Below are 69430 nucleotides of genomic sequence, written 5' to 3' on the forward strand. Positions count from 1 at the left end.
GGATTTAGTGGGAGTCCCACATCGATTGGAGAAAGGAAAGAGTGTCAGCCAAGACGTCGCCCCCAAATAGAGCGGATTGTGATGTCTGCTTTTACTTATCTTATTCAAATGGTTGTAAATATTTTATAGCGGAATTAGTCAAATTCAGCTTCAAAATTTGTGTTTTTTTTTTTTTTTTAACAAACTTGTCATATTTTTTATGTTTTTTTTTAAGATTGTTTTTTAAAAAAATTACAAAAAAATCATAAATAGATAATGAAATTAAAAAAATTGGTTCTTAGAACTAAATTTCAATTTCAATTAAACAAATCTTTTGATTATATTCTCTTAACAACCAAATAAAAAATATATATTTTTTAAGTTTATAAAAAATGGAAACAAATCGTTAAAAAAAATAAATAATCCATTTGAAAATTATTTAAATAAGCTCAAACCATAGTAAGTGACGTGGAAGGTAGACGCGCATACACGTGTACGGTATTTTATCGACGTCACACACGTGGGTCAATATGGCCCCTTAAATATTCACATGTGAGCATGTTTAACGGTTTGGTTTTCTTATAAAAATACCAAAGCTAAATTAATAAATAAATAAATAAATAATATATATATATATATATTTTTTGTCTAAAAGATACCTTAAAATTTTAAATTTATTTTTTTTTGTAATAATTTTCAACTTAAAAAAAAGCGTAAAAAAACTTTTGAATTTTAATTTTTTTTAAAGAATTTCTAAAATACTATTAGACTCTTTCAAAACTTCAAAATTTTTTTAAAAAAATATTCAAAAATATCTTTTATATTAATTCCACATAAAAAATAATATTAAATTTATATTGACAATAATATTTTTTTAATTTTTTTTTTTATAAAAAGTAAATGGGTTAATGCTATTTTTAAATTTTGTGAATAATTTTTTAACTAGAGTAAGTATATTTTAAATTTTGTTTAAAAAAGTTTAAGAGTATTATTAAAGCCTTTGAAAATTTAAAAATATTTAAAAAGTAAAAAAAAAAAAATAATAATAAAAAAACTTATTATAAGGGATAGAAACCATTAATATTTGTTTTAAAAAATATTTCAAAAATATATTTTAACTTTAAAAAATTGTTTCAAATATGGGTTTAATATATTTATGCGTTAGTATCCCATTTAAAAAATACTCATAATTTTTGAAAAGTAACATTTAAAAGTTAGAGATAATCTATAAGATGTCGATAAACAGTTTTCATATCTTGACCATAATAATTTTTTTAAATTTTTTTTAAAACGTTAAAGAATATCATAGATATTTTTTAAATATAACATTAACGGCAAGAATATTAAAAAAAGGTCGAAAGATATTAATGAAAATTTTTAAAATTGAAAAGTATTTGTGAAATTTATTTATTTTTAAATAAAGTACTAAAATTATTTTTTTTAATTTTTTTTTGGAAAGTTTAAATATATTATTAATTTTTAAAACAATTTGGGTATATTTTTTTAGAATTTTTTTATTAATTTAGTAAAAAAAAATGATGATGTGGGCCATAGACAAATAAGGGAATATTTCCCAAATATTTTAATTCTATTTTCTTTCATATTCTCTCATTTATTGGACAAATTGGAATTCTTTGGTTTCCAAGGTCAAAGAAACTTGGAGGAAAAGAAAAGAAAATAATTAAATAATTAAATAATTAAATAAAAGCCTAAAAGGTAAAAACTATTTAATTATTGGCTCTCTAATTCCATATTGTTATTTATCAACTCGGTGTAATTAATATTAAAGTCTCTCTAAAAAATAAAAAATATATATTAATTAAATACTCGTGAATCCCCTAAAATGAAATGTAATGATATATATATATATATTAATGGTAGATCTCTCGAGGTAAACGTTGAAGAACTTGTTCACGCGGAGAAAATTGTGGACGGAAGAAAAGTTGGAGACGTGCCCGTTTGTAGGAGATAGGAGACGATCGATTAAATCTAGCTAAACCTGTTTGGTTTATATTAGACTCGTTTTTTTCTGTGTTTTTGCGGGGTTCAACTGTGCTGATATGTAATATCATTATGGGGGTTAATTTGGTAATTTTAGAGAATCTGAAGGAAGAAAAAAGTCGTAATTTGGCTAGAATCAAACTCAATCAAAATAAGTAGCTACGGAGATCAGCCCGTTTAAACATTGCTTAGAGGATAATCATGTTTATGATTTGTTACTTTATTTATGATTGATGTACGGTTGAAATATGGTTGCATATAGTCAATTTGGTTTATTGAAGCACATTAAATGATCGATGACGTGCAAGTAACTTCTTTGGATAAGATATTGATTTTAACTTGTACGACTGAGCCTGAAAGAGTATTGTATGCTATAACTAGACTAAACCATGGTTAAGTACAACCTAATTTGTATAAACCCTAATAAGTATATGTATTGAAATGAATTGAAGTATGGAACATGGCTTACGTGAAGGGTTTAGGGTTTTTTTTGGTAGGCCAACTTTAGTACGGATTGCTAATTGTTATATTGCATCGTAGGGTCGTGTCCAAACTGTTATATCGTATTATAGGGTCTTGCCCTAACGATTATTGTATTGTAAGGTCGTCCTAATTTTTATTAGTGCCATTAGGTTATTATGTGAGAATCGTTTAGGGGATCTTATACTATCCTCGGGCAGTGAATCTGTTCTGAAGTACATGGGTCTGCATAATATCAAGACAGTAGGTAGGCACATGAGTCACTCCTACGGATTATGACTATATGGAGACTACTAAGAAGTCACTAACTAATTTCTAGTACGAAGCTGTCGGTAGATAAGGTCCATATATGCCCTAAAGTTGAGTTATTTAGAAGGTCACGCCTTACCCATTTATACGGGTGATTATAATTGTTAGCAAGGTACAGGAAATCATTCCCTTTAGAGCTTCCCCTCAAGGCTTTAAAACGTGTATGCACATCCTTTGGGCATTTCTAGTAGTGAGTTGTCTATAGATAAGGTCTGTATATGTCCTAAAGTTGAGTTTAGGTCCGTATATGTCCTTGCCTTATCCATTTATACGGGTGATTGTAATTGTTAGCATGGTATAGGAAATCATTCCCTTTCGAGCTTCCCCTCCAGGCTTTAAAATGTGTCTGTTAGGGAAAGGTCTCCACACCCTTTGGGCCCAGCGTCCTCGCTGGCACTCGTTTCTTTCTCCAATCCATATGGGACCCCGCCAAATCCACCCCCCATTGGGGCCCAGCGTCCTTATTGGCACACCGTCTCGTGTCTAGCCCAGCGTCCTCGCTAGCACTCGTTTCTTTCTCCAATCCATATGGGACCCCGCCAAATCCACCCCCCATTGGGGCCCAGCGTCCTTATTGGCACACCGTCTCGTGTCTACCCCCCTTCGGGGAACACCCTTTGGGCCCAGCGTCCTCGCTGACACTCGTTTCTTTCTCCAATCCATATGGGACCCCGCTAAATCCACCCCTCATTGGGGCCCAGCGTCCTTATTGGCACACCGTCTCGTGTCTACCCCCCTTCGGGGAACAACCTCCTCGCTGGCACATCGCCTGGTGTTTGGCTCTGATACCATTTATAACGGCCCAAGCCCAAACCCACCGCTAGCAGATATTGTCTTCTTTGAGCTTTCCCTTTCGGGCTTCCCCTCAAGGCTTTAAAAGACATATGCTAGGAAAAGGTTTCCACACCCTTATAAATGGTGTTTTGTTCTCCTCCCCAACCAATGTGGGATTGTGGGATCTCACACCTTAATTGAAATAGGCTTAAAGGATCTATCATATTGAACCCAAACAATGAGACGAGCTTAGAGGAGCTATTTGACAGGAACTCAAATACCGTACTGAGCTCAAATGAGCTATTTGACATGCACTAATGGTTGAGACCAATCATTGCATAGGGCATGTGACATCAATGATCGAGGTAACCTCTAAAGAGCTAATTAATGAATATCCAATCATTACTAGGTCTTGAGACATCAACGATTTATATATGACGATGCGATACTGATTGAGACATATGACACCGATGATTGAAATAAGTTTAAAGCAGCTAAACGATGTGAATCAAACCATTAAGGTTGGCTACATAACTTAATAATAATGATAAGCTCGGAGGAGCAGGAAGATGGAAACCCATTCATTGAGTTAGGTTATATGACACTAATAATTTAAGGGTGCTCAGGGAAGCTACACGGTGTGGACCAAATCATTGAGCTCGGTCATAAAAGACCAATGATATATGGTGAGTTAAAAGTGGAATGATACCATTCGTAATGACCCTTGCCTGAAATTTGGAATCCAGATTTAACACTTAATGACCCCGACATTTCTCTACATCTCCCATAGCATAGTTACATTACTTACTTCTCACGTTTAAGAGTGAAGTATGAGAGGCTAACAGGAGATGAAATAGAGCTAAAGATTGAAGCAAATCAATTCGAGAGGATAGTTTTAATGAAATAGGTTGTTTAGAAAGATGAAGTGCACTTCGCTCGATGTTACAAGTGATATGAACCAAGAGACATCAATCATACAATATGCTTCAATGAAGATGTGAAGAAAATATTGTTGAAATTATCCAAAGATATTTCAATTCATGCCACATTGAAGAAGAATGAAATCTCATGTTTTGGGTGGATTACCATTTAGAGTAGTTCAGAGTTATTATATTTTATTAATTTATTTTAAGATTTTTTATTTATTTAGGTTACAATTACATCATGGTTAATTATAGTCATTATGAATGTTAACTCTTGTAATGCTTTAATAGTTTCATTTTGAGGCTATATAAAGTGTATGTTGTATTTGTAAGTAGACTTGGAAAATATAGTAAAATGAGCATTTGTGCTTTCTTTGGCCAATAGCTAAGTTTCTTTGCAATTCTATGTAGTTTAGGTTGCATGTAGAATTATTCAAGCTCGACATGATCAATCTTGCTTGTGGAGTGATTCGAATCTCAAACAAGTGTTCTTGCCTTGAGATATTTGATCAACAAGAATCATTCAAGCTAGACATGATCGATCTTGCTTGTGGAGTAATTCGAATCTCAAACAGTGTTCTTGCCTTGAGATATTCGATCAACAAGGTAATTCGAATCTTACTCTCCTTGTAGTGATTTCCACATATCAACAAATATGCTTTGGTTGATATATTATCTTTTGTTTGAGCATGTTAAGCGTAATTTTTGACTATGCATGAACTTAGATACATGTTTGAGGGTGTGAAAACTTGTATGTGCTCAATTATTATTTGTACGAACGTTATGTGGCCGAGAATGTCTATTATGCTATCTTAGATCATGAGCTATTATTTTACGATAATTTGGTCTTGGAACCTAACTATTGGGTCACGTATACTTTTTAGGTTGTCTAGTACTTGGTAGGAACGTTTTAGGCATAACCCCTATTCGTAAACTAACCGAGGAGGATGTATGAGCAGACAATCTATTGTTCTAGCATGTAGAGGCAACAGACAAGTAGTTATTGTTCCTAGACATGTAGTTTACGGTTCTAAACCAAGTAGGGTGTAAGAACAGACAATTTCTTGATTTAGCCTGACAAGGCAAAGTGATAGGCAGTCGTTGTTCAACAGTGCTGATGTATATCCAACTCGACAATCCGACAGCTCGGACCAACCCAACCCGAAGTATAGGAGTTGGATTTAGTATTTCGGGTTGGGTTGGATTATTTTTTCTGAACCCAAATTGGCTCGGTTCTTGAGTCAACACCTCTAAGAATAATCTTCTTAATAGAACCAAGACACGTTGATGATGGACTTAGATAATTGAAAAACATAAAGATTATAATACCTAATACCCTCACTCTTGCCTGTAGAGGGGACCATTGATCTGAGTCTCGTGTCTATCTGTATATGTCCTTTGATATGTCTTTATATGTTATGTTTTAAACGCGGATATTTTTATTGAATTTTTTTCCTTTGTATCTATGTAATGGTCTGCTTTTCAACGGCATCGTTACAAATGTCATTGTTGATTCAGATACTACAAATTTCAATGGTTGATACGATTGCCAAATCCAATGCAAATTCGTGGTCTTCTTCTTAGTCTTCTTCCATATTGACGGAAGCGACCACAAGGTGGCAAATAAACACTCAACCATCCCATCGCCTCACCCGACGTGCTCATGTGCAGTCAAAAAATAGCCCAACCAACCTTACGAGATAAGCTAAAATCAAACTATGCAACTATTTTCGAGGGTTTTTATCATTGTACTTTGATGTTTATTCTAGGGATATTCAAAAGACCCGATAATCTGTCGATAAACCCAACTCAATCCATACAATTTGGACTGAGTTATCGAATATTTAAGTTGGATGAGATTAAAGTAAATTAAAAAATATTAATTTAATATTTAAAAATAAATAAAATGATATTTTATGTATTAATATTTTACTTTTATTAAAAATAAATTTTTTGAATAAATTACTCCGTAGGTTTGCCTAGAAGTAGCCACCCTTGAAAGAGTGCAATAGCTCACTGATCGAGTGCTCTTGCGCTGAAGATGAATGAGGCTAAGCGATCTGCCGTAGCTGTGGGATGTAAAAATGCATCGGTAGAGGGAAGCACCCGCGCGAGCAGTGGTGGACGAAGCGGAAGCGAGAATGTCGACTTGAGTAACGCAAACATTGGTGAGAATCCAATGCCCAAAAACCTAAGGGTTCCTCCGCAAGGTTCGTCCACGGAGGGTGAGTCGAACAACTCGAACCAACCTAACTTCAATTATTTAATAAAATTAATAAAAATAATTTTAGTGAAAATTTTATTATCAAAATAATTAAAATATCTATATTAAAAAAGGGAAGATATTTCTTGAAAGATAATCCAAATTCGTCGTGGTTCTCAAAGCTCTTCTCTCTCTCAATCACATCCGTTCAGAATCAGCTACGCTGAATCAAATCGTCAAAAACTGAAGAAATGATTACGAATGCCATACCAAATACAGAGTGTGCTCTGATCAAAGCTGTTCATTGGTGCACCAACAACGGATTGTCAGAAATCCCCAACGAAAAAGGAGTGGGGAGTAATCATTTCCCATCATCTTGATCTTCCTCATTCTTCCCCTTTCAAATTTCCATCCATTTCCGCATTTCAAGGCACTCCTTCTTCCGCCATTGTCAAGGCGAATCGAGCTTCATCGCAATGGATCGGCCAACCGTGTTTTTGGTCCAGATCTTCGCCATTTTCGGTTTTCTCCATCTGGGTTTTGGTGCTCCAATTTCTTTGGAAAATCCTCTTCTCCGGCAGGAACAGGATAAGGTCGGGGAGCTTCCGGGTCAGAACTTTGTGGTCAACTTTACTCACTATTCTGGTTATGTCACTGTTAATGAGGATTCAGGGAGAGCTCTGTTCTACTGGTTTTTTGAGGCTGTTGAGGACTCTGCCGATAAACCTCTTGTTCTATGGCTTAATGGAGGTTCTTTACTTAAACTATCTCCCTTGGAGTTTTACTTTGAGCTCTTTAATTGTTGAATTAGAGCTGAATTACAGATATAAGATTAAATTTACGATAACTCATCCGATTAAACTATTGGATTTAATGTTGAAGGTCTCTGTTTAAATCTCTACACTGATTAATATTGGTAACTGTTCATTGGGTCTCGTTCAAACTTACAAGATGGCAATATATAATCTTAAATTTAGTGCTCATTAGTTTAAGATTTTGGATTTAGTGTTGAATTAACAAATCTAATGTCTTTTCTTCAGATAAATTAATATGAGAATTTTGTGTATGTAAGATGATTGAATAGCAGGAGTGGAAAAAATGCTCTGTTCTTCTGTTCTAAGATAATTTGTATTGGTTGTATTAATCAGTTTGAAATGAGTTGTATAATCTTGGATTGTTTTCGTAGGACCTGGATGTTCATCAATTGCTTTTGGTGAGGCAATAGAAATAGGCCCACTTCTCATTAATGCTGATGGGAAATCCCTTCGCTGGAACCCTTATTCTTGGAATGAAGGTAAGATTTGCAAGAACACACATGTATATTGGTTTATTTCTCCCTTTCTTCTTCGATCCTCTTCCCTCTAATTTTGAAATTAACTGATTACAATGAGTAGGTACAGTTATTGTGTTAGAGTATTCATTTATGAAACAAATTGTTCAGTCTTTATGTTCGGTTGTCTATTCTTCCTTGTAATGTTGCATGAGCATCTAGATGATTAATATAAATATGAGACAGTTTTATAACAAACAATTTATGTGAGATCCCATGTTGGTTGGAGAGGGGAACGAACTAATCCTTGTAAGGGTGTGAAAACTTCTCCCTAGCAAATGCGTTTTAAAAACCTTGAGGGGAAGCCTTGAAGGGAAAGCCCAAAGAGGATAGTATCTGCTAGTGGTGGCTAAGATGTTACAAATAGTATCAGAGCCAGACACCAGGTAGTGTGCTAGCGAGGACGCTGGCCCCCAAGAGGGGTGGATTGTGAGATCCCCCATTTGTTGAAGAGGGGAATGAAGCATTCCTTGTAAGGGCGTGGAAACCTCTCTCTAGCAGGTGCCTTTTAAAAACTTTAAGGGGAAGCTCAGAAGGAAAAGCCCAAAGAGGACAGTATCTGCTAGCGGTGAGTTTGGGCTGTTACAAATGGTATCAGAGCCAGACACCAAGCGGTATGCCAACGGGATGTGGCCCCCAAGGAGGTGGATTGTGAGATCCCACATCGTTTAGAGAGGGGAACGAAACATTCCTTGTAAGGGTGTGGAAACCTCTCCCTAGCAAATGCATTTTAAAAACCTTGAGGGGAAGCTCGGAAGGGAAAGTCCAAAGAGGACAATATCTGCTAGTGGTGGGCTTGGACTGTTACAAATGGTATCAGAGCCAGACACCGGGTGGTATGCCAGCGAGGACGTTGGGCCCCCAAAGGAGTGGATTGTGAGATCCCACATCGGTTGGAGAAGGGAACGAAACATTCCTTGTAAGGGTGTGGAAACATCTCCCTAGCAGACACATTTTAAAAACCTTGAGGGGAAGCGCGGAAGAGAAAGCCCAAAGAACACAATATCTGCTAGTGGTGAGCTTGGGCTGTTACACTTTATCACGAGCTGACTTTTTTACTGGGGTTGACTTTGTATGATATTGTAATTTCAGTATATTGTTAAGAGTTCAATAGTCAATTTTATCTTAGAAAATGCATAAAGGGAAATCTACCCTCTATGATATTGGCTATGCTTGTGCTCGTGTGAGGCTCTCTCATACCTTTTAGCTCATTGACAATATCAATTCGTAGGAAGTACCTCAAAAGTGTTCTACTTTGAATAGTTAAATAAAACTTTTCATGCTTCTCACCTATATACATTATCTTTTACAGTTGCCAACGTTTTATTTCTCGATTCTCCTGTTGGGGTTGGTTTTTCGTATTCAAACACATCTTCAGATTTGATGAACAATGGAGATAAAAGAACAGGTAATACTTAGACAACATGTAGTACCTGCTTTGAATGGACCTATTATGTCACTGCAGAGCCACTAATTTGATTATGTTTCAACTTCTTATTTCTTAGCCGAGGATTCTCTGGTTTTCTTATTGAAGTGGGTTGAACGCTTTCCCCAATTCAAAGGAAGAGATTTTTATATTACAGGAGAGAGCTATGGGGGTAAGGAGAAAATCATTGTTCCAATTTTTTACTTAAAATAACTTAGTTTTTATCTTCATGTATTCATATCAAAATGATTGGTTTCTTCTCTTTCCATTCCTTTTTTTTGTAATTTGTTCTCACCCCATTAGTTTCTTTTAGTTGTTTATCTCTTTCATTTTGAATGAAATGAATATGCAGGGCATTATATTCCTCAGCTAAGTCAAGCTATTGTAAGGAACAACCTTCTATCCAAGGAAAAATCCATCAATCTTAAGGGCTATATGGTATTTGCATCTTCCTCTCACAAAATTGAAGTTTATAGTAATATAAAGTACTATGTAAGGTTATTATATTCACTTCTATGTATTACTCATGTAGGTAGGCAATGCTCTTTTTGACGATCATTATGATCATGTGGGAGTTTTTGAATTTTTGTGGTCAACGGGTTTGATTTCTGATCAAACATACAAGCAACTTAATCTAGTATGTGCAAATCAATCTTTTGTACATCCCTCAGAATCTTGTGACGAGATACTTGAGATGGTCGATAAAGAAATCGGAAACATCGACCCTTATAGCATCTTCACTCCTCCATGCTCTGATCTCTCTTCGAATCGCCTACGAAGCCGAATGCATGTGAGTTTACTGATCAATGTATTAGTTTTTTGTTTTTCCTTGGTTGCAATACAACAAGAACATGAATGAAGTATTGGAGCTAACATGTACCCCTAAACTTTTATAATTGAACCTATTTAGACCCTCTATTTGAAAATCGTTCATACATATACCCTTCATTTTTATATCGTCAATGCAAGGTCTAAATTGGTTTACGTATGAAAGTTAGGAGTTTTAAGTCTCATACTGTAACAGCCCAAGCTCACCGCTGGCAGATATTGTCCTTTTTGGGCTTTCCCTTTCGGACTTACTCTCAAATCTTTAAAACGCGTCTGCTAGGGAAAGGTTTCCACACCCTTATAAAGGGTGTTTCGTTCTCCTCTCCAACCAATGTGGGATCTCACAATCCACCCCCTTTCAGGGCCCAGCGTCCTCGTTGGCACTCGTTCTTCTCTCCAATCGAATGGGGGACCCCTACCAAATCCACCCTCCTTCGGGACCTAGCATCCTTATTGGCACACCGCCTCGTGTCTAATTTGAGATCCCACATCGGTTGGGGAGGAGAACGAAACACCCTTTATAAGGGTTTGGAAACTTTTTCCTAGCAGACGCGTTTTAAAGCTTTAAGAGGAAACCCGAAAGGGAAAGCCCAAAGAGGACAATATCAGCTAGCGGTGGGCATGCGCTGTGTCATAACATGTGCATAAACATTTTTTAAACTAAATCTAACCGAGAATATAATTTGATATTCTTACAGAAGTTCAGGTTTAATTGGTACAATTATTCGTTTAGGGGTTTAATTGATTCAACAAATTTTCGGTATAAATTCATTTTTGTCAATTTACATCAAGCAGGAAGGCCTCCTGGTGGCACATAAATTGCTAATCACATATAATTTCTAGATAATGCCCCAGTGGGGTGACTTGCTAATCTTCTACTTCATTAAATTTACCCTTCTAAGTTCTAACCATACCCTGAATTAGCTCAAGATTTTGGTAAGTGATCCAGTTGGAATTTTCTGAAATATCCTCAAGATTCTAGTTTTCCTGTTTTTCTCAATATTTGTATTAATCTTTCAGTATTATAAGCTATCATAAGTATAGTGGAGAGAGGTTTTCTGTAAATGATATTGATTATTGAAGTTTTTACATCCATTAATTTACTGTAACTGTGTTTCTTAGAGGATTGGACGTGTTGGTGAACGCTATGATCCCTGCACTGAGAAGCACGCGGTTGCATACTTCAATCTACCTGAAGTTCAACAGGCGCTTCATGTTGATCCTAAGTATGCTCCATCTAAATGGGATACCTGCAGGTACAACATCTTAAGAACAACTATAAAATTTGTGGTAGCATTTCGTATATATATTTCTAGATAAACCAGTTATAATAAGAAATCCCGTATTAGATATAAATTTCATGAAGTAAATATAACTATTAACATGAACTAATCTCCATATAGGCTTTCACCGTAACGGTCCAAGCTCACCTCTAGCAAATATTGTCCTTTTTGGGTTTTCTCTATTGGGGTTTCTTTGAAAGTTTTTAAAACGTGTCTACTAGGGGAGGTTCCCACATCCTTATAAAGAATGTTTCGTTCTCCTCCCCATCCCACTAAAGCCAGCTCTAAGAAGTAACAAAGATTTAAAATTTTAAAAATTGTTATATTTTTCACTTGGAGATATTTGGATTTTTTCTATATTATAATGCTTTAACCAATTTAACTATGTGAAATTGGTTGTTCTTGAGTAATAGATAGGTCCATAGCCGAATGTAGCTCTATTGAAGATCTTTTTATTTTTTTGGCCACTTAAGATTACTAAACAGTAACAGTTAATGAAGTTGAATAATGAGCCACTAAGTGTCTCATATATTCTTTGCCCAATGTTGATATAAACTGTGAAATCCCACATCGGTTGGGGAGGAGAACAAAACAACCTTTATAAGGGTGTGAAAACCTCCCCTTATAGACACGTTTTAAAACCTTAAGGGAAATCCCAAAAGAGAAAGCCCAAAGAGGATGGACTTGGGCGGTTACATAAACAGGTTTGATAAAAGTGCACATAACGCGAACAGGTTTTTTTTATAGAAAGCAAATAATTTATTTTTCTTGCAAAAGTGGGCTTACTTCTTTCCTTGATAACATTATTCTCAAGCAAGGATGCTATTCTTATAAGTGTTTGATGGAACTCTTAATGGTCACAGTGAGTTCGTTAACCTTAATTGGAAGGATTCTGCTGGCTCAGTTCTGGACATATATCGGGAGCTGATACAAGCAGGACTTCGTATTTGGGTGTTCAGGTTCGTCTTGAAATTTAAAGTCTTCAATTAATTTATGCTTTCACATCGATTGTGAGATCTCACGTTCGTTGGAGAGGAGAATGAAGCATTTCTTAAAAGGGTGTGAAAACCTCTCTAACATACACATTTTAAAATCGTGAGACTGACAGTTAAAAGTTATAGTAGGCCGTGCATCCGATGGTTAGAGTAGGATTGCCACATTGAATAATTTTCCAGCATTTAGTCATTAATTTTAGATTATTTATTGCTTAATTGGTATTTTAGATTTAATTAGTTATTTTCTTCTTTTATTGTAGGACTATCAATATCCTCCTTTTGGGATTATTACACGTTCATGATATCTTATATTTCTTATTAAACTAATGATGAATGTTCTCTGAAAAACTGTTTTTGGGATTATTATTATGATTATTATGACTATTTTGTTTGTTGCTGCTCCAGTTTCTGAATCATCCATCATTGTTTATTGTACAAACTTTGAATATTGGTTTGTGTTTCTTTGTTACAGTGGTGACACTGATTCTATACTCCCAATCACATCTACCCGTTACAGTATCGACGCCCTTAACCTTCCAGTAATTGGACATTGGCGTGCTTGGTATGATAATGGCCAGGTAAAACACTCATTATCAAGAACTTCATATGCATATAACTCAATGTCTGCAGCACTTTTCCAGAAAGTACTTTTAGTGATACCTTAAAAACTGTTTTTAGTTTGAAAATCTCTTAGGATTCATGTTCATATTCTCATCTGCCTTCTGTTCTTGTCTGTTGAGGATATATGATACTTAAAAAAAGGCATTTTTCAATGAAATAACTTCAAATATAATGAAGAAAATACTTAAAGGACATCAGAATATGATTTTCAATAACTTCAACTACAATGAGGAATGCACTGAAAAACTTCTGAAATTTATTTATGTTTCCATTTAGTGAAATTTTGTTTTTGGGAGGACAAAGCAATGGATTGGGCTAGTTTAGGAGATTAAAATTTTAAGAACATCGGTCGTTCTTCGTTGTAAGGGTGTGGAAACCTCTCCCAAGACGTGTTTTAAAAACTTTGAGGGAAAGTCTGTAAGGGAAAGTCTAAAGAGGACAATATTTGCTAGCGGTGGACTTGGGTCATTACAAATGGTATCAAAGCCAGACACCGAGTGATGTGCCAGCAAAGATGCTGGTCCTCGAGGGGGGAGGGTGGATTGGGGGTCCCACATCTATTGGAGAAGAGAACGAGGGCCAGCAAGGACACTGGACCCCAAAGCGGGGTGGATTGTGAGATCTCATATCGGTTGGAGAGGAGAAAGGAACATTCTTTATAAGGGTGTGGAAAGCTCTCCTAGCAAACACGTTTTAAAAATCTTGAGGGAAAGCCCAAAGAGACAATATCTACTTTTCTTTTTCTTTTTCAATTGAGAGAGCCTATTATCCACTTTCATTGAATTTTTAAAGGAATCAAAACTTTTCATTCTTGTTCATTATCATTTCTTCTTTTCATCTATCATTTGTTAATCCTATGTGAATCTTTCTTTAGTCATGCATAGCATAATCATAGTTTGAAGAAGCTATTAAGACCCTTAAACTTGTAAACATCTCTACATACTCGTAGTCATTACTTACCCGACACCTAGCTGACCTCGAGACATCGAGTTGAGTCGGGAGGTAAAAAGATGATAGAAATCAAATGAGATTAGTTGGGTGTGATGAACAGGTTGGAGGATGGATTCAAGAATATGAAGGGCTAAACCTTGTGTCAGTGAGAGGAGCAGGCCATGAGGTCCCTTTGCACAAACCAAAACTGGCTCTCCAACTCATCAAAGCCTTTCTAGCAGGGAACGCACTCCCAGCCCTTCAGCTCCACAGTGACACTTAAAAAAAAAAGCTTGAAAGCTCCTTTTCTGTTCATTGTTCATTGTTCATTGTTGGAATGTAATGAGTGGAGGAGAGTTCTTATTTGCGAAGCCATTACTTGTTCAACATGGGCATTGATTTTCAAGTTAATATCAATAAAGATGCCATTGGGTTAGACAATATGGATATAGATTGGAATGATTTCTTCTTATTTGCTTTCTTCTCAACTTTTCATTGATTTTTGGTGATTGATGATGAAATGGAGTTTTATTATTATTATTATTATTATTATTATTGAATTTAGTTTTGTTTCATATAATTCAATTGAACTGTCCGGTTGCCATTTAAAAGGTGGGAAAGTCGTAATAAAAAAATAAAAAGATAGTATTGTTTGGAAATTCAAGCGGAGATTAAAACTTTTTTTACATAGTGAAATAGATGTACGGTGAAAATTTTAAATCTCTCAAAGGATGGAATAGATGCTTGAATCATCACTAATAGATTTGTTAATGAAACTAATAATTTCAAAAAATAATAAATTTAAACAAAACCAAGAAATAATAAGTTCAAAAAAAAAAAAAAGTAAAATTACGAGAATTGATATGGAAGAATTGCAAAATGCCATCTCCCACCCATAAGAAAAATGACGAGATTTGAAATTTGAGAAATAATTTTAAATTATCTCTTTTAAGTTCGAGTAAGTCTATAAAGAGTGGAGAATTCTCTATTCTCTTTCTCCGATCCGTGGGAGATTGTCTTTCTAGAAGCTCCCACAAGCCTTATCTCTTGTTTGAGTCATGACTTTATAGAGAAAATTCAATTGTCGAAGTAACCGAAGCAAATAGCTTAAAGACTTGCCATAACATTACATATTTCTTCAATGTACCATGGTTATAAGCAAGACACATCGTTATAATCATACCATCGTTAAAGTTAGAAGTGTATGTTTGAGAGCCACCAAGCGTGCTACTTACTAAGTAAATTTTAGTCTGCTTGATTAGTGGCAGGGGGTTTTGGAGTTGTTATGGAATTACGATGGTTCCAAATCTTATTGTAACAGTCCAAGCCCACCGCGAGCAGATATTGTCCTCTTTGAATTTCCCCTCAAGCTTTCCCTCACACATTTGCTTTCCCTCACGCATTTTAAAAACTTCAAGGGGAAGCCCGAAAGAAAAAACTCAAACAGGACAATATCTGCTAGAAGTGAGCTTAAACTGTTACACTTATGAACTCCTCATCGACAATTAAGACATCCAAAATCAAACAAAATGGTATAATTGAAAAATGTTGAACCATAAAGGACCAAATTCAAAAAAGGCCCAAAGATTAAGGCTACTAATAAAAGCTGTGCTAGAATTGACAAAACTAAATCAAACAAGGGATCAAAAAGATATCTTGCTCTAATTATTGAAAGAATAATATTATAGAGTTCACTAGGAAGAACCTATACACAGACAAAATGAAGCCTTCCAATAACTTACATTCCTTTCTATTTTAAAATTTAGGCTTCTAATAACTTACATACATTTCCTTTCTAATCATACAAAAAAACAAAAGTTTATACAGAGAATATGGGGGAATGAATACTCATCTGCAGCATGAAAACGAACCCTCGAGGTCAGAACTCAGAGGTACCTGCTCGAGTGTCGATCTCGACCTTGGCTGAACCATTGTCAGCTCGTAGCTGAGTTAGGGAGTGGTGACAGGGTTACAGAGCGAGACCGGCGAGCAATAAATTGGAATGCTTTCACTATTCCTGCCGTAATAGAAGCGTCTCGGGCGTTGCTCGTGTTTCTTGTATCAACTTTGCATCTACTATTCAAAGTTGTTTCCTATATATGTTTTGACTAAACCTTATTGGTGTTGGACCAAGAAGAATCAGTTGAAGAAGTAACGAGATTTAAGAACCTCTCGCAAGTCAAAATTGCCTCTTTCAGGGAGGGGAGGGAACGTCAATCCTGGATATGTTGTTTCAAAGTCTTCGAGCAACTGGTGAGAAAACAATATAGCTTTTAAGGTAAATAATGCATGTGGCAGTATGGGAAGCCTTTCAAATCAAGAAAAAGTTCACAAATCGAAACTAGCAGGTCGAGAAATAAGTGTAAACTATCAACTTTTGTCACGTGTCCACATCTTTTTCCTACCGTTCCCTTTCTTTCCTTTTCCCGCCCGATGTGGGATAGATATGAGGAAGTAAAAAGGGATTCCTTCATTTATTTACGAGGATAGCAAGTCAGGTAATAGAGTCAGAAAGACCGGAGATTCACCGACCAAAGAAGACAAAATATGTGTTGATCTTTGGCCCGAAATCTCCGGGTTAAAATAAACATCTCCTATGGGTCAAAAGTGAAGAAAACTACTGCTCCCTTTTTTTCCTTTTTTCGCCCGATGTGGGATGGATATGAGGAAGTAAAAGGGGATTCCTTCTATTTACGAGGATAGTAGGTTAGGTAATAGAGTCAGAAGGACTGGAGATTCACCGACCAAAGAAGACAAAATCTATATGATGAACTTCGGCCCAAAATTCCGGGTTAAAATAAACATCTCCTATTGGTCAAAGTGAAGAAAACCACTGCACCCTTTCTTTCCTTTTCTTGCCCGATATGGGAAGATATGAGGAAGTAAAAACGGATTCCTTCACCTATTTACGAGGATAGCAAGTCAAGTAATAGAGTCAGAAGGATCGGAGATTCACCGACCAAAATAGACAAAATCTACGCTGATCTTCGGCCCAAAATCTCCAAGTTAAAATAAACATCTCCTATTGGTCAAAAGTGAAGAAAACTACCACTCCATTTCTTTCCCTTTCTGGCCCGATATGGGATGGATATGAGGAAGTAAAAAGGGATTCCTTCACTTATTTACGAAGATAGCAGATCAGGTAATAGAGTTAGAAGGATTGGAGATTCACCGACCAAAGAAGACAAAATCTATATGCTGATCTTCAGCCCAAAATTTCCGGGTTAAAATAAACATCTCCTATTGGTCAAAAGTGAAGAAATACTATTCGAGGAAAAAAGTGATTTCAGTTCACACCGAGATAGGAGAAGAACGTTGTCAAAAAAGATCGAACCGTAAAAATGGATCCTAAAGTATGGGGACTGAAGCAACACACATATAGGCATAGACAGATTTTCTCAATAGCAGATAGTTCTTAGCATTTAGAAGCTAAATACTTACAGTTTCAAGAACTGGCATATTATAAAGCTCCACAAATTTTTCCCTTAGTATCAGATTCATTTGGTCCACATCACAGGCATGTGTCCAGAAGGAATCATGCACCCCTGAAACACAAGTACTTGGCTAGGTGAGAGTATTATCAACAGATTTTGATTCTTGATAGATATTGTTCTCCAAGACCATTTAGAAGAAAGAAATAGTTGAATCAGTGACAACATTTCACTTAAAAATAAGGTCCACAGGCTATCGATTCTTTGGTCAAAGAGCATGCCACCGGAAATCGGTGCATTATTTGGACGAGTTTTAAGACATTTGGAATTGCAATAAAAATTATACATGTCCTGTGCCAATGTGAAGATATATTCAATGGTCGAGGACTCGAAGCTTTGTTTTGATAGACTCAAGAAACTAACCTGCAAAACGTAAGCCAGCATCCCTACAGGCAAGAGCAGTGAGCATCATATGTGAACCATCCAGTGAGTGTACAAAATTGGGAGGAAATGCAGTTCTCTGCTTTCGAACATCCACCTGGAAATAATGCAACAATCAAATAAGATAAGTGCAAATCTGAAGAGTTTCATATGATTCGAGAAGAGTGGCAAGCTTACCGAGTTACCCTCTCGTCGCAAAGCCAAAACTTGAAGCGATGTCCTAATCTGCAGCACAACAAAAAGACTCATTACTCCGTCTTCCTCTATGAACTATTTATTAAATAACAAGAAGGTTACAAATAATTGTAACAGCCCAAACCCACCGCTAGCAGATATTGTCCTCTTTGGGTTTCCCTTTCGAGCTTCCCCTCAAGGTTTTAAAACACGTCTGTTCGGGAGAGGCTTCCACACCCTTATAAGGAATGTTTTGTTCCCCTCTCCAACCGAGGTGGGATCTCACAATCCACCCCCCTTGGGAGCCCAACGTCCTCGCTGGCACACCGCCCGGTGCCTCCCTTTCGAGCTTCCCCTCAAGGTTTTAAAACACGTCTGTTCGGGAGAGGCTTCCACACCCTTATAAGGAATGTTTTGTTCCCCTCTCCAACCGATGTGGGATCTCACAATCCACCCCCCTTGGGAGCCCAACGTCCTCGCTGGCACACCGCCCGGTGCCTAGCTCTGATACCATTTGTAATAGTCTAAGCTAACCGCTAACAGATATTGTCCTCTTTGGGCTTTCCCTTTCGGTTTTAAAACGTGTCTGTTAGGGAGAGATTTCTACACTCTTATAAGGAATGCGTTGTCTCCCTCTCCAACCGATGTGGGGTCTCATAGATGGGGTTTCTATGAGCACGTTCGGTGAAGGTGCTCCCACATCTTGTCTACAAATCAAAAGTTGTATTGATTTCTGGAAAAAGATTCCACAAAGCAGTGTCTCACAAGATGCCGTTCACTTTTATAGTAAGGTTGTACCACAGGAAGACCAAGAGGGGTAGTCCAACGCACAGGCTGATTATCAGCAGCAATCACCTGCAAGAGTGACGTATTTAACAATTAGAACAGAAGTTTCAAAGTATGACATAACCTGCTGCTAAGAACAAGTCTGAGTGGCATACCTTAGCACAATCACCAAGCCAACTCATTATCCCACGTGCAGCTTCAAATATTTCTCCAAGTGCAGCCAACGTCACCTACAGAAAAGGGAATAAGACTATGAGACATATATTCTGAAACTGACCCTGAAATATTCTGTTATTTCTCTCTGGACAAAAGAAGACAATTGCTTAGCACCGACTCACATTCCTTCATGTAAGTCTCACTTTACCACAAAACCACTAGATAGAGGATCGTTGAGAGACTAGCATAAGGATATATCCAATAGCAAGGGGGTAAGTGAAACTTCCCAGAAAGTAACCAGACCAGCAAGGAGAAGTAAAATAACAATGGATGATCAATGGCTAGGTGTAACAGTCCAAGCCCACCGCTAGCAGATATTGTCCTCTTTGGGTTTTTCCTTTCGGGCTTCCCATCAAGGTTTTTAAAATGTGTCTGCTAAGGAGAGGTTTCCACACCCTTATAAAGAATGTTTCGTTCTCCTCCCCAACCGATGTGGGATCTCACAATCTACCCCCCTTCAGAGAGAGGTTTCCACACCCTTATAAAGAATTTTTCGTTCTCCTCCCAACCGATGTGGGATCTCACAATCAAGAGTCTTCATCCAAGTTATATTTATGATAAATTTTGAAGAGACAGCGATATGCAGAGACACGTCCTCAACCTATGTCTAATATTTTTCGTTTTTTCCTTTTCTTAGCAAGTATTCAAAATTTTGTAAGCTAGGGACAACGAAGAAAAATTAAGGTTGTCAAAGTTTTCAGCAGACAAATTAAGATGATTGACTAATTTCACTCTTTTCTAACAAATATTCCCTAACAAAGAGGTTCACAAAAGTCTTATATTCTGATTACACATGAAAGAAATTCTAATAAAAAAATAACAACAGTCATCCCTCCATATAAGAACGAGTCTGTAATTAGTAAGTTACTCACCTTAGCAGCATAACAGGCAGCTCTAAATAGTAGTCTATCATCAGAAATGATGCCCTTCTCCTCTAGTCTTCTTTTAATTTGTTCACGAGCTCCAACATAAGTGACACCATATACAGAAGTCATCACTGTCTGTTTCACCAGTTTGCGATCAACCTGAAAGCCTCAAAAAGATATATTAGTTCAAAATGTACGTACATAGGTCAACAAGAAAAAAAAAATTAAAAATCAACATCCATTTTCTAGGGGAAATTCATGCAGCTTTGCAGCTAAGTCAAGAAAGATGAACCTGATCAATTAGGATCTTAGCTAGTAAAGCATTTGGATTTGTCGTTGGATCCTTGTTACCATCTCTGATCATGATATCGTGAACCCTGTTAACCAATAATAGAAGTCATGATTTTGGTTTCTATTCGATGCAATTTCACTCCAAATACACGCATTATAAGGTAGCTAACCACTTTTTCCTTGTAAGAAACTGAATTTTACAAAGAAAGCTGTACAAAGAGAAGATAAACAATCTCCCAAGGAAGTTATACAAGGGCACTCCCCACTAGACTAAAATTGAAAGGGAATTGAAATTACAAAAATGATCGGAGATTAAACTTGTAAACTTGTAACGACCCAGATCCACCGCTAGCAGATATTGTCCTCTTTGGGCTTTTCCTTTCGGGCTTCCCCTCAAGGCTTTAAAACGCGTCTGCTAGGGGAAGGTTTCCACACCCTTATAAATGGTGGTTTGTTCTCCTCCCCAACCAATGTGGGACATCACAATCCACCCCCCTTCGGGACCCAGCGTCCGCGCTGGCACTCTTTCCTTCCTCCAATCGATGTGGGATCGCCCCCAAATCTACCCTCCTTTGGGGCCCAGCGTCCTTACTGGCACACTATCTCGTGTCTACCCCCCTTCGGGGAACAGTGAGAAGGCTGGCACATCGTCCGGTGTCTGGCTCTGATACCATTTGTAACGACCCAGATCCACCGCTAGCAGATATTGTCCTCTTTGGGCTTTCCCTTTCAGGCTTCCCCTCAAGGCTTTAAAACGCGTCTACTAGGGGAAGGTTTCCACACCCTTATAAATGGTGGTTTGTTCTCCTCCCTAACCAATGTGGGACATCACAAAACTGGCTCAACACTAGGAATCAACTAAATCCCAGAAATCCTCCAGATCCTCACACCTCTAAAAATGCTTTAGAGCGCCAGCTAACATTAGAAAAACGGTGATTAAAAAAAATCAACCAAACAAGTCAAAGAGTCATAAAAAGTACCGCCAGCATATTTGCTTCATGTTTTAAGTGATGATTCATGAGCAACAGGAATATTTTTTACAGGGAAAAGAAAAGTACAGGGCATTGATATGACAGTTATTGTATAACACAAAAGAATAGCGCCAACTAATGCCAGTGATGTCAAACATACCTGGCAGCAATTTCTGAGTAAACATCAGCAAATTCTTCTCCAGCAACTAGGTTAACAGCAGCTGCTTCCAACTGGAAATCCATAAACATACTCTTTTAGGTTATAGAAAATTTTCATCTTCAGCAAGTACACCACGTGAAATTGATAATAAGAGACTCCTGCTATACGTCATCCATGCAGATCCTAAATGAAGGAGCATTTATGGCAACCTGGGTCCTCAATTCTCGTAACTATAAAGTAAAACATTTACGAGAAAAGAAAAGGAGGAGAATCCTGAAAAAAAAGATAAAATTATGGATGCAAGAGAAAAGAGCTCTGAAGCCCGAAGCGAGATATTATCATTGTCGCATTATAATTCGTCATCACTAAACATATTATTTGATGATTTATGACGAAGTTGAGGAATTACTAAAAATAATTTTTATTTTTTGAACATAAGGAATTTCATGCGACATAAATATAGATTTGGCCTTACAGTGTCTCTTCCCAAAGCTGCATAGTGCTGTAAGCCATTGCATGACCCATCCTGAAAAATCATGACTTTTAAACTGTCATTACATTGCTAAAAATAAATTAAAAAAAATAGATGTCGAGCAACATAACAAAAGATAAATGATATCTAGTTCAAATAAAGACGATAATCAAGACAAAACTGTGAAAATGAGAAGGTAACAAGGTGGAGGTACTAAATCTAATGAAAACATGAAACAACAAGAAAAGAATAAATATTAAATTCATTTGAAATTACAATACGAGGAACAAAAGAAGTAAGCTCCTTCCAAAAGATATAAAATATAGATGATTTCCTTATGCTTGGGTCTTATCCTATTACTTCCAAGTGTTGATTAAGCCTACCTGATGGATTGGCAGATGGGAAATGACAGTGTGTGGGGATGAGCTCTTTAGGGCTTCGAATAGATTGATACAAGCAGCCAAGCATTGGAAAGGATCTTCAGCAGTCAACCACCAACGATCTCCATTAACTGGGTTACTAGCAGAATCAAATATGCTATCCAGATGGTCATCCACAAATGCTAGACGTCTGTCATAGGAAAGTTTTTCAACACCACCAGCATACAAATTAGCTAAATGTATCTTCAGCCAACGTAAACCAGATTTTCCTAAAGGTCGTCCTTCAGCAAACTCAAGAACTCCTCGACAAAGATCAGAACTCAAATGATTCAGATGTGGATGCATTGGGTATGCTCGGCCACGGAAATCAAGATTATGAGGGTAATAAAAGCCTTCCTCGTCCTTCATTTTGCGAGCAACCTAACTCAAGGCAAAGTACTGATTAGTTTTTTTATAATAATTATTCCCACATAACGAAAAGTATAAGCACATGATGGATTTCTATAGTTACTAATTAATATTTTTTTTCATAATAATTACTGATTAATGTTCTTTAAATTAGTACATCCTTCAAAATAATCCAACAATCAACATAATCACAGAGCTAGTGGGATTCGATGTTGATTAAAATCTTATACAATTTGGATGAAAAAAGAAAATAACTGATCTTCCTATACAAAGACATTTGTGCTGATGGAAAGGGCATAACCAGTTTCGCACGTTTAATCAGACCTCATATCCAGTCAACAGGCTAGGAAGCACGTTACGTTTCTCAACTTACGAAAAGTCATTCTCCATTCCAAATTTAGAAAAGGAATCTTACAGAGAGCTTAAGTTCAATATCACATCGCTGGGAATGCAACTCTTGGTTGATTTTCTTTGCCTTCCTCATGCTCCATTTCCATTCTTGCATTTCTGTCAAATCCCCCCCAAGAGGCTTCTCTGGAATAGGAACCTGCTTACCAATGAAGGAAGAGTGAATCAATCAATCACATAATAAACATGTAACCAAAAATCGCGCAGAATATGTGTCCTAACAATGGTCAGTTTATAATTAAAGACCTATTTTCTTACCAGCAATTCACATTATATAACAAGCTATACAACACTCTAACTTGTGTAGTTGCTCATTGGGTCTTATTTTGCTTGATTGGAGCCCTTGCTTTAATTTGCCTCCTTTTTGTGGGCTCTCCGTTTTTTGTATGCCCTTGTATCTTTCTTTTTTTTAATCAATGGAGGTTCGGTTGTTCGTACAGATAAAAAAAAACACAATTTAAAATAAATAAATAAATAAAAAAAAAAAAAAAAAAAAAAAACTATTTAATGAACAATATTGATCATCTAATAAGCATAACCATACATAGGCAAAGAGAATATGAGAAGAGGAAGCATGGCCACTTATGAACGGAAATCCAAGTTAGCATTAAACTGAACAATATCGTTACCGATATCCTATTAGACGATGATATTTCAAAAGCAGAACATGAGCTTACATCTTTGCGATCAACAAGGCCTGCTGTATTGCCACCTTGCGCCCAAATACTCTCCACCACACTAAGTACCCTTCTATTGACCCGCCACTTGGTGCTCCCTAGCATATCCAGAGCCTGTACTTATTTCAGCACATGATCAGATTGACAACTACATATATGATAGAAACACAAACAAATCATAAGCCAAGGAAAAATTTTAAAATTTGTGATATTTCACATAGAAACTACTAAAGTGTCTTGCCAAATTTAAATTACCAATGTAATTCCGTATGGAAAGAACTTAGTATACTTCCTTGCATATGATTAAATGGGTTCAAGCTCTTGAAGAACCATTAACTAGATTAATTAAATTATATCATTGTAAGCATTTGCTGTATGTAAAATTGCCGAATAATTTTATAGCTCGGACCAGAAAAATAAAATTGAAATTCCAAGTCTAGGTTGAAACGTAGCTTCAAATAAGAAATGCACAATAATCATCGTGGGTTGGCCAGTGCCCTAGGGTGTGTAAAAAGGGTGAAGAGGTTATGGGAGATGAGTTCAAACTCCGTGGCAGCTACCCATCTAGATATCAAATCTTACAAAATTCCTAACAACTAAATATGGTAAGATTAGACAATTGTCCCATAAGAGTAATCGAGGTGTACATAAGTTGGTCCAAACACTTGCAAAAGTAAAAAAATAAATAAATTAAAATTAGAAGGAAAGAGGAAATGAATCTAGTGCCTAATTTCAAGTTCGTTAAAAAGGGAAACTCGAGCTTTCCAAACCTCAAATACTTTCTGCATCGGTTTCCCTGAAATTTTCTTCAGGGCATCTTGTTGCCTACTTGATCCATGAGTACGCATGACATACGAAGGTAAGAATAAGTGCCCACCTTTATCATACCTGTAAGATTTTCCATTACATTTTTGTGATTAGTAGCAAATATAAGACATGGTGCAAGCCTACTGTTGCCTTAAAGCACTCCATGATCGCTTATTAGTCAAATTTAAAGGATCTTTTGATGCAGTAACCAAGGCAAGAAGCCTAAGAAAATATACAATATAAAGAACATTTATTTAATTTGCTTCATACCCCTTCCATTTTTTAGGAGGAATCAACATAGGGATGTAAGGAATTAACATATGCTTAGCCTGCATGGAAAGACATAAAATAATAGTTTAGAAGAGAAAATTCAGGGAACAGAAAACGTTCATTTAATACACAAATTCATAGTCCTATAAGTTTTATCAACAGAACCCCGTGTAAGTTTTATCAACATGGAAGAGTTTGCCGTGTAGAGGGGAGTTCTTTATGCAAAACAAGCAATAACACCACTACAAATGATAGCACAAAATGTGACGTTATAATTAACTTTTGGTCTGATGTAGTCGAGAGCTCACTTCTTTACTGCCTAAGTCGTATATTTCATCCAGACGTTCTTTTACTTCCATAGTAGCCATAAGGAATGCTTCATCTGTGGTCACTTTATTCTTTTAATTTTCTAAGCTTAATATCTCTATGTAGCTAGGAAGAAAATCATAACAAGATTCAGGGGACATCTGCTAATATAAGTTAGAAAAAGGAAAGAGATAAATATATATAACAAAAAACGAAAACTTACAGTTCTGTCAAGCCCAGCAAGAACTATGGGATCGCATTCAATAACTCCATAATTCTTCACAATGTTCTTCCTACAACCACCAAAAAATGCAGGAGCATGACAAGCTGTTCCAGAAAAGCTAGTATGTAAAGAGTTGGCTACTTGATCCTGGCAAACAGCGGCCATCTCTTAACTTGACATTTAAACTCCAATCATCAACCGTCCACCCAGCTCACCAATCGAGAAAGGGGGGAAAAGGAAAAGAAACCCAAAAGAAGGATAACGACAAGTACCAGCACCAAATACCCCCAACTCATTTCTCTAAAACATTACCTACTGAGCATAACCCAATGATCATATCTGTGGAGGTTGGTTAAATGAACCCTACTTGGTGACTTGGCTGTCAGCCAGTAAGAAATCGAAAATGGACAGGAAAAATAAAACTCACCCTGGAGTTTTTGCGACAGGTTTAAATTTATGCCAAAATGCAGGTCGAATATCAGGTGGACTGTCAGCTGACTGGGTAACTGGAGGTTGGATGAAAGCTGATTCAATTAACAATTCTATGAGACGACTTCCTAGCTGCAAAGTTTAATCAGGTACAGAAATGCCTTAAATGTGGTATTCAATTGATTTATGTCAAAACATATAAGATACGGTGGACGCCACAAACCTTCGCCTGGGTGTCTCGACCCCAATCCTTAAACTCTTCTTTTTTCAGCAACTTTTGCACCTCTTTCAGTCTCCTTCTCCTAATTAGACTATTAACTCGTTTCCTCAATAGCTCTTTCTCCTCGTTCAAACGCTGAGCATCAGCTGGAGCATCAGCTGGAACCTTATCTCTCTGATTTCTCCTAGCCTTCAGAAAGCTTTGAATTCTAACCTGGGTTAAATTTGAGAGGAGTCAAGCCCCTTGCACAATTACTTAATGTTAATGGCTTAGGAAGTAACGGAACAACAATTTTCGTTCAATAACTCATTAAAGCAGAAGTCAAGTTACAGTGATTTAAACTCAAAAACTCTTGTTTGGTAACATGTTAAATCTACTTTAGATTCACTTGGAAATATAAGATGGTCAAATTAGAGAAAATAAAATTTATTAATCCGTATGCAACGAAATTGAACATATATCAATATCCAGATACTTTAGTATTAAAACACTGTGGTTGAAAACATCCGCAGTCTGCTCATAGTTGCCATGATGAATAAAATAAGTAGGCAAACAGAACTCTACAAAGATCATGCTCGACCCCTTCTCAAATCCATAAGATTAGAATAGAGAGGTTGTGAAATCCCACATCAGTTGGAGAGGGGAACGAAGCATTCTTTGTAAGGGTGTAGAAACCTCTCCCTAACATACGTGTTTTAAAACTTTGAGAGGAAGCCCGAAAGGAAAAGTCCAAAGAGGACAGTATCTGCTAGCAATAGGCTTGGGCTGTTACAAATGGTATTAGAGCCAAACACTGGGCAATGTGTCAGCGAGGAGGTTGAGCCCTAAAGGGGGTGGACACCAGGCAGTGTGCTAGCGAGGACGCTAGGACCCAAATGGGGTAGATTGAGGGGTCCCACATCGATGGGAGAAGGGAACGAGTACCAGCGAGGACGCTAGCCCTGAAGGGGGTGGATTGTGAGATCCCACGTTGGTTGGAAAAGGGAACGAAACATTCTTTATAAGGGTGTGGAAACTTCTCCCTAGTAGACGCGTTTTAACACCTTGAGGGGGAGCCCGAAAGGGAAAGCCCAAAGAAGACAATATCTACTCATGGTGGGCTTGGGTTGTTACATAGGCATTTTCAGGATATGATACAAACTGAAAAAGCAGACAAAAATTTTATAACAACCACTCTTAAACTACCGATCCGCCCTCTTAAAGTTTATGAAACTGTTGCAAGTAAACTTTACTCTTATGAGTCCATTCATGGTTGAATTTATCAGCAAAATTTTACCAAGTCTGAGGTATAATTGCTACTCTACACTAGTTTAGAAATGTCCCAAACGACTTCAAGCATAACAATCTCATAAGTTTTATGTGTAATTACTCAAGAAAATTCGAGCTTAAGAGAAAGCATAAGATCTTCAATGCTCACCTCCTGTTCAATAGCAGAACCAATCTGAACCGCAGCCTGAACGACAAGAACACAGCCATCCTGCTGCGCCACCATCAACAATCCCATCATCTTATACATCACAATAACCGCCATCTTCTCTGCAGACAATAGCTCTATATGAGGCGCAAATGCCGCTTTCTGCTTCTTACTCCGCTGCGTTTTTTGCTCCTTCTCTATAGCCTGCTTCAATGGCTCAAACCAACCCAAGAACAAAGTCTTCACATAAGGCAAATTCGGAGCCAATTTCTTTTCGCACATTTCTCTCTCTAATTCCTTATACTCCTCAACCGTCTTCTCCCAGGCTTCAGTCTCCGCCTTAATCTGCCTCCTCCTCAACAAATTATACTTCCTCTTCTCAATTTCCCTAAATTCTAACTTCACTCCCTTCTGCAAGCTTTTGTAAAGCCCTTTCAGGAACAAGGAAGCTATCCATGGCGGATCTCGGATGAAGATTCTTTGGCAAGGTTCCCCTGGAGTAATCTGGTGAATTTCGCTCATGGATATCTGCAAATTCATCGAATTATCGAGGGCTTCCGTGAAATTTTCCTGAACTGAATCGGCTGGAGGTTGAAGACGTAATGGCTCGGCAGTGGAATCGAAGTTTATGGGGAAAGAAACGGAAGAAATAGGGGAATTAGAGAGGGAATTGAAGGATGAGGTGAATGATAAATGGGTTTTTCTTTGGCATTTGCATCTTTTGATGGGTTCCCTCCATGCATTGCCGCCATAGATGAGAGCTTGGTGAGTTGGGAAGAAGGAGGCTGTCGATTGCATTTGGTTGAAGATAAAATTACGGAATTGAGGAAGAGACAACACCGTGTACTCGAGGAAGAACCGATAAAACCCCACTTAAACCCCTCGTTCATTGCTGACTATTTTTATTATTATTTTTTTTTTTCATTGGACAGGTGTATTTTACCGAGTTTATCCTTCCGTTCGATATTTGAATCGTTGTCGAAACGACGTCAGAGTGTCACAACCAACGATGTAATTGTATTCCCGAGTAAGTCATTGAGGACAACGACTAATTTAAGTAGAGGGAGAGTGTTACAACTATGCTATGAAGAGAGTAGCGCGTGGGTAGGTAGACTGACAATGTGATATCCCATGTTGGTTGAAGAGGAGAACAAACCACCCTTTATATCCTTTATAAGAGTGTGGAAATCTTCCCTGGAATACGTATTTTAAAGCCTTTGAGGGGAAAGCCCAAAGAGGACAATATCTGCTAGCGGTGGATCTGGGGCGTTACAAATGGTATCAGAGCCAGACACCGGACAATGTGTCAGCCTTCTCGTTGTTCTCCGAATGGGGGTATAGACATGAAGCAGTGTGCCAGTAAGGATGTTGGCCCCCAAATGGGGGTGAATTTGGCAGTGGTCCCACATCGATTGGAGAAAGGAAGGCTAGCACCCCGAAGGGGGGTGGATTGTGATGTCTCACATTGGTTAGGGAGGAAAACAAACCACCATTTATAAGGGTGTGGAAACCTTCCCCTAGCAGATGTGTTTTAAAGCCTTGAGGGGAAGCCCGAAAGGAAAAGTCCAAAGAAAACAATATCTGCTAGCGGTGGATCCGGGCCATTACAGACAAGGTGACAACCCTCAAGTAGTACCCAATTGAGCACGTATGGGCTGAAATAGATAAGTGTCACGATGCGAATAAGGAGGACATTGCATCATCCAACACACCAAGAAGAGTGTGCATTAAAGACAAGTTCGAAGAGGGTAGGGTAGCGCCCCGGACCATAACCTCAAAAGTTGAAGTTTTTTAGCAACCATGAGATTGTATGACCACCAGTAAAAATCAAAATGTATACTCTAGAAAGATAAAAAAATACTTCAAAATGCACTATAAAGGGAGATATGGTGTCAGCTATCCACCACCCTAAACCTTCGGGCATAAGTGAGCTACCCTATGGCACCTACATGTGTCACAGGGTAGGTGAGCATTGCGAGACAATAGTCTCCACCACCCTAGACCTTGCAGCATAAGCGAGCTACCCTATGACACCTACATGTGTCACAGGGTAGGCAAGCGTTGCGAGACAATAGTCTCGAGTGACTTCTTTTGAAATGGGTCTTTCAAGGACAATGTTGGATGGTAGGGTGTGCCGACATTGCATGCCCGCCATGTGTCGGAAGTTAGTATATGCACCCGTCATCCAGTACAGAATTCGTAAATGACTTAGCATGGATATGAGAAGGTCCATGGCTCGATAGAATTTAGATGGATGGATGTTCGGGAGGCCTCAATGATAAGAACAACACATAGGTCCATTCTCGATAGACATAGAAGGTTTAATTTTAAATAGGTGAAACCATCACAAAATAAAATTATTATTTTTTAATTTAAAGAAAAATCAAATGATGGGATTTAAAATTAAACGTTTTAATAAATAATATTTGGACGAAAATATTAGATAAAAAAATAATACAGCAATAATTAAAATAATATTTTTTTAATTTTAAAATTAGGTATTAAATTAGATATTTTGAAAATTATAGAAATTATTAAATTTTTTTATGGGTAAAAAATAAAACAGAAGATGTTACGCCGAACCAGTGTGGGATTAGTCCAACCGCGTTTCCAAACACTACCAAAAAAAAGTTGTGCAAAGCGCGCTTGCCTTCCTTCCCTTTCATCTCATCGCGACTGAACTCTCTCTCTCAAGCAAGAGACTTCTCGCGGATTTCCAGGTTAGAATTCGAAGCAATCGAGTCCCGAATCAACAACAAAGTTCCGAGAATTCGCATATTTCAATTTTTTCTGGAAGCAAAATAGTTGATTCTGTTTTGTGAGAACTGTATGATTAGTTAGCGTATAATCGATTTTAGGGAATTTCGTTTGTATTACCCATACTTCGATGAATTTCCGAACTGTGAAATTCAAGATTATGTGGAGAATTGAGGAACGTTGTTTGTGAATGAGCGGAATTCAAGTTCTGTATTGATTTGTTACTGGCATTATGTTATTTAGACACTGTTAATTTCTCATTGATCATATGAGTAGTTTGTAACTTCATGAACAAGATGATAATCTGTCATAGATGTTTTCTTATAAAATTTTCCATGTGATGAGTTGGATGCATGTTTGTGAGTTTCAGACTGCGGCGGTGGAGGCTGGATTTTTTGAAGTGTTGATCCATTATTTATTGTTTCAAGATGGTGAGTAGTTCATATCTCTCTCTATCTTTGTTTGAATTTAAGTGATTCATACCTTAAAAGATGAACTTGTTCCCATCCAATAGTCAAGAATTCTTGACGGTATGAGGTGGAACAATATGTTCTTCCTGAATACCTGGATTCGGTGCCAAAGAATTCCAAAGAATTTCCTGTTGCTACCATATAGTATTCATCTTGACTTGGGTATTCGGTGCCAAAGAATTCCAAAGAATTTCCTGTTGCTACCATATAGTATTCATCTTGACTTGGTGATAAATAAAACATCCGCACTTCTTTTTATCTCTCAGAAATTTCATAAAATGGAGTTTCTAGAGATCCCCAATGAACAATCCTTGCACAATGCTTTTATTGTAATTTCTCTGATTTAACTTGTTTAGTTTACAAGCACGGAAAACTCGAAGAAGGCCTGTCATAAAATTTGTGCTTTTATCTGAAGTATACTTTTTTTTCCGGAGCCTGTGCTGAATAATTTTCAGTTACTACTATCTTGTTGAATTTACCTTCTAATTACGTCCTACTGTTTCCATATATTTCTATGTAATTCTCTGTTTGTTCTAAACTATGTCATAAATTCAAGGTGAAATTATTTGCCTAGTAAACAGTAGAACAAAGGCGTTAACACTTGGTTTAAGAGTGGCCAGTTTGATAGTCGAATGAGAAACTTACTGTCAGCAATGTACAGGGTCATGTGGTGGAGATCATCTGTTATAATGTTTCTAGTAAGTCAGTGGCAAATATACTTGGTCAGTATGAGGGTGGAAATTCTTTCAAAGTAGGATTCATTTTACTCCAGTTAAGGAAGAGTTCGATTTTCTTGAAAGATCAAACATTCTTCAGAACTTTCTTTAATGAGAAGTACAGGCCTTTTTGTGATATATACAGTTCAAAGTTTCTAGTTGTAGTGCTTTATGCAGTGATCTTTGCTATCACTCAACTTCTTTGATCAATTTAGACCGGGTGTGTTTTTTTGTTAGGAACCACGAATCTCCTATTGGACAATGTAGTGCTTTATGCAGTGATCTTTGCTATCACTCAACTTCTTTGATCAATTTAGACCGGGTGTGCTTTTTTTGTTAGGAATCACGAATCTCCACACTAGTATGATATTGTCCACTCTGAGCCTAAGTTCTTATGGCTTTGCTTTTGGTTTCCCCAAAAGAGCTCATACCAATAGAGATGTATTCCTTACTCATAAACCCATGATCATCCCCTTAATCAGCGAATGCGGTTCTCCCTCCCAATAATCCTCAACAATCCTCCCCTCGAACAAAGTATACCATAGAGCCTCCCCTAAGGCCTATGGAGCCCTTGAATAGCCTCCCTTTAATCGAGGCTCGACTCCTTCTCTGGAGCCCTCGAACAAAGTACACCCTTTGTTCGACACTTGAGTCACTTTTGACTACACCATCGAGACCCACAATTTCTTTATTTAATACTTGAAGATTCTATTGACATGGCTAAGTTAAGGGCATGACTTATGTTAGGAATCACGAATCTCCACAATGGTATGATATTGTCCACTCTGAGCATAAGCTCTCATGACTTTGTTTTTGGTTTCTCCAAAAGATCTCATACCAAAAGAGATGTATTCCTTACTCATAAACTCATGATCATCCCCTTAATTAGCCAATGTAGCCAATGTGGGATTCCCTCCCTGTAATCCTCAACATTTTATAATCTCCTTCGGCAATAGAACTCTCGTCTCCCTGGCCTTTGGTTTGTTTGATTAAATGCTGTGAAATCAAATCTTGTCTCAAGAAACCTACAAAGGATATTGGGAAGATGTGGTGTTTAGATTCTATTAATTGCCAACACTTTTTTCTGACTGATATTCTATTTCTCAAATTGGTTTCTTTGGTTTGTCTCTTCTCTTGGCTTTGACACATTTATATTTTCTCTCACTTCATTCTTCTTCATCTGTTGAGTTATGGGATCAGTTCTACGTTTGTTTGCATTTGGTAAGCTTTGTGCATGTTATTTTATTTGTTCATTAGTTTTTATTGCATCATATCAAACCAAAATAAGTAAATTCGGTTCTCTGTCTCTCTCTTTTTTCAAATAAGATACAGAGAGGGTGTTATAAAATACCAAAAAAAAAAAAAAAAGGACAGCCTGCTCGTTCACTTTTTGTTAAAAATCCATACCATATGGACCTGAGTACTAACAACTTCAATTGATTCACAATTTCCAATTGACTGTGACTTTTCAGTATGTTTGTTATGCCATATTTATGTATAGGCCATGTATATCCGAATCAAGCGCCATAAGACAACCTACTTTATCCAGTGCGATCCAATTGAGACAACTTTAAACATCAAGCAAAAATTAGAGTCCCTTATTGATCAGCCAATTGTTGATCAGCGCTTGATCTTGGTGGGAAGCGGGGAAGTATTGGAGGATTCAAAGACACTGGCCGATCAGAAGGTATGCCTTAAATTCATAGATTTACTACATTTGGTCATCAAGCATCGGATATTCTGGAAATATTAAGGTGAAGACAATACGACAGCTGCGGCTCTAACTAATATTTGCTATGTATTTCCAGGTTGAAAATGATGCAGTTGTGGCTCTAACGTTGCGAAAAGGTTTTCTTCTACCCACCCCAACATTTTTTTTTTTGTGAACTTCTTACACGTTTTCTGCTTAGGGACTGAATTATTTGAGGGTGGATTTTTTCATAGTCATGCTCAAATTACAGGTCTCAGTCCTTTAACTTTTAAGCTTATGTCTTAATAAGTCATTCAACTTTCAATAGGTTACTGAACTTCAAAAGTATCGAATAAATCTCTAAATTTTCAATTTTGCATTTAATAAGTTCCATCCCAACAATTTTGTGAACTTCTGACGAGTTTTTAAAAGTATATTTTCTGATTAGGGACTGAATTAGTTGTGAGCGTAGACTTTTTCATAGTTATGATCTTGCTTAAATTTCAGGTTTTAGTTTTTGAACAACCTTTTTTTAGTTTTTGAACAACCTTTTTTTAGTTTTTGAACAACCTTCCATTTTATGTCTAATAGGTTGCTGAACTTGAAAAGTGTCGTTTTCCTCAAACTTTCAATTTTGTGTTAGTAAGCTTGAAAATTTTAGAACATCTCGATTAAGTCAAAGAACTATTAGACGCAACATTAAAAATTTAGTGACCTATTAGAAGCATTCAATTTTAGAATGTATTAGGCGTTCTTTAAAGCTCAAAGAATTATCATACACAAAATTGAAAGTTGATTGATCTACATTAGTTCATAGACTAAATATGAAACTTATGATCTTCTTTGTTGGATTTGGATTTAAAATATGGAACTCTGTCTCATCACGCATTTTCTTGATCACTTTCCCTTCTTTGTGTAGATGATAATGACTTCGAGGAGATCGACATTGTCAGTACAAACGATTTCTACCAATCTCGTGAAGCCGATTCTGGGAATTGGTAAGGACCGAAAGTTTTCTTCTACTATGTGTGGTAGTTTATGATGTTCAGCCATCAAGCTTGTGGCGTATTATTGAAATAACTGTTCTATCAGTTGGATGGAATTGAAAATGATGCATAAGAAAGTAGACTTCATGCAGGATTAGATATCGTAACTCCATGCATTCTCTTTGTTCAGTTGCATTGCTGATTGAACTCATTCATGCATTGCTACAAGTTCTATAATATATATGAGTTGAGAATTTTGTTAGGACCTTTTTAATTTCCTTTAAACTATATGAATTTGGTTTTTATTTGACTCTCTTTCTTATTCATATGATCTTCACTGTGGTGCTGGTTTCAAAATACTGAAATAAATGTGAGTTTTGATGTTTTTGTTAGGAATCACGACTCTCCACAATGGTATGATATTGTCCACTTTGAGCATTAGCTCTCATGGCTTTGCTTTGGGCTTTTTAAAGCCATGATCTTCCACTAAATTAACCAATGTGGGACACACTCCCAATAATCCTCAACAATCCTCCCCTCGAACAAAGTATACTATAAGCCTCCCCTTAATCGAGGCTCGACTCATTTCTCTGGAGCTCTCGAACAAAGTACACCCTTTGTTCGACACTTTAGTCACTTTTGATTACACCTTGGAGGCTCACAATTCTTTGTTCAATATTTGAGGATTCTATTGACATGGTTAAGTTTAGGGCATGACTCTGATATTATGTTAGGAATCATGACTCTCCACAATGGTATGATATTGTCTACTTTAAACATAAGTTCTCATGGTTTTGCTTTGGGCATCCCCAAAATGCCTCATACCAATAGAGATAGTATTCCTCACTTATAAACCCGATCTTCCACTGAATTAACCAATGTGGGACTCACTCCCAATAATCGGACTCACTCCCAATAATCCTCAACAATCCAACCGTTTTTAATTGATTATGTATGATATTTAAATTCTAATCTTAGGTCTGTTTTATTACTATTTAGCTTTCTTTTTCAAGGTTATTGAAAATTTTGTTTGATGGGGTTTTTTTTTTTCACAACATTTTTCATTTTTATTTTTAAAAAATATTCGAATTCTTAGTCTATGTTCGAAAACTCAAAGTTATTCAAGAAAAAAAAAAAATTGTTTTAAATGTTGATAGTACATTTAAAAGAAAAAAAAAAATAAAATCAAATAGCTATGTTTTTTAGGAAGTGAGTACCCGGTTGAGTTTCTTCCAAGTCGGAGCCTCTTATTCTACCTTCTCCCAATCGGGCTAGAAGGGAACCCTCCCTAAGGTACCCCTTCTCCAGCGACCACGGAGAAGAGTCCCTTCTAATTGATGAAAGACCAAGCAAAGCTCGGGTGGAATTTCAAATGATGGGAGACTTAGTTTCAGAATGGATGGAGTAAATTAGAGATAACCCTATAATCTAAGTCTTTTGGCATAATACCGCCATAAAAATAAATAAAAAAATAAAAAGTTCCCTCTCCCTCTCCTCTAGCTATATTTATTTCTATGTTGTTCTTATTTTTTATTTTTAGAAATCGGAAGATTAATTTTTAAGTTAAATGATAAATTTAATCTTTGAACTTTCAAATTTATGTCTATTTGATCTTTGAACTTTAAAACGTGTCTAACTTTAAAAGAATATCACGTAATTCCTCACGGAACTTAAATTTTAGGTTTTTTATCTACTATTTTTTAAAATTTATAATGGTAAGTTTTATTAGACATAAAATTTAATATTATTTAATAAGTTACTTTCTTTTTTAATGTTTTCAAATAATTAAGAATTTATGTCTTTTAAAGTCAAAATTAATATATTTGAAAATGTATCATACACTTTTTAAAACTTGAACATGAAACCAAACTTAATTTAACTTAATTTTTAATATAAATTTTATGTTTATTGCAAGCTTGGTAAAATAACGACCTAAATTAATGGAGTTTAATTAAATGATTAGATATATGCGTAACGTGCTAATAAAACGTTGGGTGTAAGTAAACGATGGGTGTAAGTAGTACTTTTTTTTTTTTTTTTTACGGCAGTAGTTATTTACATGGTAATTTTTAGTACTTAGTATAAGATTGGGCGGTGTCAAGCGCCTTTGGACGATGAAACATGCAAGGTGGGGTGGAGCTAGGTGTCACAATCGCACTTTAACGGCAGCGGACTTGCGATTGTGCGGCACTGAGTTAAGCCTATTCGTTCTCGCGTCGCCTACGGCCAAGCGACGTATGCTCGAGCCTATGACCTCAATTCAAGAAGAAAGTTTTAGAAAGCGGGGGCAGAGAGATTTCGAAAGAGAGTTTTGAAAGGCAGATTTAAGAAATTGAAATTGGTGTTATATGAGAATGTAAGCAAAAGGTAACAACAACGGTTTACTGTATATAACTATCGGGTAGGGAAAAGTTGACAACTGATCATATCCTCCTATAGTACATTTTGGGACATTTTAGCCCTTGCAGGTGTAGACATAATTTTGGTGAACCGTCATACACCCTCATACTAACCCAATATGAAATAGTAAAAACCTATTTAGAATGAAAGCATGTAAAAGGGGTTTGGAACGGGCAACTATAGACAACACGTCTTGGACAAGCAAGACCGGGACATTTGTCATGTGGCCATTAACAACACGCCTTAGACATGCATGACCGTGACTCTGGGTGCCTTTGGGTGTGCGGCATGAACCTTGTTGAGTGTGGGACTTTGTGGTGATGAACCCTATGTTTTGGAGGCGACGTGAAGAATAAATTTCATAAATTTAACTGTGAGTTAATTAAATACAAATTAAAATGCATATCTATTTTGAAGCTCAACTTTGCCCAACACGTAGGAAATGATTCAAATATCTTCTATAATTTTTCTTGACGAGCTCACCATAACTTAAATATAAGTGACTAAAACTCTAATTTCTTGGCTCTCCTCCTTATAATTGGACCTTGAAGTATAAAAATTTATCGTAGTTCATATGAACGTCGGGATCATATGACTCTATAAACAACAAAGAATACTCTCTTTATTGGTACGAGTACACGAGAGTTTATTCTCAATGTGGACAATATCATACCGTGAAGAGTCGTATTCATCTAACATAGTTATCTTTATTTATAATTTAGCACGAAAAAATAAATAATAAAAAAATTATCCATCCGAATTCCAAATTCTGAAGGTGCTGTCTCCTGCCTTCGTTCTTCTTGGGTTACAGCTACTTCACTCCCTCCGCCATGGCTCTTCTTCCCTTCAAGCTCGCTCTCGGATGCCCTAACTCTTCTCTCTTCTCTGCAACTCCCAGGCTCATGTCTCCTCGTCTTCCACCATTCCGTGTCTCCTGCGCTAAACGCACCGGCAAGAAGAGGTATCCATCGGAGAAGAAGAAGCTCAAGTTGAAACACAAAGAAGTCCTCACGACCGTCGAGAACAAGTTCGAAGGCATTTGGAGGCTCTTCAAGCTCGGAGTTCCTGTAGAGAAGGATCCTGGCAAGGATTTTCATGGACTCTCGGATGCTCTGATGCAAGAGATTGCTAAAGTCCTCGAGTTCCCGGTAATTTTGACTGCTTCGTTGATTTTTTTGGTTGATAATCCGAAATTGAGTGGTTATATGTTGGTAAACACTGCGAGTCAATTTTCTTTTTGTTTCCTTGTTTTCCAGGTTGCTTCGTTGCTGCCACGGGAAGCTTTCTCAGTTATTCGTAAATCTTTTGACGCTAGAAAGGTATGTTTAGGGACATTCCTCTGATTTTTATCATTTATTTAATTCCTGTTGTTTAGATGGAGTAGTTGATTATCAAGGAGTTCTTATGTTTTTGCTTCCAGATGTTGAAAGAACCAAAGTTTGTTTATACTGTGGACATGGATGTAAATAATTTACTGATGCTAGAACCTCGTGCTCGGGATTTCATTTCGGATTTGGAGCCTAAAGTTGGATTGATAGAACATATTGTAAAAGAAAAGGTTTCCAATGATGTAATCAGTATCGTTCATGATCTCAAAAGCAACCACGAAGTGGTGAAAGAAAGTGGGTTTAACGGTCACTCTGGTCCTTACATGCGTTTGCCAAGTAGTAAACCAAAAATTGCTGTTGTTGGCAGTGGGCCATCGGGCCTTTTCGCCGCTCTTGTCCTTGCAGAGTTTGGAGCTGATGTTACCTTGATTGAAAGAGGTCAACCAGTTGAACAAAGAGGGCGTGATATTGGTGCATTGGTAGCTCGTCGGATTCTGGAACTGGATAGTAATTTTTGCTTTGGGGAGGTGATTAATTTTGCTTATTTTATCACCATTTCCACTGTCTTGTTTGGTTATAAGTTATGTATGTATGCCTCACATTATTGCTTTATCCGAATTTCTTGCTTTCAACCAATGCTATTTTCTCCTAAACAAAAAGAAAATGAACCGTATGATAGTCAATGATGATTTTATCCAAACAAAACGTCTATGATTGAGCTTCACTGTTGTGTGAATGTCAGTTTATTTCCTTATTTATTTTTGGTATTCTTGACTAGATCTATATGCACAGTCAATTGGGCATCTTTTATGTTTTTCTCACTGGCATACTGTTGTATGGTCATTTGATGGTCTTCCTTTTTTCATCAAAGATATCATGATGCTTGGCTCTTCAGTTTTTTTTTATTTTTTATCTTTTGAGTCATTCATTTAGAACTTATGCATGGCAGGGTGGTGCAGGTACCTGGAGTGATGGGAAATTGGTCACTAGAATTGGTAGAAACAGTGGCAGCGTGCAAGCGGTTAGACTTTTGCACCCTTGTAAATCCATTAGTTTTTTAATATTAGTGTCATAAAATTAGTTGTGCTTTTATAGTAAGGGACCTAAATCTTTGAATGCCATCATGTAGTTTCTCCATGGTGCCTGTTCTTTGTTACAATTCTTACTTCCTTTGTCAGTTGTGTAGAAAAACAAGGAATTTGATATGAGTTTTCCCTATAAATGTTAAAATAAGAATCGCAGATAACAGCACTATCTCTGTTCCATTCTGCATATCTTCTACCCCTGTATTCATTTATTCAAATTTCCATGCCCTTTGCATGGCTTCAACCTATTTTCTTATTTTTGAACTTCATGTCATCTCAAATCAACACCATAAAAAGATAGCCTGCTTTCTCACCTCATTTTGCAATGTATTGCAATGATATTATCTGCTTTATCCAACTGAATTTTATGTTTTCTTTCTAGGTTATGAAATCTTTAGTTCATTTTGGGGCCCCAGAGAATATCTTACTTAGTGGAAAGCCTCACCTTGGAACGGACAGGTTGGTTCCATTACTTAGGAACATCCGGCAACACTTAGAAATGTTGGGTGTGAGTATCTACCTTATTTCCATCCTTGTAAGATTAAATATTTTCTGATAGTTCCACGTTTGTTCAGTTTTTCCCTTAATTTTTATGACTTGATTCTAGGCCACTGTCAAGTTCGGGACTAGGGTTGATGATCTAATTCAAGAGAGCGGACATGTGGTGGGCGTTAAAGTTTCTGATTCAAGAGACAAGTTAAAGCTCAACAGCCAGAAGCTTGAATTTGATGCCACTGTCCTAGCTGTTGGCCATTCTGCACGTGATGTATATCAAATGCTTATGTCTCATAACATTCCCGTGGTTCCCAAGGAGTTCGCCGTTAGTTCTTTTCTTGGTCCCTCTTGTTTTGTGGATAACTTGGCTTCTTGCATCTATGCATGCTTTCTTTGAACCAAAAAAATGTGGATGCTAAAATAATGCTGGAAGTACATACCTGGATTCACTTTGTTGTGCTAGATTTATTGCCGGATTACTCCTCTTTTATGAATTCTCACATTGTTGTCCTCCATGTCTGAATAGGTTGGCTTAAGGATCGAGCATCCTCAAGCATTAATAAACAGCATACAGGTTGGTTTTATTGATTTGTTTAAAATCGATTGCCTTTTACTATATTTTCCAACTAAAAAGAATCAAGAAAGAATCCAAAACTTCCAAAATTTATGTTCGATGCATTCCAATCAAACAATTATGGTGATGTACATCTTCATGGAAGCATGCATACAAATTGAGTCAGTTTTTTTTTTTTTTTTTTTTTTTTTTTTTTTTTTTTTTTTTTAATCTTATAAATAAAAGTCAACAAAACTCTGCAACTATTCTAATACTCAGTTGATTTTTATTCCAAAATTTTCTTTCTTAACTACTTTTTTTTGGTGGGGGACGCGAAAAGTAAACTTTGCTGTTATCCATTTTCCCGGATGTGTTATTTTCCATTACATATATGTTTCACCTTGTTTGAAGATTTAAACCTGATCATATATTAAAATGCAGTATTCTGGATTGGCCAATGAGGTAGAGAAAGGACGTGGGAAAGTACCGGTGGCAGATTACAAAGTTGCCAAGTATGTTAACATAGACACGGAGGATCCATCCTCCAATTCTGTTGCAGCAAGTCGCAGTTGCTATTCATTTTGTATGTGTCCTGGTGGCCAGGTAGGTTTCTGAATTGATTTCCATGACCAAGAATGCATATTTTAAAGACTGGCTTTAGGTTGGGAGCTCATCTGGTATCTGATTACTGTTGGAAGCTCGTGTTGGGAGCTCGTCTGGTATCTGGTATCTGATTACTGTTGAGGATTGTTGGGAGGGAGTCCCACGTTGGAATACATAAGTAAGGAATAAATCTCCATTGGTATGAGGTCTTTTGGGGAAGCCCAAAGCAAAGCCATCAGAGCTTACCATTATGGGAGTCGTGATTCCTAACAATTATACCATAATTGGATGATTTGGCATTGATCGGTGTGCAGTTATGAAAAAAAAAAAAAAAAAAAAAGTCACTTTTTAGAAGAGCTAAAATTTAGATACTTTCTTAGTGTCACATCTGCATCGATTCATGCCCTAGAAAACGGCCATTATTTTCTCTCTAATTTCTGATACTTCAGAAAAATAGAATTTAACACGTTGAAGTGTAGCCTCATTAGGAAACTGGCATTCCGTGAATTCACCATTGTTTCTTAACGAATTTTATCATTAATCTCTGTCAATATAATTTGATATGTCATTTCTAGGTTGTCCTCACTAGTACAAACCCCGGAGAACTTTGTATCAATGGCATGTCATTCTCTCGACGTTCATCAAAATGGGCAAACGCTGCCCTTGTTGTCACTGTTTCAACTAAGGATTTTAATGATCTCGGCTTCCACGGACCTCTTGCCGGGGTTGAATTCCAGGTAGCTTTTCTGTGTTCTCTCACTTTATCCGAACATTTTATCACTTCCGGCAACCTAATGCTCTCTCCGAAGTTTTAAGGAATAGGCTGTTGTAGTTATGTAGTCTTTCATTTAGACACATTCCCATCATGTGATCATAATAAATTTATCTTTTCCTAAAATTAACTTCAGGTCATTAACTTTCGCTATTAGATATCAGTTACTTTATCCCACTTACTTTCAGAAACGAATTATCCCACTTACTTTCAGAAACGATGTCACTTATTTGAATTATAATATTTTCTTGTCAGAGAGAGTTTGAGCGAAGGGCAGCTCTCATGGGAGGTGGAAATTTTGTTTTGCCTGTGCAGACAGCTACTGATTTTATGGACAGAAAGTTAAAAGGTATGTCGAGTCCCCATTCTCTGAAACTTAAGAAGCACAATAAGTCTAGACTCAGAGATCTTCCCAATACCTGACATACAAATATACTTCTTAATTTTGAGTGAAACACTGAAATGTTTTGGGGTTTTAAAAAAATTTAAACCAGGGTTGGGAATTCGAACAGAACTATGCCCACATTGGCATGATCATCTCTGCACATTCATTATCAGCATGATTATCTGTCCTAAACTTCATTTTTCCAGTTGTTTCCCTCTTAGATTGATTTTTTTCTATTCTTTTCTATTTTTCATTTTCTTCTCAGTAACATCCGTGCCGCCATCAAGTTACCGGTTAGGAGTGAAGGCCTCAAATCTCCATGAGTTATTCCCTGGTCATATAACAGAAGCTTTACAGCAATCTATCCTAGCATTTGATAAAGAGGTTCTCTCGTTACTATATCTGTGACGGCATGAATTTTCTTTATTATCCTAACTTATTGACCTTTTTCTTTCCAAATTTTGGGCGTTCAGTTACCAGGTTTTCTCTCAAGTGACGCCCTTCTACATGGAGTGGAGGTAATTTTTCTACTGTTTATTAGTCATTTTGGTTTCAAAGGTTGTCAAACCCCTTTTCTCTTTAAATGTCAAATGGATCTATCATGAAAAAAGTATTAATCATATTCCTTTAAAACGTATCTAGAATTTTAAAAAATTGAGGTGCAAATTGGTTTATGATTTCTTTTATTTAAAAAAGATTTGGATAAATTATAGGCTTAGATCCTAAACTATGTCTAATAAGTTTTTAAAACCTAAGTGTCTAATAAGTTTTAAAATTTCCAATTTTGAAAAGCAAATGTCGTATCAATTTTGTACTAACACATTCATGAATCATAGAAAAAGTTGAATAGGTTTAAATTTTATTGGACACAAAATTGAGAGTTTTAACTTCAAAGACTTATCCGACATAGGGGCTTATTAGACATAAAATATTAACACTTGGACTTACTGATCACAGTTTAAAACCTATTAGTCATGTTTAGCCTGTTTAGGCTAAACAGATAATTTGAGTTAACTAACTAAATATCAGAACATTTTTTCCTTTTAGAATTGCTATTCATTAAAGTTAGTTTTGCTTTCAGACGAGAACAAGTTCCCCTGTTCAAATCCCACGGAACCCTGAGACTTATGAAAGCACATCTCTTAGAGGACTCTACCCGGTTGGCGAAGGAGCAGGCTATGCGGGAGGAATTGTAAGTGCGGCAGTCGATGGCATGTACGCCGGCTTCGCTGTGGCTAAGAATTTCAATCTTTACAATGGTGACCTTGAGACGGTTTTGGGTAAGGCTCAAAGTTCTGGGTCCGTAATGTACTAGAGCTAATCCGGTTCACTTGCCAGCAATAGAAGAGCCTGTGACTACAAATTGGTGAATCTCAGCATGCCAATTCCCGCAAACCCATCTAAATCAATCAGGTTCTTCATTCAACCTAACTATAGAGGTACCTAAAACTCTGTTAATCGTTTCTTGATGTGCTACAAGCCTAGGGTCATTTTTAAAATTTTCTAGCATAAATAGAGCTAGTTAAAAATAAAGTTCAAGTTCTTTTTGGTCATAGAGTTTTGAACCTTATATTTTAGTAATAGTGCTTTATAAAAACTCATTCTTTTAATGAAACTATCAACTTTTAAGATAGTAATTAATGTTTTATCCAATGAACATGCTGGAATCGGTAACTTAATTGTCATTGTTTTTTAATAAATGATTTAGGAGAGACAAGCATATTCATTTACTTTGATCAATAAATACGTATTACTTTGATCAATAAATACGTATGTCTGTACAACCAAGTATTTAAAGTCACATGGAGTAGCTTAGATGTTAGATTTTCTAATTTATTTAGTTTCTTATTATATGATTAATAAAAAATTAACACTAAAGACAAATAATTTTTTAAAGCAACATTAACGGACTCGAATATAATACTTAAAAGTTGAAGGACAAAAATATATTGTTTGAAAGTTTAGAGACTAAAATATTATAAGTTTGACAAAATATAATTTTAGACATGTAAAACGTGGATTAGAATAGATTAGTTTTAAAAATAATGATTAAACTAAGACACTTTTTACCAGGTCCACACTATTTTTAACACAATTTACAGTTGTCCTGAGTAAAACGAGATATATTGGTAAATCATGTTCACTACTAGTTACTTGACATGATTTTTTGGTAAACTATCCTATTCGCATTAATTTTTAAACTGCTGCTATTTCTGTTATTTTTGCCAGAAAGTTGCATTAAATAATGGCATCCATTCTAGGTGATAATTTGTATCTGAGCATACCCTTATAATGAAAACTGGCATGCTTTTTGGAATCACCCATACTTTTGGCCTTCAGGAGAATGGAGTTCCATTGTAGTAATCCAAACGAGGCTCTGCATCATGTTGTTTGATTTGAGGTGGAGACATACATCTTCTACGTTGTAAATATGCGACAATTAAACGAGTTGCTCGGACCATGTATTGCTGCTGTTGATTTTGACTGATTTCGAGAGAACTCTACTTGGTCGAGGTAAGTGCTAATTTCTTTTCTAAACTCATCGTTTTATTTTGCTTAAATTACAAGTTCACTTAAATTTAGGATTGAACTTACGGGTCTTAAAACTTTCAATTTTTGTATTTAATACTCTTGACTTTAGAAGCATCAAATAGGATCATCAAATAGGATCAAATAGGTTCTTAAAAGTTTCAATTTTGTGTTCTTGACTTATTCAACCGTTTTTTTAATTCATAAAATTGTTAGGCCACAATATTGAAAGGTTAGTGTTTTAACGGACGCGGAACTGTTTCTTTTTTTTTTTTAAATGTCAAATAGGTTATGGATTTAGTCTAGATTTTGTTAGACCAAAGTTTCCACTAAAATTTATTTATTTATTTTTATCTATTCGTGTTGTTATTATTATTATTATTATTATTTTGTGGTAATTCAATCAAGACTTCTTCTTATCTTGTGCTTTTGGGTACATAGTTTTTTGGAAGTATTTTATAATAACTTTTCTTAATCTCTCTTTTTCTTTAACATATTTTTCTCTTATTTTCTTACCCTAACATTTAAAATATCTGAGTTGATTTTTTATTCCAAAATCGTATTTTTAAACAATTTTCAGCCTCAAGTGTTAAAGAATGCTTTAACTTGTAGCTTTTCTTCTAAGTGTCAGCTGTTTTGATGTCATTATTTCTAGAGTGGAAAGAAGTCAAATAAAGTATTATGTTATTGCCTTTTCTCTTTAAGCAATGCCAACTAGTGTCAAAATTATTGCTCAAAATGGACCTTTTATATCTTTATGTACAATAAGAATAAGTGACTTAATATAGCCTCTTAATTAATTTAGATGTATTTTCTATAAATTATTTTAAAAACATGTTGCCAGATTTTTTTTTTTTTTAATCTATTTTATGTCTTTTTTGTTGGATGAAAATCCCACATAAGTTAATTTAGGGAATGGTCATGAGTTTATAATTAAGAAATACTCTCTCCATTGGTTTGAGGCCTTTTGGGAAAGCCCAAAGCAAAGCTATGAGAGCTTATGCTCAAAATGGACAATATCATACCATTGTGGAGGGTCGTATTCATCTAACATGGTATTAGAGTCATGCCCTAAACTTAGACATGTCAATAAAATCCTCAAATGTCGAACAAAGGACTTCAAAAGAAAAAGGAGTCGAGGCTCCTCGAAGGGATAGTAAAAAATGACTAAGACTCCAAAAGAAAAGGAGTCGAGCCTCGATTAAGGTGGGGCGTACTTTGTTCGAAGGGAGGTGTTGGATGAAAATCTCACATCGGCTAATTTAGGGAATAATCATAAGTTCATAATCAAGGAATACTCTCTCCATTAGTTTGAGGCATTTTGGGGAAGCCCAAAACAAGGCCATGAGAGCTTACGCTCAAAATGGACAATATCATATCATTGTAGAGAGTCGTGTTCATCTAACATTTTTTACATTTTGAAATTTTGTGCTCTTTTTTTTTTATTTATTTATAGATTTTGCATATTAATTTATTGTATAATATTTTTTAATTATTCATTATTCACTCCTGTGTTTGGCTTAGATTGTTAATTTACATTAGATTTTGATGTTCATCAAATTGAGTCATAAATGTTGAAGAAGTTTGAATTCATATCTTCTCAAAATTTAATTAGATAATTATGCATGAATTAATTACCATAAAATTTAAGCAATAGAAATTCTTGAACTTGGCTACAAACTCAACTATAGCAAACCAAAAGAACCATCTCGAGTTACAATAGATGAAGGTATGAAACTCATGGCCGTTTATAAGTTTATGGTATAATTTGGTCGTTTATAAGTTTAAGGTATAATTTGATGAAAGTTAAATTCGGCTATGGCTCATATCAATATACGTATTAGGTTGGAAGTAAAATACAATTGTAATATCATGTTTGTTTCATATGTAGCAGAGGGAGTGCTTTTGGATCCCATAGGACGTCAACTCTGGAAGATTCTGCATATTATTATTGGTATGTATTAATTTATATTTTTCTGTATTTCTACAAAAATATTATTGCCAATATTAGCAATAGGATTATATCTTCAATGGAAACTTTAAAACTTAGTTTTCGTAAGAAATCGAGTTTCATTGAGAGATCTGAATTAGAAAGAAACTCGTATAGAGACGAGTATCGAATCAACAAGAAAAAAATGGTTAGAAAATCGGCCTTATACAAGAACTTTTGTGAGATCCCACATCAGTTAGGGAGGAGAATGAAACACGATGTGGAAACCTCTCCCTAACAGACGTCTTTAAGGCTTTGAAGGGAAGTCCGGAAGGAAAAGTCTAAAGGGGACAATGTGAGCTAGCGGTAGATCCCACATCAGTTAGGGAGGAGAACGAAACACGATGTGGAAACCTCTCCCTAACAGACGTCTTTAAGACTGTTGAAGGGAAGTCCGGAAGGAAAAGTCTAAAGGGGACAATGTGAGCTAGCGGTAAGCTTGAGTCGTTACAACTTTCCTTTCTCATGAAAAGGGAATGTTGGAGGACCTCCTAGAATCTCGATGACGAATCTACGTTCCTTTCTCATGAAAAAGGAATGTTGGAGGACCTCCTAGAATCTCGATGACGAATCTACGTTCCTTTCTCATGAAGAGGGAATGTTGGAGGACCTCCTAGAATCTTGATGACGACGGATCTACGAGATCCCAAAAGAAATCCCGAAAGAAAAATTTTAGATTTGTAGCAATTTAAATCTGGCACTAAAAAAAATCAAACAAAATTAAATGTCGATTTAAATTATTTAACGATACTTTGTAATTTATAATAATATTGTTGATTTTATTATTTTTATTTAACTCAATTTCTTTTTTTTTTTTTTTTTTCTTTTCTGGCAAGTGCTTTTCTCAAAGCTGTAAATTGTTTTATTTCCTTCACTTATGTAACCAAAAGCAAGGGGGAAGCGTGTGGGCCCTCTCCGGGGAACATCGATCCGGCAGTTCCACGGTGCCTTGTCATGCTCCCTTTCGTAGACAATTAAGACAATTAACACTTTGCTTCAATGAATTATTTGCTCAATTATAGAAAATATTACTTTAAATAATTACTAAATAATATTTTTGATTTTTTTTACCAATGTTCAAAAATATTTTTAGTGTGAAGTGTTGAATGAAAAAGGTTAAGGTTTTGTATTTTTTTTTTAAAATTATAATAGAGTCGTTACTACATGCATGACATGACTGTTCAGTTGGCAAATATTTATTTAAATTTTTTTTATAGATGATTTCAGGGGTTTTAAGGTTCGTAATAAAATATTTAAAGCAATAAAGCAGTGAAATTTTTAATAAAATAAGAAAGGAATAAAACAATGTCCTAATCTTGCTTAAGAGCTACAAATAGCATGGATGCATATGCCATCTCTTTAATCACATAGTCGGGCAGAGGTGTCTTACCTTTACCTGAAAAAATAAGAGTAGCATGTAAATTGAGAATATTCAGTAAATAACCTCACTATTGGATCAGGAAATGTAATCATGTTTCAGATCTATCATTGTATAAAACATCATAACATGGCCTTAGTCTCAACTTTCGGTACTTCTCTAGATGGAGTCCACATATACGCACATGAACTCCAAAGCGACTAAGTGAGCTTTTATACATACCCTTGGACTTAGCCTTCGACTAGTGTACACTCATGCTGTCGGTATACCACGGAGGGAATGGAGTGCGCATAGTACTGTATCGTAACATCATAATGTATGCGTCCGTACTAATCACAACGGGGAAGTATCTCGATGCACATGATCATACAATATGCATGAGGTCCTTATAGTTTTTATAATCATGGCATGTGCCTGTGATGCAAGATACGTTTTCGTTCATTTCATGATTTTATGTTGTCTCGTAGTGTAGTGTATAACATTGTGTAATACTTTCGTAACATAAAACAATTTTCAATGACAAAACATGTCAACATGATTTTCCATAACATGACATATCTCGTAACAACATAGCATAACATATCAAGTTCCATAGCACTAACATTTTTGCAATACAACAATAAGATAATAAACAAACATTAAATAATCACCAAGTACGACATAGGCAAGGGTTATTGGGCACGCGCCGTTCATTCTTCAAACAATTCTTCCAATCAGACCAGTAGAGAAACCACTTGTTTGGCCTAGGCCGAAATTACTATCCTTCAAACTAGCCTAGATCGGCGACCAATAGTGGTTATACTAACCTCAAATACCCTTGAAAATTTTGAAATCGGATTTGGAACGATCCAAAATTAGTGAAGGATCAAAAAACTTTTAGTTGAGCCGTTTAAACCAATAAAATCAGCTGGAGTAGTCGATCGAGCCGCCAAGTCGAGAGAGTCGAATGCAGGAGAGACGACTTAGCTAAACCGCACACAAACCGAAGGCGGGCTGCAGTCAATACACAGGGTAGAACTCAAATGGGAAGATGCTTGGTGGGTGACGGGCTCAATGACAAGGCTTTTGAAGGGGAACGTTTTTCAAAACGTTGTGTGTTAGCCTAGATGGCTAACGTTTTAACTTTTGTATTGTTTCTGAATTATGATATTTTCAGATCTATTCACAGGTTTTTTCTATTTTTCATTCTTAACTATGTATTGTTGGTTGAATTATAACGTTTTCAAATCCAATTTTTCTATTTCTCACTCTTAACTCTGTATTGTTTCCTTGAATTATAATATTTTCAGATCTATTCACAGTTTTGAGGGGTAGATATTGTGTCAATAGATTGTTGAGGATTATTGACAGCGAGCTAATTTAGGGAATGATCATAGGGTTATAAGCGAGGAATACTATCTCCATTGGTACGAGGCCGGTTGGGGAAGCCCAAAAGAAAGTCATGAGAGCTCATGCTTAAAGTGAACACTATCATACCATTGTGGAAAATCGTGATTCCTAATAACACGTTATTGGTTCAAATCTATCTCTAATTAAATGACTGACAAAACTTGAGATTAAACAACTCAACACGCGAGTATTTAATCAAGTCTATGGTCTAATTTAATGACAATTAATACGTATTTGAGGGATAAATTTTAATTTCATTAAATTAAACCCTAAACTTAAATATGTGATGTAATTTTTACTCTATATTCATCAATAATTTTTAACCCTAGGTAAAAATAGCTAATGATTTCTAGCGACTCACACGATTTTTCGCGAATCCAATCACTATGCTACCTTTTTAACCACGAATTAGCCTTGTCAATTTCCATATTTTAGTTTCAAGACGAGGGCAAGGATTGCTGTCCCAAGTCGGTAATTTTGATGGTAAAATGACGTTATGAAACACCGTGGAACACCGAATATTGGTTGTTAAAGTGTCGTTGGAGGAACGCCTGGAAATAGCAGCAAAGTCGAGCAAAGAAGAAGGATCCACATCGTTCGAGACATCTATTTTATTTTTTTTTAATTGCAAGCTCGAGTGGTTGATTGCGAGATTTTCTTTTATTCCGATTAAATAAAACATGTTTTTTGGCTTAATTTTTAAAGGCTACTCGGTACGATTTTAAATGATTTCTATTCAAACGTATGAATTTGCACGTGTATATTTTCAATAATTTACTAGAACGTGAATTACAACAATTATTGAAATTTAAAATAAAAGTTCGAGATAAAAATTGATATTTATTCAAAAAATAATTATAAATAAATGATTTTTTTTTTTTTTTTTTTTTTGGTGAAAATTAATTTATACTATTTTTTCCCATTACTTAGGAAACAAAATAATAGCTAGTTATGACAATCCTTTACCATTTCTCTATTTCTTCATCATTGTTTATCTACCATATTTGATGTTGACATTATTTCAAGTAAACTTTTCTTGTTTATGTCTTTAGATATTTATTTATTTATGTAAAAAAAAAAATTAATGGAGATCAGGTGTCGACCCATGCCCAGAATTTAGATAAGGATTTGAAATCCCGATAGAGTTTTTTAAATAGTAGTTCTTTTCTTAACATTTTTTAGGTAAAGACAAGAGATCACGGGTCGGTTCGTGCCCTTTAGATCAGGATTTTTCGAAATCTTGATTTGACGTTCGATATAGTTTTCTAAACCGTAGTTCTTTTCCTAACAGGTAAAGACAAGAGATCACGGGTCGACCCGTACTCAGAATTTGGATCAGGATTTTTCGAAATCGTGATTTGACGCTCGCATAGTTTTCTAAACAGTAATTCTTTTCCTAACAGGTAAAGACAAGAGATCACGTACCCAGAATTTGGGTCAGGATTCTTTGAAATCATGATTTGACGCTCGATATAGTTTTCTAAATAGTAGTTCTTTTCCTAGCAGGTAAAGACAAGAGATCACGGGTCGGCTTGTACCCAGAATTTGGATCAGGAATTTTCGAAATCGTGATTTGACGCCCGCTATTGTTTTCTAAATAGTAGTTCTTTTCCTAGCAGGTAAAGACAAGAGATCACGGGTCGGCTTGTACCCAGAATTTGGATCAGGAATTTTCGAAATCGTGATTTGACGCCCGCTATTGTTTTCTAAATAGTAGTTCTTTTCCTAGCAGGTAAAGACAAGAGATCACGGGTCGGCTTGTACCCAGAATTTGGATCAGGAATTTTCGAAATCGTGATTTGACGCCCGCTATTGTTTTCTAAATAGTAGTTCTTTTCCTAGCAGGTAAAGACAAGAGATCACGGGTCGGCTTGTACCCAGAATTTGGATCAGGAATTTTCGAAATCGTGATTTGACGCCCGCTATTGTTTTCTAAATAGTAGTTCTTTTCCTAGCAGGTAAAGACAAGAGATCACGGGTCGGCTTGTACCCAGAATTTGGATCAGGAATTTTCGAAATCGTGATTTGACGCCCGCTATTGTTTTCTAAATAGTAGTTCTTTTCCTAGCAGGTAAAGACAAGAGATCACGGGTCGGCTTGTACCCAGAATTTGGATCAGGAATTTTCGAAATCGTGATTTGACGCCCGCTATTGTTTTCTAAATAGTAGTTCTTTTCCTAGCAGGTAAAGACAAGAGATCACGGGTCGGCTTGTACCCAGAATTTGGATCAGGAATTTTCGAAATCGTGATTTGACGCCCGCTATTGTTTTCTAAATAGTAGTTCTTTTCCTAGCAGGTAAAGACAAGAGATCACGGGTCGGCTTGTACCCAGAATTTGGATCAGGAATTTTCGAAATCGTGATTTGACGCCCGCTATTGTTTTCTAAATAGTAGTTCTTTTCCTAGCAGGTAAAGACAAGAGATCACGGGTCGGCTTGTACCCAGAATTTGGATCAGGAATTTTCGAAATCGTGATTTGACGCCCGCTATTGTTTTCTAAATAGTAGTTCTTTTCCTAGCAGGTAAAGACAAGAGATCACGGGTCGGCCCATACCCAGAATTTAGATCAAGGTTTTTCGAAATCGTGATTTGACGCCCGCTATAGTTTTCTAAATAGTAGTTCTTTTCCTAACAGGTAAAGACAAGAGATCACGGGTCGACCCATGCCCAGAATTTAGATCATGATTCGAAATCCTGATTTGACACCCGATATAGTTTTCTAAATAGTAGTTCTTTTCCTAGCAGGTAAAGACAAGAGATCACGGGTCGGCTTGTACCCAGAATTTGGATCAGGAATTTTCGAAATCGTGATTTGACGCCCGCTATTGTTTTCTAAATAGTAGTTCTTTTCCTAGCAGGTAAAGACAAGAGATCACGGGTCGGCTTGTACCCAGAATTTGGATCAGGAATTTTCGAAATCGTGATTTGACGCCCGCTATTGTTTTCTAAATAGTAGTTCTTTTCCTAGCAGGTAAAGACAAGAGATCACGGGTCGGCTTGTACCCAGAATTTGGATCAGGAATTTTCGAAATCGTGATTTGACGCCCGCTATTGTTTTCTAAATAGTAGTTCTTTTCCTAGCAGGTAAAGACAAGAGATCACGGGTCGGCTTGTACCCAGAATTTGGATCAGGAATTTTCGAAATCGTGATTTGACGCCCGCTATTGTTTTCTAAATAGTAGTTCTTTTCCTAGCAGGTAAAGACAAGAGATCACGGGTCGGCTTGTACCCAGAATTTGGATCAGGAATTTTCGAAATCGTGATTTGACGCCCGCTATTGTTTTCTAAATAGTAGTTCTTTTCCTAGCAGGTAAAGACAAGAGATCACGGGTCGGCTTGTACCCAGAATTTGGATCAGGAATTTTCGAAATCGTGATTTGACGCCCGCTATTGTTTTCTAAATAGTAGTTCTTTTCCTAGCAGGTAAAGACAAGAGATCACGGGTCGGCTTGTACCCAGAATTTGGATCAGGAATTTTCGAAATCGTGATTTGACGCCCGCTATTGTTTTCTAAATAGTAGTTCTTTTCCTAGCAGGTAAAGACAAGAGATCACGGGTCGGCTTGTACCCAGAATTTGGATCAGGAATTTTCGAAATCGTGATTTGACGCCCGCTATTGTTTTCTAAATAGTAGTTCTTTTCCTAGCAGGTAAAGACAAGAGATCACGGGTCGGCTTGTACCCAGAATTTGGATCAGGAATTTTCGAAATCGTGATTTGACGCCCGCTATTGTTTTCTAAATAGTAGTTCTTTTCCTAGCAGGTAAAGACAAGAGATCACGGGTCGGCTTGTACCCAGAATTTGGATCAGGAATTTTCGAAATCGTGATTTGACGCCCGCTATTGTTTTCTAAATAGTAGTTCTTTTCCTAGCAGGTAAAGACAAGAGATCACGGGTCGGCCCATACCCAGAATTTAGATCAAGGTTTTTCGAAATCGTGATTTGACGCCCGCTATAGTTTTCTAAATAGTAGTTCTTTTCCTAACAGGTAAAGACAAGAGATCACGGGTCGACCCATGCCCAGAATTTAGATCATGATTCGAAATCCTGATTTGACACCCGATATAGTTTTCTAAATAGTAGTTCTTTTCCTAACAAGTAAAGACAAGAGATCACGACTCGACCCATACCCAGAATTTGGATAAGAATTCGAAATCCTCATTTGATACCTAATAGCTCCGACACTCTCCAACATCCTCTGCCATATGCTTTTGTCCTCACTCACATGTATCCCAGAAAATTCCTAGAAGGTCACCGAACATAAAATTGATCCAAGTAAAGCATACTTAATCATAAAGTTCCTATGATTAAGCCACTAAAAAAGAAGGTGCATTTTATTGGTACGGGTAGTAACTTTCATTTAAGCCTTTCATAGACGTCCTATTCTGAAGATCACTCGGGGTCATATGTGATCTCGGTTCATTCATGTACTCTTCATTTACTCGGGTATCACATCACGAAACGATATTTACTTTTAGATAGTTTCTTGCCGTGTTGAATAACATCTCATATTAACTCGAGCACGTAGGATGAGGTATCCAATTCATAATTTCCATATTTAGGCTCGGGTTTGATTTCGGTTTCTATTCATGTTTAAATTAGCTTTCCTTGAATACCAATATTATTGTGATATACTATTTTTTTTAACATTTATCTTTTTTTAATTTTTACAACTAATTTATCTTAAAAAAACATATTTTTAAACGCATTATTTAAAAGAATAGAAAAAAATAAATTAATAATATTAAAAGTTAAATAATAAATAATAATTTTTTTATTAAACCTTTAAACTATATTTGAAAATAACTAATCTTTTATTAATGAAATAAACAACAATTTACCCGACCCATCTTTTTTTCTCGAGATCTAATTCTAAGATACAGTGTGACCTGTTCTTCGAGGAAGACGACCCCGATCCACTGCTAGCCGATATTGTACTCTTTGGGCTTTCACTTTCAAGCTTTAAAATGGGTCTAACAGGGGAAGGTTTCCACACCCTTATAAAAGGTGGTTATTCTCCTCCCCAAGCGATGTGGGAACATCACAATCTACCCCTTCGGAGCCCAGTGTCCTCGCTGACACTCTTTCCTTCCTCCAATCGATGTGGGACCGCCCCCAAATCCACCCCCTTTGGGGCCAGCGTCCTTACTAGCACAACCTCGTGTCTACCCCCTTCGGGGAACAGCGAGAAGGCTGGCACATCGTCTGATGTCTGGCTCTAATACCATTTGTAACGGCCCAGATCCACCACTAGCTGATCTTTGGGCTTTTTGGGGGCGGTCATTGTGATGTCCCACATTGGTTGGGGAGGAGAACAAATCACTAAGGTAGGGAAACCTTCCCCTAGTAAACGGGTTTTAAAGCCTTGAGGGGAAGCTCGAAAGGGAAAGCCCAAAGAGGACAATATATGCTAGCGATGTATCTAGGTCGTTACACCTCTTGAACGTTGTACTAAGAGGAGCGGATTTTATCAAAATTTCGGGTAAGCTTAAAAAATTTAATGTATTAGAAAATTTAATTAGTAATTTATTAGATTTTTTTAAATAAAAAATTAGGGTAATTAGATTAACTTTCAAAAAAAGAATTTAAGCTTCATGATAACAAAAATGATAATAATTCCAAGCTTCCACCGAGAAAGTTGGTGGCGCGAAAACAACGGCCACCGGCGGGTCCACACCGGTTAAAATTCCTAAACGAAACCGTTTTTTTTTCCTCATTACAATTATTAATTTTCGTAATCTGTTTCTCTTGCTAATAAATTTCATCAAGTTTTTTTTTTTTTTTTTGAAGAATTAATTTCGTTGATTTACTGCCGGATTTGAAACTCTCTGACGATCTGCCTGCCGGCGACGAATTTGCCGTCAGTCTTTTGCTCTCCGACGTTTCATCTTAACCGTTGTTGCTGATTGAATTCCTTAAAAGATCGAAGTGATTTGGATTTTCGGTAACATTTTCTTGCTCGATTTGTTGTGCAGTGGAAGAGGAGTTGAAGTTTTTGTTCGCAAGTGAGAAATCTATCCCTAGCTTTCTCGAGTTTGATTTCTGTTTTTTTTTTTTCGTTCTGCTTGGAGATTCTTGAGTGAATAGATGGATAATTTGATGTTTCAGTTCAAGTTTCAATTCACAAGTGAGAAATCTATCCCTCGCTTTCTCGAGTTTGATTTCTGGTTGTTTTTTTTTGTTCTGCTTGGAGATTCTTGAGTGAATAGATGGATAATTTGATGTTTGGTTGATGAAATTCTGGAGATGCTTTTGGTTATAAGCGATTACAATTTTGTCGTAATTGAGGGTTTTCCTTTTCTTTTTTTGATTCATTTTGCAATTGAAAGAGGAAAGTTACGCATCTGCTTCGTCCTCTCTTTGTGGATCACTGAACGAGGAAAAAGACAATGGAAGTTTTAATTTAAGACGGTTGGTTAATGGAACTCACCGTCGATTACATTGTTTTTTAGTACAGAGACTTTGAATGTTCTTCGAGTCGGACGAACTCTGTCTCCCATTTTTCGGATCTCTCTGAGATTTCTTTAACTTTTTCCCGCATAGAGATCGCCATGAACAGTAGGAGAACCAGAGTTTGTCTACATTATCAAAGACAACCTGTTACATTCAAATTACAGACTATCCCCACCTCTGATTTTTTCTCTGAGAATTGATTTTGAGATTTTTCCCCGTAATTTTTTTTCAAGTTTCACCTTCTCTCGATCTACTTTTAACATTTCTAAATCGATTTCTGATTTGCGAAGATCATTCTCATAAGAACTTTTTCTGAAAACCCTATGTTACTAATTTTTCTGTGTTGTTCTTATCTTCCTTTGATTTTATTATTTTTTTTTGTAGAACTCATGGGGATGCCAAGTTTCTTCTGCACGTGGGCCTCTATTTCCCCAAGAACATCAAGTTTCTTCTGCCTTTATAATAATCATTAATCAAGTTTAGCGTCGTGAAAAGGAGTGTAGAGAGAAGAAGATTGAGTCGGCGGTGGCTTGTTAAGAAAAACCTATTTCCACCCCATCTGACCTTGGCCTTCCCGTGAGAAAGCTTATGTGCTGAAAACTATTTTGGAAGTTTTTTTTAACACTTTTGAGTCTTATCTCCACTCCCTCCACTCAAGAGACTTGAGCCCACTTGCCCTGGTCTCCTCAAGTCCTGAGGGGACCCCTACCCCATAACTGCTAAATGTGGTTTACCACCAAAATCAACCTCCCATGGTACCTGCCTATACACGTTGTGGCAGTTTTCGCTGTTTCCCCCACCCATTGTATTATAGCAAATGATCTGTAACGCGTTCTTAACCTCCTTGTTACTGTCTGATTTCGTTCGGTTCTGGGTTTTCTTGAAGAGGAAGCAGCACCCATTTGCGTTATCTTGCTGTTGTTGCCATATTTTTGTTCAGCTAGATCTGGGGTCTATAAAGATGTATGCGTTTCTTATTTTTTCTCTTTCGTTTTTGTTTGTGGGGTTTACTCGTTGCTTTCTTAATCAATGGCAATCTGTACCTTTTTCACTTTTGGTTGTGCAGCAGTGACAGAGATGATGCTGAGAACTTTTCCCCCTTTTTGCTGTTGGTATTATTCAGTTGATTGCTGGATGAGTGAAGAAATCCATGACAGCCTGATTTGTTCTGGTATGAAGATTTTCATCGATGTGGTCTGATTTTGATTGTGTGGATGGATATAGTTTATTCAGATTCAACAAGGAAGCATTCAACCGAGGAGACCACGAGACGTCCGCTGGTTCTGGCTGAGAGAAACAATGTACCCGCCACTCGTCGCTCTCGGACAAGGGAAGTTAGTTCTAGATATAACTCACCTACTCCCTCATCGAGTTCCATGGCTCGGCGCTGTCCGTCGCCGAATGCTTCAAGAACTGTGTCTGCTTCCTCCCAGTTGGTGCAGAAAAGAGCCCAATTGGCTGAGAGGAAGCGGCCTTCCACGCCTCCTTCCCCAAAGAGTCCATCAACTCGGGGCCATGACTTATCTGATGATTTAAGATCGTCTTCAAAGACAGGGGGCAGTCGATTGGTGGAAAGTTTATGGCCGTCGACCATGCGGAGTTTGACTGTCTCTTTCCAGTCTGACATAATTTCCATTCCTGTCAGTAAGAAGGAAAAACCAGTCCCTACATCTCCATCTGATCGAACATTGAGGCCATCTTCAAATGTTGCTCACAAGCAGGTTGAAACGCCTACTGTTTCAAGGAAACCTACGCCAGAGAGAAAGAGGAGTCCTCTTAAAGGAAAGAATATGCCTGACCAGTTGGAGAATTCTAAGCCAATTGATGGCGTGCATACCAGGCTTATAGATCAGCAGAGATGGCCAAGTAGAATTGGTGGAAAGTTATCATTAAATGCATCAAGTCGAAATGTGGATTTTAATGATAAAATAATTCGGAGTTCTAGTGGACCACTTCCAGGAATTGGGATATCTTCATTGAGGAGAACTTCATCTGAATCTATGACCAAACATTTTCAGAAATCTAATAATGATTCTACTAGGATTCTTCCACTTGTTGATGATGGTCTTAGAATGGAAAATGGAATAAATTCAGCTGACGATTGTTCATTGCAGGCATCAGGAACTCCAAGGTTAGATAGGTTAAAATCAACGCCTGGTATTAGATCTCAGTCTTTGCTATCACCTGGATCTCGTCTACCCTCACCCATTAGAGCCTCTGTGCCATCATCCTCTGTGTCTAGAGGTTTGAGTCCAGCCCGGCCAAGGCCATCAACTCCTCCTGCTAGGGGTGTCAGTCCATCTCGAATCAGGCCGACTAATTCCAGTGAGTCCACCAGCAAAACTTCGGTGCTCAGTTTCATTGCAGATTTTAAGGGTAAAAAGGGTGCTCATTATATTGAAGATGCTCACCAGCTGCGGCTATTATATAATAGATATACGCAATGGAGATTTTCCAATGCACGAGCAAAGGCGATACTTGACATGCAGAAAGTAAATGCAGAGGTGTGCATCATTAATTTCTAGAACTAGTTAACCTTTTTTTTTCTTTCTTATCTATCTGATTTAAGTTGTTTTGTGCGAGTTACAGTTATTATCGTCATAATGTGACGGTCATATGATTGTAAAAGTATTTAAATACATAGACTTTTCAGTAGGGCCCATGGACATTTTCTTTTGATCATTTCTATATTAACTAATTACATGGTTCTCCATCTTACATCTGTCATGACAGATTACTTTTTCTGTTAGAGGTTTCAATTCTTGTAATATTTCTGTTGCCCTTAGCTAAACCTTCTCATTATTTTAGCTCATATATGTTACATTTTATCCTCTATATAAGATTGGTTCCCTTTAGCCATTTTTAGGAGGCCTAATCCTCTTGACATTTGTGTGACTTTAAAATCAATGCAATATTATTTCAATGTTCATATAAGGAGAACTATACTTTTAGCTTGTGTCAGTTGCTAATATACTAGTCACTGCTTACATTGATTCAACTCCTTGGAGTAATTTTTTTGTTGTATTTGGCAATTTTTTTTTCCGTAGTTAGTTTTAGAAAATCTTTATGGAAAAAAACAAAAAAAAAAACAGGTGTTTTCAAGTTAGTCTTGATATTTAGACGTCTTGTATGATATTGATTGCAAATAAAATTAAAATTTTTGAACTTCTTGTGAATCTCCCATCGAGTTGGTGCTTTGTATCACGTTCTTAGTTGTCAATGGTGACATCCTTCCCTGTACCTGAGAAGTTAACATTTTTTTTTTTCTTTCTTTTGGTGACACAGAAAATGCTATGTAATGTCTGGAAAGCTATGATACGTATTTGGGATTCAGTAGCCAGAAATAGGATCAGTATCCATATGCTGAAGCTAGAGCTTAAGCTGAAAAAAATCATGAACAATCAAGTAAGTTCTTTCTGTAACTTGTATGCTATGATAGAAAAAGTGACGCTTCCCTTTCATTTGTGTAGAGAATTTCTGTACTGTTTAGCGTAAGTTCTGTTTGTTCTTTCGTTGGTTGGACACTACTTGTAGACACAGCTGCAGAATTTCATAAACCGTTTCTTCATATAAGAATAAAGCTATTATGCTGGCGTTTAATCATTCTCCATCCCCTTATATATTACTGAAATTGGAAATCCCTAATTTCTTAATGAATTAGCTTATTTTTGCGGTTATACTGATTTAACTATTGCTTTCTATGTTATGCACTATAGCCGAATGATTGTATCTTATCATTCTTACAATGATGATATATCTCCAAATTGTTAAGGTAGTTGCTGGATTTGATGACAAATTTAGGTAAACTTGCTTTCCTTTCAGAACCGAGAAGTTCAAGTGAAGCTTGAGTGAACATCCAATTATTTAGAACATTGTCTATCACAACACTGAATAACGAGAATGTTTAAGAGATGTCAATTTTATCTAAGGCGATGAAAGTAATGCTTTAAATTGTTGAGAGTTAATTACAAGCGGAATTGAACCTTTGCTGAGCCAAGTCCATGTAACTAAGAGTTTAAGATTCTGGAACAGTTCCTTTGCTATATGAATATGAATTGGGGAATTAAGTAGCAGGAGTCCAGTGAACCATCTTCTAGTTTTTCCTGCATCTCCAAAGTGAAGATGGCACAGGTGCTCAGTAATTTTTAAGAAGTTGTCTATAGAAGAAAACCTATTATTTGGTCAAGAATTTGGTTGACGGAGGAACTGTTGCTATTTTTGGGAATTAAGAAAGATAAAAGCAGTAATATATTTTTGGTATAAACTAAAGAGAAACTAAGACGTTCAAGATATCATTTATTTCTATGGTTTTACTTAGGTCAATGTTTTATGGGCTTTTAGAACATTTTTCGTTCTCTAATCATTGGTTTCATGGAAAGTTTTTTTTTCAGGGGATTTATGTTGTAGGAGGACATGCAATTCTCCTTTTTAATTTTTTGTTTACCTCTTCTTTTTGTCAACATATACTATTACTTATTAAAATAGTGAAAATCCAGATGGCCTACCTTGATGAATGGGATTCCCTTGAGACAGATCATATAAATTCGTTGTCAGGTGCATTGTTAGATCTAGAAGCAAGCACTCTTCGAGTTCCAGTAACTTCAGGGGCAACGGTATGTTTTATAAAAGTTTTTCAAATTTGGAATATTCAACTATTGAACGAGTTTCGGCCTCTTAGATTTGTACATCTGCAGGCAGATGTTGATCAATTGAAAGGTGCAATCTGCTCAGCTCTTGACGTGATGCAAGTAATGGCAACCTCCATAGGCTCCTTGCTTTCACAGGTGAGGTTTTAATCGACTGTGTTGAAGTTGAGTGATAATTTATTAAATTCTTTTCCTGTTCCTTTTACTTGTTCAGTAATGATGCAATTTTAATGGGATTATTATCTTTTGAATGAGTCTTAAAAGAAAATGAATAATCCTTACAGATATGAATTTGGAAGAAAACTTATAAATATTTAACTGTCATGTTAATGAGTCTAAACAGATAAGCCTCATGTTAAGTTGAAAATACCAACAACCCAACCGATCAAGTTAAGTTGGTTTGAACAATTAATACTGATCTGTTCAATTTCATAATATTTAAAAATGACATGTAGTTGTCCAATTTGCTTTTGATTGATTTTGATCGGTTTTGATCGTTAGTTTGAACAACATTTGTTACACGCACGCTCGATGTCTTAGGCCCTAGATAACAGGATATGTGTGACGTCAAGGAAACTTCATTTTATTCGTTTCAGTCATTTAATGATTTACTTTGCTGAGTTAGCGTTGCTACCCTTACAGATATACAGTTGGTATATTCCTTTATGGTCCTTAGGTTTGGGCATATTTCTGTGCATATTAAATTCTGCTGTCGGTTTGAGATACATGTTGTCTGAGACTCAACTTTCTAACAATAATTCTTCTGTGTTGTAGGTGGAGAGAATGAATGGGTTGGTTTCGGAACTTTCAATTGTAGCTTCACGAGAGAGAGCAATGTTAGATGAATGCGAATCACTGTTGGCTTCAACAACAGTGATGCAGGTGAGAACAATATTTCATTGCTCTTAATATTAGGAAGGCTAATTTATTTCACAAACCTCACCAGAAACACTTCTAATTTTATTTTGCCAAGTTTTTTTCTTTAATGGTTTTAGATATCTGATATATGAAATCAGACACGTTTGATGCCTAGTTAATTTTCTTAATTTTTATGTTTGTTTTTTAGTTGATGAACGACAAGGAAATGGAAATGTTTTCTTTCAGAACGCTGTTTCAAATTGTTTAGGCACAAGTTTTATGAAGTTTTCTTGAATGTATGTCCACTGAAAATGTTTTCTAAGTATGTTTTTCAAAAGCCACAATTAGACTGGTAACTGAAATTGAATTTTAAGAACAAAACTGAGCTACTTGTTACTAACGTCTAAAATGTGACCTTTCAAAGGGTGAATCTGGTCCGAAGTTGTCGGAATGAATTGTTTGCACGGTCACTTTTTAGAAGTTATTTGGAAACGTCATGAAAACAGTTTTTTACTCTCTTAAAAGTTATGGCATGAGAACATGTTTATGTTACAGTTCACTTTAAGGTTGCTTTCTCGAAATTTTCTTTTGTCCTATCTCTAAGAACATTGAAGCTAAAAGCTATTTTGAGACAATTACCATAGGTTGACCTGGTAGTCTATAAAGATTATTTAAATAATAAAACGTTTAGAGAGAATGAGCCCAGATCATGGTGACCACCTATTTAAGTTTTAATATCGTACGAGTTACCTGATAACCAAATGTAGAAGATTTGATGGTTGTCTTGTAGGAGTTTGATGGTTGTCTTGTAGGAGATAGTCAATACCTATCTAGGATTTAATATCGTACGAGTTACTTGATAACCAAATGTAGAAGATTTGATAGTTGTCTTGTAGGAGATAGTCAATACCTATTTAGGATTTAATAGCGTATGAGTTACCTGATAACCAAATGTAGAAGATAGTCAATACCTTTTTAGGATTTAATATCGTACGAATTACCTGATAACCAATTGTAGAAGATTTGATGGTTGTCTTGTAGGAGATAGGCAAATACCTTTCTAGGATTTAATATCGTACGAATTACCTGATAACCAAATGTAGTAGATTTGATGGTTGTCTTGTAAGAGATATAACCAAATGTAGTAGATTTGATGGTTGTCTTGTAAGAGATAGTCAAGTTGCACGAGTTACCTGATAACCAAATATAGTAGATTTGAGGGTTGTCTTATAGGAAATAGTCAAGATGCACGCAAGCTAACCCAGACATGTACGGATATGTAGAGAAATTATGCTTTGAAAACAGAACCGAAAGGACCGTGTTTGAAAACAATTCCCAAACAACCCATCTATTGATCCTCGAAAAACTCCTCCATCATTATTGCTGAAACTGGATGTGTATATATATTTGATTATGATCTGTGTTGTGTGTATTGAAACAGGTAGAAGAGTACAGTCTTAGGACACATCTCTTGCAAATTAAACAAGCTTTGGAACGCACAACTCTCAATCTTCTTCCCCATCAACCTTCATAATAATCCCTCACCAACCAACCAAGCTAACAACAACACCATACTTCTTCCCCAAAATGCCACTTCTATTAAATGTACATTTTATTATTTATTTATTTTTATATACATACATCATGTATATTGGGAAAAAAAAAATGCAGATAAATTCCAAAGAGTATTGCAATGAAAACGAAAGTGATGGTGGCAATCATTCGTTCCATTTGTATGAATTGGGGTCGTGTTCTTTCTGATCCTTTTTTTTCGTGTTAGTTCTTGAGCGAGTCTTATCCTTGATTGATACATGAATAAGGTGTGTGGTTAGGTTAAATTGGTCGATGAACGAAGATAACGAGCATGGATACACAGGTGAGAACGGGAGCTTTGGAAATTGGGGTCATTTTCTTCTAATCCCTTTTTTTCGTGTTAGTTCTTGAGCGAGTCTTATCCTTGATTGATACATGAATAAGGTGTGTGGTTAGGTTAAATTGGTCGATGAACGAAGATAACGAGCATGGATACACAGGTGAGAACGGGAGCTTTGGAAATTGGGGTCATTTTCTTCTAATCCCTTTTTTTCGTGTTAGTTCTTGAGCGAGTCTTATCCTTGATTGATACATGAATAAGGTGTGTGGTTAGGTTAAATTGGTCGATGAATGAAGATAACGAGCATGGATACACAGGTGAGAACGGGAGCTTTGGAAATTGGGGTCATTTTCTTTTAATCACTTTTTTCGTGTTAGTTCTTGAGCGAGTCTTATCATTGATTGATACATAAATAAATTGTGTTGATACATGAATAAATTGTGTGGTTAATTCGGTCAATTGAATGAAAATAACGAGCATAAATACATAGGTGAGAATGGGAGCTTTGGAAATTGTTTAAGTCCTTTGACATCGATCAAGATCGATGTTTTGAGGTGATGTTCTTGTTTGAAATCTGTTATCATATATATTGAAATTTCTATTTATAAATTTTTTATTTTATATATATTTTATGGATATATAAAAGGAGGTCGTAAATGTTATCATAGGATATATTTAATCCACTTACGTTTGTATAAATCCATTTTTATATTGCAGTCAATTTCCCCTGTTATCTCACCTAAGAATGTTTATGAATTGAATTAGGTCGGGTTGAAAAATTTTTTAGATCTAAATTGTGAATTTTTTCAACCAAAACAATTTTTAATAAATAATGAATCCAACCCAATTCGACTTACCTAAGATTTTTAATACATTTAATAATTTTTTTAATATTTAATTAAGATTTGTCATTAATTTTAATATTTTTTTTTTAAAAAAATTACCTTCTAATTGCTTAAAAATTATTTGAAGATCGTAAATAACAATAATAATAATAATAAAATTTATGAAATTAAATAAATATATGCTCATGCAAAAATAAATATATATATTTTAAAATTAACAATAAATTCGAATTAAATCTATTTAAACTTAATTTAATTTAAAGTGAATCTATTAATTTACCGTTTAATCAAGTCGAAATTGAATTAGATGGATGAGTTTTTATTTATTTATTTATTGATTTTGAATTTGTTGTTGTTATCATATTTTTTATAATAATCATTAATGATTTTCCAATGAAAAAAAAAAAAGAAATAATAAAGTTGAATCCATTGTGGATAAGATTTTTTATTTTCCTTTTCAATTTCTTAAAAAAAAAAAAAAAAAAAAAAAAAAAAAAAGTGAAGAAATTGAAGAACTCCCACCCTTCACTGTCTCCTCCCATCCCACAGCTCAAATCTATGGCTGGGCTCACCGGCAGATTTCCTTTCAAACCTCTCTTATCCCATTCCTCCGCCACGCCCACCACCTCTGCCTCCGCGCCCTCCTCCTCCGCCACCGCCACTCCCATCCGGACCTCACTTTCCCCTCTCCCCCTCTCCTCCTCCAAGTCCAATGCCTTCAGATTCCGCCTTCACAACTCCAATTCTCTGCATCTCGTCTTCACAACTTCAACTCGTAGTACTGTAGTTGCTCAATACGGCGGTGGTTCTCGGCCTTCAGGACCGGCGGATTCTAAGCGCTTTGACGATGGTCTTGGTGTCGATATTTCCGCCATTAGGTGTGTGTGCCTTATGCTTGCTAGATTTACATGTATGATGGATGAGTTTTGTTCATTATCATTATTATTTATTTATGATTTTTTGGATTTCTTATTTGTTTGATTGCGTTTATATGGTTGATTTGTTTAGATCGAATACCGTGAGGCTTATCGATGCACAACAGAACATGGTAGGTGGTTTGTTTTAAGCAATTTTCTGTTTGTTTCCTTTTGCTACATTGCAACACATGTAATTTAGGCGTCGTAGTTTGGAAATTTGATCTTCTTGAAATGAATAAATAGGTTGGAATCGTGTCGAAGGCTCAGGCCATTCAAATGGCTGATGACGCTGAACTTGATTTGGTAGGTCTTCTTGTACCGTTTGTTGATAAAGCAATTTTCTATAATTTGTCTTGGAATTCCAAAGAACCTTGCCCCAAACTTTAATGTTCTTGTGAGGACTAATTGCATAGTTGGTCTTAAATCGAAACTAATTGGCGGGCTTGAGGAATAGTCGAAGCCATACCCAATCGAAAGCACGAAATTTAAAATGGTCCTTTTAGCTTAAGCTTGATGTTCATCTTAAATCTTAATTCATTTTTTCACTTTATGTTTATTTATTGCCTCTTGGGTTTTGGTTTTTATCTTCAATAAACTGTTCTATGTATAAACATGAGCATGAAATTAAAAGCTTATAATAATAGTAATCGAAAAATTATAGTTATATGTTATAGTATGTCCTCTAAACTATAAGAATCATCGCATGGTGAATGAATTTCATTTCTGGGTTGTGCATTAGGCCAATTTTACTATATAAAATTGTTGTAACGACCGAGACCCACCGCTAACAGATATTGTTCTCTTTGGGCTTTCCCTTTCGGGCTTCCCCTCAAGGCTTTAAAACACGTTTGCTAGGGAAAGGTTTCCACGCCCTTAGAAGGGTGTTTTGTTCTCCTCCCCAACTGCGGGATATCACAATCCACCCCCTTCAGGACCCAGCATCATCGCTGGCACTCGTTCCTTTCTCCGATTGATGTGGAACCCCCACCAAATCCACCCCCCTTTGGGGCCCAGGACACCACCTCGTGTCTACTCCCCTTCGGGGAACAACCTCCTCGCTGGCACATCGCCCGGTGCTTGGCTCTGATACCATTTGTAACGGCCAGGCCCACCGCTAGCAGATATTGTCCTCTTTGGGCTTTCCCTTTCGGGTTTCCCCTCAAGGCTTTAAAACACGTCTGCTAGGAAAAGGTTTCCACACCCTTTATTTCGTTCTCTTCCCCAATCAATGTGGGGTATCACAATTGTACTTTCCTTCTCATATGGTATAGACCGGCAAAGAAACGTCTATTTGTCGACACAAGACTTGGATGAATGCTGAGTGATGCATTGTTATTAAGATATATGAGAAAAACTTCATTTGACCTGCGAGTTCATAACATAATACTCTTCCAGCAATCAACAATTTATGAATCTCATTTCACTATTTGTGTATTGTTCACCTTTTAACTTGGATAAAGAAGGTCGTCGACTAATATTTTTACTGGAATCTAGATATTTGTGTGTTCTTTGTGTAGGAATTAGCCAATTCTTTCCATTTCATGCAGGTTGTATTATCACCTGATGCAGATCCTCCAGTTGTCAGAATAATGGATTACAGGTATGTCATTTAACCAACGATTACACCAATACTTATCAAAAGCATCTTTTGGTGATTTATTTTTCAGTTCGTACTTTAATTTTAGTTAAATGTTCCCGAAAAATTAAGAAATGTTGTAGATTAGAATGGAGAAGGAATGAAACTATTGGAGAATTAAAAGGCCACATTGTTTTTCCTTGTTAATTAACTTCAAATGAACAATATGATGATTGTTATCTTTACACTGGGAGAATTGAAAGGCGACATCGCTTTTTCTCGTAAATAACTTAAGTTCTTGTTACTTTGACGTTGAGATTTTTTTTTTCGGTCTCGTTTCTCAGTAAATATAGGTATGAACAGCAAAAGAAGAAAAGGGGACAACAGAAGAAGAGTGCTGGTGAATCTCTTTCTTAATAGACTCTTCATATTCTCTTTGGTTCACAATCTTTCAGATTTGAGGAAAGATACTGACGAAGTGTTGTTTTGAATGTTAGCAACTCGCATGGATTTAAAAGAGCTTAAAATGGGGTAACACATTCCTTCATTGCCTTTTCTTTTTGGAGGTCTTCTTTCTTTTCTTTTTCCTCCTGTCTAAAGCCACTCGAACTTGTGACTTCTAAGATCAATAAATAACCTACAAAGAAAAGAGCTATGAGCGGCTTTTGTTCGCTATATCCGAAAAAATTCTGCAAGTATCGTTTTCTCAGTCTCAACCTTCTGGTTGCTATTATTATTGCACAGTTACAACATCGACCAACATGATTACTCTGTCCGTTTGAAAGCTGCAAGGAAGTTTTTGAAAGATGGAGATAAGGTTTCTTTTCTAACCATATCTTTGATTGTCTGTGTTAGGAATCACGACTCTCCACACGACTCTCCACAATGGTATGATATTGTCCACTTTGAGCATAAACTCTCATGGCTTTGTTTTGGGCTTCCCCAAAAGGTCTCATACCAATGGAGATAGTATTCCTCACTTATAAACCCATAATGTTTCACTAAATTAACCAACGTGGGACTCACTTTCAATAATCCTCAACAATCCTCCCATCGAACAAAGTACACTATAAGCCTCCCCTAAGGCTTATGGAGCTCTCGAATAGCCTCCTCTTAAATCGAGGCTCGACTATAAGCCTCCCCTGAGGCTTATGGAGCTCTCGAATAGCCTCCTCTTAAATCGAGGCTCGACTCCTTTCTCTGGAGCCCTCGAACAAAGTACACCCTTTGTTCGACACTTTAGTCACTTTTGATTACACCTTCGAGGCTCACAATTCTTTGATCAATATTTGAGGATTCTATTGACATGGTTAAGTTTAGGGCATGACTCTGATACCATGTTAGGAATCACGACTCTCCACAATGGTATGATATTGTCCACTTTAAGCATAAGCTCTCATGGCTTTGCTTTGGACTTCCCCAAAAGGCCTCATACCAATGGAGATAGTATTCCTCACTTATAAACCCATGATCTTCCACTAAATTAACCCTGGTGGGACTCACTCTCAATAATCCTCAACAGTCTGTTCATGCATTCAAGTGGATTGTTTCAGTTTGTCTGAATCACTTTGAAACAAAATGTTGTAGGTTAAAGTTATAGTGAACTTGAAAGGTCGTGAGAATGCGTTCAAGAACATAGCAATTGAGCTCATCAGACGTTTTCAGGAAGAGGTTGGGGAGGTATTCATTTTCTATCAATTTTGTGCCATGTTCAATTTCCTCTGTCAATTGTCCATCACTGTGGTATTGTTACTCAATAAGATGCTCCAAATTATTTTAAGTGAAATTTCAAAGTGTAAATTTAGGCACGTGTTTGAACGATATTAAGTCCGATCTCATTACCTCATGGAGCACGTTTAGTAGCTCCGGGGAGACTTTTCTTGCGAACAGCTTTTGAAAACTGTTTAATATAAACCGTTTTCTTAATGGCTGTGAGATGTCAGCTTAAGCATCCTAGTCTCACGAGGCACTCTACCTAACTCTGTAATATTTTGGTTGATAGTATATGTCTTAACCAGTTGAGTTATATTCATGTTGGTCCTCGACAATTTATAATATGTAATATTTTAATATCTTAGATAGGTGGCTATAATATATATATATATATATATATATATTTTAAGATTATATATATATATATATATTTTAAGGTCTACTAATCTATCTCATTTATATTCTTAATGGAAATTTGATGCCATTTTTGTGCTTCTTGTTAATACATTAAACAAACACAATATATCTTGTGTTTATGTCTGATCCAATGACCTGCTCAATATTTTTATTACACACAGCTTGCAACTGAAGAGGCCAAGAACTTAAGAGACAGGAATATGTTCATTGTTCTAGCTCCTAACAAGGCTGTTCTACAGAAGGCTCAAGAACCCCCCAAGGTAAAAGACAACCTTGTAGTTAATGAAGTTTCTGCCAGTGTTTAAGCTCAAGAAGCGTCGGGATTAAGCAAAAAGTAGAATGGTTAGTCACCACAATCTAAATTTTCTTCTACCATAGAGAAATATGAGAGTTCTGTGTTTAATGCTTTGTTTAATATAATGCATCATACTTTTGTCCATTCTACTTTTTAGTGGAATGTTTAGAAATCAGACGTGTTACTAATTCTTTTGAAAATGATATAGCATTAGTAGCCGAGCATTGTGAGATCTCACATCGGTTGGGGATGAGAATGAAACATTCTTTATAAGTGTGTGAAAACCTCTCCCTAACAGACATGTTTTAAGAACTTTGAGAGGAAGCTCGAAAGGGAAAGTCCAAAGAGGACAATATTTGCTAGTGGTGGGCTTGTGCCGTTACAAATGGCATTAAAGCCAGACACCGAGGGATGTGCCAGCGAGGAGGTTGAGCCCCGAAGGGAGGTGGACACGAGGCGGTGTGCTAGTAAGGACATTGGGCCCCGAAAGAGTGGATTGGGGGGTCCCACATCGATTGAAGAAGGGAACAAGTTCCAACAAGGACGCTAGACCTCAAAGGGAGGTGGATTTTGAGATCCCACATCGGTTGGGGAGGAGAACGAAACATTTTTTTTATAAAGGTGTGGAAACCTCTTCCTAGTAGAGAACAATATCTGCTAGCGATGGGCTTGGACCGTTAAGCATAGTTTTTAGTTTGGTCCGAGCTTAATTTTTCGGTGTCTAGGAGGATGGTGAGAGCGATTATGCAACTCAATTTGGACCAACAAATTTGCCGCCAATGACAAATAAGTTCATTGGTTTGGTTTCATTAAATTCATAGTGAATTGAGAGTTGGTTGCCTGATTCAATAGATTTGTTCCGGTTCGGTTTAGTTGGT

At 36.5% G+C, this 69430-nt stretch overlaps 6 protein-coding genes across 20 annotated transcripts; 5 read left to right on the plus strand and 1 right to left on the minus strand.

Annotated features, from left to right (window-relative positions):
• Window positions 1–6882: 6882 nt before the first annotated feature.
• SCPL29 (serine carboxypeptidase-like 29) lies at window positions 6883–14525 on the plus strand. Its single transcript, XM_023681525.2, has 10 exons — window positions 6883–7419; window positions 7856–7963; window positions 9312–9407; window positions 9505–9597; window positions 9778–9863; window positions 9958–10215; window positions 11376–11509; window positions 12400–12495; window positions 13004–13109; window positions 14204–14525. Exons 1-10 carry the CDS (start codon window positions 7146–7148, stop codon window positions 14363–14365), a joined length of 1413 nt encoding a protein of 470 aa, XP_023537293.2. The 5' UTR covers window positions 6883–7145; the 3' UTR covers window positions 14366–14525.
• A 1197-nt stretch (window positions 14526–15722) lies between these two features.
• LOC111798408 (DNA-directed RNA polymerase 3B, chloroplastic) lies at window positions 15723–28290 on the minus strand. Of its 2 annotated transcripts, none has more exons than XM_023681527.2 (19): window positions 27436–28290; window positions 26022–26231; window positions 25797–25930; window positions 25370–25439; window positions 24841–24899; window positions 24534–24651; window positions 23764–23877; window positions 23094–23225; window positions 22274–22690; window positions 21894–21944; window positions 21419–21489; window positions 20289–20373; window positions 20003–20155; window positions 19070–19144; window positions 18927–18983; window positions 18132–18179; window positions 17937–18051; window positions 17524–17627; window positions 15723–16332 (listed from the first exon to the last, which is right to left on the minus strand). In XM_023681527.2, exons 1-19 carry the CDS (start codon window positions 28228–28230, stop codon window positions 16222–16224), a joined length of 2919 nt encoding a protein of 972 aa, XP_023537295.2. In that variant the 5' UTR covers window positions 28231–28290; the 3' UTR covers window positions 15723–16221. The 2 variants fall into 2 exon arrangements, with proteins under 2 accessions (XP_023537295.2, XP_023537294.2); XM_023681526.2 differs by having other exon boundaries at window positions 18894–18983.
• Window positions 28291–30013: 1723 nt separating this feature from the next.
• On the plus strand, window positions 30014–34313 carry LOC111798058 (Ubiquitin-like superfamily protein). Its single transcript, XM_023681012.2, has 5 exons — window positions 30014–30152; window positions 30560–30620; window positions 32877–33062; window positions 33184–33223; window positions 33985–34313. The coding sequence occupies exons 2-5, from the start codon at window positions 30618–30620 to the stop codon at window positions 34065–34067; spliced, it is 312 nt and encodes a 103-aa protein (XP_023536780.2). The 5' UTR covers window positions 30014–30152; window positions 30560–30617; the 3' UTR covers window positions 34068–34313.
• Window positions 34314–37207: 2894 nt separating this feature from the next.
• On the plus strand, window positions 37208–47265 carry PDE327 (FAD/NAD(P)-binding oxidoreductase family protein). Of its 11 annotated transcripts, none has more exons than XM_023681894.2 (16): window positions 37208–37599; window positions 37708–37770; window positions 37872–38306; window positions 38729–38800; window positions 39247–39372; window positions 39472–39684; window positions 39886–39933; window positions 40354–40515; window positions 41091–41252; window positions 41543–41636; window positions 41938–42056; window positions 42146–42190; window positions 42754–43111; window positions 44013–44186; window positions 46093–46155; window positions 46444–47265. In XM_023681894.2, the coding sequence occupies exons 1-13, from the start codon at window positions 37282–37284 to the stop codon at window positions 42985–42987; spliced, it is 2091 nt and encodes a 696-aa protein (XP_023537662.2). In that variant the 5' UTR covers window positions 37208–37281; the 3' UTR covers window positions 42988–43111; window positions 44013–44186; window positions 46093–46155; window positions 46444–47265. The 11 variants fall into 11 exon arrangements, with proteins under 11 accessions (XP_023537662.2, XP_023537663.2, XP_086981743.1 ...); XM_023681895.2 differs by having other exon boundaries at window positions 47028–47265; XM_087125617.1 differs by having other exon boundaries at window positions 47082–47265.
• A 7270-nt stretch (window positions 47266–54535) lies between these two features.
• Window positions 54536–62634, plus strand: QWRF8 (QWRF motif protein (DUF566)). 4 transcript variants are annotated; one of them, XM_023681700.2, is made up of 9 exons: window positions 54536–54638; window positions 54750–54964; window positions 55797–56375; window positions 56479–57916; window positions 58698–58817; window positions 59909–60025; window positions 60107–60196; window positions 60833–60940; window positions 62358–62634. In XM_023681700.2, the coding sequence occupies exons 4-9, from the start codon at window positions 56627–56629 to the stop codon at window positions 62448–62450; spliced, it is 1818 nt and encodes a 605-aa protein (XP_023537468.2). In that variant the 5' UTR covers window positions 54536–54638; window positions 54750–54964; window positions 55797–56375; window positions 56479–56626; the 3' UTR covers window positions 62451–62634. The 4 variants fall into 4 exon arrangements, with proteins under 4 accessions (XP_023537468.2, XP_086981599.1, XP_023537469.2 ...); XM_087125473.1 differs by having other exon boundaries at window positions 54579–54964; XM_023681701.2 differs by having other exon boundaries at window positions 54579–54964; window positions 56482–57916.
• A 1493-nt stretch (window positions 62635–64127) lies between these two features.
• Window positions 64128–68724, plus strand: LOC111798045 (translation initiation factor IF3-2, chloroplastic). The gene is made up of 9 exons (XM_023680998.2): window positions 64128–64512; window positions 64643–64682; window positions 64795–64854; window positions 66099–66151; window positions 66472–66527; window positions 66625–66658; window positions 66872–66944; window positions 67715–67807; window positions 68419–68724. Exons 1-9 carry the CDS (start codon window positions 64193–64195, stop codon window positions 68560–68562), a joined length of 873 nt encoding a protein of 290 aa, XP_023536766.2. The 5' UTR covers window positions 64128–64192; the 3' UTR covers window positions 68563–68724.
• The last annotated feature ends 706 nt before the right edge of the window (window positions 68725–69430 follow it).

This window comes from Cucurbita pepo, chromosome 7 (genome assembly GCF_057944985.1).
Source record: "Cucurbita pepo subsp. pepo isolate OVF chromosome 7, ASM5794498v1, whole genome shotgun sequence".
NCBI classification, from domain to species: Eukaryota; Viridiplantae; Streptophyta; class Magnoliopsida; order Cucurbitales; family Cucurbitaceae; genus Cucurbita; species Cucurbita pepo.

What these genes read in the sequence shown, in the direction of transcription:
- SCPL29 (XM_023681525.2), top strand. Translation starts at nt 7,146, where the DNA reads ATGGATCGGCCAACCGTGTTTTTGGTCCAGATCTTCGCCATTTTCGGT. An exon ending in TCAATCTTAAGGGCTATATG is followed by an intron (nt 9,864 to 9,957) that starts GTATTTGCATCT and finishes TTACTCATGTAG; the next exon opens with GTAGGCAATGCTCTTTTTGA. An exon ending in CTTGGTATGATAATGGCCAG is followed by an intron (nt 13,110 to 14,203) that starts GTAAAACACTCA and finishes TGTGATGAACAG; the next exon opens with GTTGGAGGATGGATTCAAGA.
- LOC111798058 (XM_023681012.2), top strand. An exon ending in AGACACTGGCCGATCAGAAG is followed by an intron (nt 33,063 to 33,183) that starts GTATGCCTTAAA and finishes ATGTATTTCCAG; the next exon opens with GTTGAAAATGATGCAGTTGT. An exon ending in GGCTCTAACGTTGCGAAAAG is followed by an intron (nt 33,224 to 33,984) that starts GTTTTCTTCTAC and finishes TTCTTTGTGTAG; the next exon opens with ATGATAATGACTTCGAGGAG.
- LOC111798408 (XM_023681526.2), bottom strand. Translation starts at nt 28,230, where the DNA reads ATGCAATCGACAGCCTCCTTCTTCCCAACTCACCAAGCTCTCATCTAT. An exon ending in GGCTTGGTGATTGTGCTAAG is followed by an intron (nt 18,984 to 19,069) that starts GTATGCCACTCA and finishes TCACTCTTGCAG; the next exon opens with GTGATTGCTGCTGATAATCA. An exon ending in ATATGCCAGTTCTTGAAACT is followed by an intron (nt 16,333 to 17,523) that starts GTAAGTATTTAG and finishes TTTTCTCACCAG; the next exon opens with TTGCTCGAAGACTTTGAAAC.
- QWRF8 (XM_023681700.2), top strand. Translation starts at nt 56,627, where the DNA reads ATGGATATAGTTTATTCAGATTCAACAAGGAAGCATTCAACCGAGGAG. An exon ending in TAGGCTCCTTGCTTTCACAG is followed by an intron (nt 60,197 to 60,832) that starts GTGAGGTTTTAA and finishes TCTGTGTTGTAG; the next exon opens with GTGGAGAGAATGAATGGGTT. An exon ending in CTTCAACAACAGTGATGCAG is followed by an intron (nt 60,941 to 62,357) that starts GTGAGAACAATA and finishes GTATTGAAACAG; the next exon opens with GTAGAAGAGTACAGTCTTAG.
- LOC111798045 (XM_023680998.2), top strand. Translation starts at nt 64,193, where the DNA reads ATGGCTGGGCTCACCGGCAGATTTCCTTTCAAACCTCTCTTATCCCAT. An exon ending in ATGACGCTGAACTTGATTTG is followed by an intron (nt 64,855 to 66,098) that starts GTAGGTCTTCTT and finishes CATTTCATGCAG; the next exon opens with GTTGTATTATCACCTGATGC. An exon ending in TTCAGGAAGAGGTTGGGGAG is followed by an intron (nt 67,808 to 68,418) that starts GTATTCATTTTC and finishes TATTACACACAG; the next exon opens with CTTGCAACTGAAGAGGCCAA.
- PDE327 (XM_087125618.1), top strand. Translation starts at nt 37,282, where the DNA reads ATGGCTCTTCTTCCCTTCAAGCTCGCTCTCGGATGCCCTAACTCTTCT. An exon ending in TGGTTCCCAAGGAGTTCGCC is followed by an intron (nt 39,685 to 39,885) that starts GTTAGTTCTTTT and finishes ATGTCTGAATAG; the next exon opens with GTTGGCTTAAGGATCGAGCA. An exon ending in TATGGACAGAAAGTTAAAAG is followed by an intron (nt 41,637 to 41,937) that starts GTATGTCGAGTC and finishes TTTTCTTCTCAG; the next exon opens with TAACATCCGTGCCGCCATCA.